At 50.1% G+C, this 71,895-nt stretch overlaps 1 protein-coding gene across 1 annotated transcript; it reads left to right on the top strand.

Moving 5' to 3' along the window:
* Positions 1 to 8,552: 8,552 nt before the first annotated feature.
* On the top strand, positions 8,553 to 21,741 carry TMEM132E (transmembrane protein 132E; the record flags this gene model as incomplete). Its single annotated transcript, XM_021928926.2, has 8 exons — positions 8,553 to 9,505; positions 10,994 to 11,140; positions 11,443 to 11,635; positions 12,449 to 12,592; positions 15,135 to 15,340; positions 17,223 to 17,511; positions 18,433 to 18,624; positions 19,601 to 21,741. Coding segments are annotated over 8 exons (3,180 nt in total), but the record flags the coding sequence as incomplete, so codon positions are not given.
* Positions 21,742 to 71,895: the final 50,154 nt, after the last annotated feature.

A 71,895-nucleotide genomic window follows, 5' to 3' on the forward strand; every position in this document is an offset into this window, starting at 1 on the left:
CACTCCTTCCAGCCTCAGTGCCTCTTTGGAGGCCTTTGGGACACTGCTCCATGTACCTGTCATCTCTGTACTTGTCTTACTTTGACTTAACCAACCTTGGCAGAAGACCTGCGTGAGCCAGACAATGCATCAAGTGCAGGAGAAGAACAGGTCAGCACTTCCCACCTCTCAGAACTAAATAACCAATAAATGTTGGATGAATGAATGAATGAACGAACGAATGAACACTGAGCACCAACTTTGTACCAGAAATTACATCAAGCAATTTGCTTATTTAATCACAACTCTATGAAATAGATTCTAAGATCTTCATTTCACAGGTATGGAAATCAAGGCTCTGAGAGGTTAAGTAACTTGCCCAAGGACACACAGCTATATCAGAGCTGGGATTTGAGTGAGAGTTTATGTGACTCCAAAGCCAAACAGGTTCTTTCTTCTTCTTCTTTTTTTTTTTTTTTAGAATTTCCTCTTTAAAAAAAAAATTCTTGGAACAACTTCAAATACTTTTGTTTATTTTTAATGGCATTTATTGTTTCCTTCCTAATTTTACAAGCAACGTGTGTTCATTGCAGACAACTGGAAAATACATAAAAACATAAAGTAAAAAATAGCAATCATCCATAATCCCCACCCCCTGGAGATAACCACCGTTAGCATTTTGATATATTTCTTCCCAGTGTTTACATCTTTTTATATAAAATTAGTATTATGCTATGTAGTCAGTTTAATGCCCTGCTTTGTTAATTTGCACTGTTTTGTGAACACTTTCCCATTCAAGTAAATATTCTTTTTTGAAAACTTGATCTACAATGGCTGCATATATCCATTTTTATGCATTTGCATTTACTTAATGTAACTCTGTTTTTGACATTTAGGTCGTTTCTAATTTTTTACTGGTAAACATAGCATTACAGTGAACATCTATGTAAATTTTTTTGGTTTTGTTTGTTTGTTTTAGAGATAGGGTCTCACTCTGTTGGCCAGGCTGGAATGCAGTGACATGATCATAGCTCACTGCAGCCTTGAACTTCTGGGCTCAAGTGATCCTCCTGCCTCAGCCTCCCAAGTAGTTGGGACCACAGGTCCATGCCTAGCGATTTTTTTTTTTTTTTTTTTGAGAGATGGGATCTCTCTTTGTTGTCCAAGCCGGTCTCAAACTCCTGGTCTCAAGCCATACTCCCTCCTGAGCCTCCCAAAGTGCTGGAATTACAGGAGTAAGCCACCGTGCCCAGCCAACATTTGTAAATCTTTGAGCGGATTTTTGTTTATTAGATTCCCAAAGTGGAATTTCTTGGGTCAAAGAGCGTGGACAGTTTTAAGACCTTTAAAACGTATCTTGTAATTGCTTTCTAGAAAGCTTGCCTAGTTCACCCACCACCAGGAGGGCAGAGGAATGCGCCAGTTCTTTAGCCCCTTGCTAACACTGACTTTTTTAAAAAATGAAACATCTTTCTCAAGACCTAGGTTTTTCCCACTGCGACACTCTGCTCCACAGGAACGATTTGGTATCACGGGCTAATAATTCCCCATTTGCCTATGGGGAAATACGGCCCTGGAGAGCAGAAATAACCTGCTAGGTCAGACTTGCCAATCAGCCAAGGAAGAGCAGGCCTGAAACCCAGGCATCCTTCCTCCCAGTTCAGAGCCCGCTTCTTTGTACCCTTGGCCTCAGCTTCCTCCACCGCAGCTCTCCTGGGTTGGGGGTGTTTCCCCAGGGCCAGTCCCTCCCACTTCCTTAGGTTATACCCTCCTGTGGTCCTCCAAGTCTGGGTTGGGGTGGGGTCACCGGGCAGAGGCTATTTCTGGCCTCTGCATCATGGACCACATGTCACCTGGGATTCTCACCACCAGCACTAATCATGGCTCATGTCCCCTCTCATTCATTCATTCATTCATAGATTTGATAAAAAGATGTGTTTCGCATCTGTATGGGCCAGGTATTGTTCTAAGCTCTGGGTACTTGTCATCATTAACTATCAACAACACCAACGTTACGCTATGCAAGTCACAGCCTCTTCAGCATCTTCACCAACCCTTCCTACTTAGTGCTATGATCCAAGCATCTGCCATGATAACAATGCCTGGGATGCTTCATAAACTTATGGATACCAGGCCTGTCCCCTGGAAATTCTGACTGTATAAGCCTGGGCCCTTCCTTAGGCGTTGTTTGCTGTTGTTTTGTTTGCTGTGGTTGATTTCTACATTCAGGCAAACCCAGGAGCAAGTGCTAACGGATCCCTAAACACTGACATCTGGTGTGGATGCATCTGTGTGTGTGTACACACACAGGTGAGCAGGCCAAGCTCCCTCCCAGCACAGCCCAGCACCCTCCAGCCCTGCTGGCATACCTGCTGTGCCCCTGAACCACAAACTCACCAAAGCTAATGACAATTTTTTTTCTGATTTGCAAGAGATTAGTTTTAATTTGGAGACAATTAGAGGTAGAAGTAGGAGGCATCTGATCTTGATTAGAAGCAGGGAGATGGTCGGGGGGCCCCCACCCCCAAGCTGCCTGGCCCTAGCTTCCACAGAGATTCATTTATGTACCCAGTAAGGTAGGGGCTTGCCTCTGCACCTGGGGAGAAGGTTGTCTGGGAGAGGCAGAGGGCCCCTGCTGTGCTCCCAGGCACCTAGGGCAAGCCTGAGCAGGTACCCCCAGCCTCAGAAAGGTATGGAATTGACATTTGTTAAGCACCCACTGTGTGCCACTTGAGCTGGGCATCTTTGTCCAAGACACCAACTGTTCAGTAGTATTATACATAGAGGCCCTGTCCTGGTGGTTAGGGAGGGCAGTGTTCAGGGCCCACTGGGCCCAAGTCATCGCCTCTCCTTCAGCCAGCTGACCTTGTACTATGCAAAGCTGTCCCAAGTCATCACCCCTCCTTCAGCCAGCTGACCTTGTACTATGCAAAGCTGTCCAGCACCAATGTCCACCCATATCCCAGTTCAGTTGGATAGGCAGAGGTATGAAAAATAACTATGTGCCATCTAATGGTGGAGACAGCTGGAGAGACCTCTGTGCAGGCACAGGGACGCAGGAGCCAGTGTCTCATGGCCCTAGGGGAGCAATCACAGAAGTGACTAATGAGAGAGTTCCCACATCACGTGCGTTTCACTCATACCAAGGCCAGGCTCCTCCTGATCTGTCAGAGTCAGAGCTGGCCAGAGCAGAGCAGTAGCAGAGAGGAGGAGGGGCTGTCTGCCTAGGATGGTGGCTGTGAGAGGTATCAGAGAAGGCTTCAGGGAGGAGATGATGCTTGAGCTGGGCATGGAAGGATGAGGGAACCCCCACATCGTCCCACGTGCAAGTCTTCTCTTGGGTCCTGTTGGGTCAGATACCCTCCTGCCAGGATGGTGAAACCACTATTCATGTATTTGTCTCTTTGGGTTATGAGAAGAACAGGGCTGGTCCAGCTCACATGGAAAGGGTCTCTCGCTAGGCACAGTCTGGCAGGGGTCGGGGATGCTGGAGAGAACTCGGAATACCTCAGGCATCATCGTTATCCCCATGTGCAAAAGCTGGATGATCCCAGCCTGTCTTCCCCACCCCACCGCTGCCCCCCCGCTGTATGGTGTCTCTACATCTTACTGGGGGAATCTGAGGCTAGGAGGGGCAGAAATAGTCAATCCTCATGTATCAGTTTGCTAGGGCTGCCATGACAAAGTTCCACAGGCTGGGTGGCTTAACAGAAATTTATTTTCTCACAGTTCTGGAGGCTGGAAGTCTGGGGTCAAGGCGTCAGCAGGATTGGTTTCTGGTGAGAGCTGTCTTCCTGGCCCATAGACGGCTGCCTTCTCCCTGTGTCTTCACAACATCGCTCTGTGTGTGTCTACATCCTCACCTCTTCTTATAAGGACACTGGTCATCTTGGATGAGGACCCACCCTCACAGCTTAATTTAAACCCTAGTAGCCTCTTTAAGGATCCTGTCTCCAAATACTGTCATATTTTGAGATACTGAGGGTTAAGATTTCAAGGGCAGGGCACAGTTCAGCCCATAACACCCCACCATAAGTCAGAGAAGACATGGAGAAGCTCCTTTTCTCAGGAGATGGCAGCAAGGGATAGGGTCCCCAGGCCAGACCCAAATGCCTGAAGACCAAGTCAGAGCCCAGGCCATCAACAGGAGACGAACTGGTCTGCAGGGCAAACTGGGGTCAAAACAGAGCTGCAGTGCAGCCTGGGGGCACAGTGGGGCCAGGGTTCAGATCCAGGCCCACGGAACTGTTATGGGCAGCCTGCTGTAGAGGTGAGGGGCAGACAGGTGCCAGCGGGTGTGTGTGTGTGTGTGTGTCCTCCCAGGTCAGTCTGGAGGGCATGGGCACTCCTTAGTGCTGTGCGTCCAAGGTGGGTCCACGCAACGCCTTCCACCCCGATCTCTCCCCTCTTCCACCTCCAGTCCTGGCCTGACCTCAGTCTCTAAGTTGATCAGCCTCCCTTCTCCCCACCCCACATCTGTCTTCCTTCAAGGAACCTTCCAGTAGCCTTTCCTCCCATGCCATGCTCCATGATGTCTGGCGGTCAGAGCTCTGTGCCGAGAGGCAGGCCAGAGTGCAGGTTAGCACACATATATGTGTACACTCAAGCACACACTTAGTGTCTCTGAAAACTTGATGGACCATGTATCTATTCATTCCACCAGTCTTACCTCCTCCCTCTCCAGCCACACCAGAAGGCTTCAAGGGCCTTCCCCACCTCCCGGGGAAAACTGAGGTCCAGAGAGATCAAGCAGGATCCTTTAAGCTCCAGAATAGGTGAGTGGGAGAGCATAGATTAGTGTTAGCATCTCAGAGACCCACCCTGCTCCACCACTGAGGAGACTATAGGGCCCCAGCAGGATGGAGTGGTTCATGGTGGCGATGGGAGAGGCTGCTGCGGGCCACAGTGACATACATATAAAAATTGCAATGCCTTACTGTCAGCTTTTTGGCTCCCTCTTCTGAATGCCAGCTGTTTTCTTGATACAGGTTACTTCCCCTTCCAGAAACTCAGCTTTCTTATCTGCAAGGTTGCTAACAGGGTCCAGAGCCCCTAGGCCTGGGGCCAGGAGCCCTCCCCTCAGTGGCCACCCAGTCTCCTCTTGGATGCCCCATTGACAAGGAACTCATTACCCCCACAGCATCCCAGTCAGTGCTGGGCTGTTCATTCAGAGAATTTCATTCTTTCAACAAAAATGTATTGAGGGCCTGCTATGTGCCAGGCCATGTTGTAAGCACTAAAATAGAACAGGAAGCAAAGCCCTGTCTGTGCCCCCATGGAACTTAATTTCTAGTTGGCAGAAACAGACACATGCATATAATATAGAGTTAAGTGATGGTAAGTGCTATGAAGAAAATGAAATAGGAAAAGGAATAGAGAGAGATCAGCGGCACGGATGGGGGAAAGACAGTGCTACTTTAGATAAATGATCAGGAAGATGTCCCTAAACAAAGATTGATGAGAGAGAGAAAAAAAAAAGAGAGGGGGAGAGAAACATGTGAATATCAAGGGGAGAAAATTCAAGGCAGGAGGAACAGCAATGCAAAGGCCCTGGGGTAGAAATATTTTCTCATTATATTCCAAGAACAGCAGATGGTTTGGATGATCCAGGATCCTGGTTTTGCTAGACCAGCTCCTCCCCCAGTGGGGTGAGGGGATTCAGGTGGGGGATGCAGTCACACTTCGCCAATCCCTTCCTTCATGCCCCTCTGAGTCCGGTGCCCATCTGGTGGTCTCTGCCTCTGCTGTGCCTCCAAGGAATCCAGATGGTCAGTCGTGAAGTTGGAACAGTAAGAGAGGGCAAAGGGGACTAAGTGCCACTTAGCAGCTCTGGAGTCTCCAGAGGATGGATAACAAAGGCAGGGCTAGTCCCCCCCCACCACCTTGTACCTCTGCAGCCTGGATAGTGAGCACTGAGAGCTCACTGACCGCAGCTGCACTTCTCCCAGCCTAGAGGGAGGAGCGTGGGGCCCCACCTTGACCCCAGCACTCAAAGGCCCTGTACCTCCCCATACATGCAGAAGTGCCCCTGCCCTGAGCGGCTCTGCAGGTCCCAGAGGATGTCCTGTTCTTGGTCTTTCAGCTACTCTTAATGTCCCTGCGAGGGGGAGGGACTGATGTCACCACCGCAACTTTAGAGGTGGAAACTGAGGCTCAAAGTGGAAAGCAACTTGCCCAGTGAGTCTGTGGCAGAGAGAGGCCTTGCACTTGAGTCCCAAAGCTGGTTGGTTCGCCTGCTTGCTGCTGCTTCCAAAGCAGGGTCCAAATGTGGATCCTGCATTTCCACAGTCAGTCTCGGGGCCAGCATTCCCCAGGCTGCAGGGACACATTATGAGACCTCAGGCACCAGCCAGAAAGGCTCTCCCCATCTCTGCAAACAACTTCCTGTCCTCATTTGGACTCTGCTGCACACCCGCACCCCACCGTCAGTTCCCAGCATTTCTTGCCAATGATTTCCCCACTTGGTCCTAAGGGCTGCTCAGGTCCTTCCGAGCACGCCACAGGAGAAGTGGTGAGAGCACGTGCCACGCCTCTTAAAACAACTGACCCCAACAGCCTTCGTCATACCCCAAGCCTGTTGCCTTATTTTTTTGAACGAGGAAGATTACTGCAGATTTTGTTTTAAAGGATGTTGAGACCAGAGGCTCAAGAGCAGGGAATTTTTAGTTCACTGCTTTTGCGAGGAACTGGATGTGAAAGTTTGTGAAACTGCCAAGGTTTAATTGACAGTGGTAAAATGATAAATATGCATAAACTGCAAGTAATGTCTAGTACTGACTAGGAGTCTCCTCTTTGGGACGTAGGTCTCTGCAGATCACTCAGTGTAGAGCAGCCATGATTTGTGGAAGGCTTTCTTGGTGCAAGGCCAGGTAGGTAACAACTCCTACACAAGGCAGGATGGGAGGTCCCCTCAGAGAAGGACAAAGCTCTGAGGAAACTCCCAGGAGTTGAGGACACATCTTGGAGGACTTCATGGAGGAGGTGGCATTGAAGCTGGACCCTGGAGGAAGATTCAGATTTGAATGTGTACAAATAAGAAAAGAGAGAATCTAATGCAGAGGGTGCAGCATGAGCAAAGGAGGGGAGATAAAGCAGTATTCGTGAGTGTGAAGGTCAGTGAGTTGTCCAGTTAAGCCACCAGCAGGGCATTGGGAGGAGGAGTCCTAGGAGAAAAAGGATCCTGATGCTTTGTGTAGGGGGCCCTGAATGTCACGCTCAGGTACAAAAGTGAGTTTGGGTTTTATTTTGTAAGCAGATGGGAGAGCTTCTTTGATATATACACATTTGCATTGTGTTGCACAATTCATAGAGTGCTTTCTTATTTGATTCTCAGAAACAAAACAAATGACAACACAGCCTCCTGCGAGACCAGCATTACTGTTATCATTGTCCTGATTTTACATTTGAGGAATGTGACTCGGGAGGTTCTTGGGGAGATCCAAAATAAGATTTCAAACCTCAAGCCTCCACTTGTGTCCTTCCTGTTCCTTGACAGTGCCCAACAAGTTTTGAGCTGGGAGTGAGGGGGGCAACAGTGTCTGATTTGTGTCCAGGAGAGAAAACACTCTGGCTGCTGTGTGGGGCAGGAGAATGCCCGGGAGGAGGGGAGACCCTGCTGGCCAGTGGTACGTCGTCATAGCGACAGGAGTAAGGCCAGAATGGGAGCAGGGAGGGAGGGCAAGGGGCAGCCCGAGGTGGAATTGCCAGAAGTTGGCAGCCTCCTTGGTAGGTGGGGAGAGGGAGTTAAGAGGAGGGAGGAGGCCCATGTTTAGGTGTGCGAGACTGAGAATAAAATTTGCTGCTTATATAGTCTGTGGCCAAAGGGAGAAGGGAGACAGCTGGATCCCTGGGGACCCTACACCAGCTGAGACAGCAGGTGCAATACTAAGGAGCTTGGTTTGAGAGTCAGGGGACCCCAGGTTCGAGTCCCGCTGCTGGCCCCTTTGCCCATGTAACTTGGTTAAATTATTTAAGTGCCTTGCACCTTAGTTCATTCATCTGTAAGATGTTAGAATTGGCACTCAAAAAGGAAGTTACTGATAGAAAACTGGTTTCGTGGAGGGAGATCATAATAATACGTACCTCAAAGGATTGATCTGAGGATGAAATACAGTAACGCCTGTCCTACACGGAGCGCAGTGCAGGTTACACAGGGATCACAGGGACTCTTTTCAGCACCAGAGTCCACTCAGTCCTTTATTTGCACGACTTTGAAAGTCCTCACAATGGCACTTGAGGCAGAAACAATTTTTATACTTGTTTTACAAGTGAGGACGCTGGGGATAGAACCTCCTGAAGGTTCACAAGGTTTTGCGATGGTATTGGCTTTACCCCTATGTCGCAGGTAAATACATGAAGCGGTGGCTGAGAGGGTAATTCACATACGAGCAAAGGGGGTGCCAGGCTTGGAGTTCGGGGAGCCAGGCCTGAGCCAGGCTACGGGCCCACCGGAGGATAGACAGCCAGGCTGAACCTGCCCAGTTAGAAGAGTGGGCAGCCCTCTGTGGGGTGGGCGAGACGAGGCTGGGAGCACCCGGGGGTCCCAGCGTGCCCTCTCCTGACCACCCTGGGCCTCTTTCCTCTGTCTGTCCCCAGCCTCTGGCCGCTCCCACCCGGCCAGCCCCAGTCCGCCGGGGCCGCAGGCCAGCCCGGTACTGCCGGTCAGCTACCGCCTGTCGCACACGCGGCTGGCCTTCTTCCTGCGGGAGGCGCGGCCCCCGTCACCCGCGGTCGCCAACAGCTCCCTGCAGCGCTCCGAGCCCTTCGTGGTGTTCCAGACCAAGGAGCTGCCGGTCCTCAACGTCTCGCTGGGGCCCTTCAGCACCAGCCAGGTGGTGGCGCGGGAGCTCCTGCAGCCTTCTAGCACCCTGGACATCCCCGAGCGCCTGACGGTGAACTGGAAGGTGCGGGCCTTCATTGTCCGCCCGCGCGTGCCCGCCTCGCAGCCCGTGGCCCAAGTGCTGTTCTACGTGGCCGGCCGGGACTGGGACGACTTCGGCGTCACCGAGCGGCTACCCTGTGTCCGCCTGCACGCCTTCCGGGATGCCCGGGAAGTCAAGAGCTCCTGCCGCCTCAGCGGGGGCCTGGCCACTTGTCTCGTGCGGGCCGAGCTGCCCCTGGCCTGGTTCGGGCCCCCAGCCCCGGCTGCGCCGCCCACAGCCCGCCGCAAGTCCCCGGACGGGCTGGAGCCCGAGGCGACAGGGGAGAGCCAGCAGGCCGAGCTCTACTACACGCTCCACGCCCCTGATGCGTCGGGGGGCTGCGGGGGCTCCCGCCGTGGGGCCGGGCCCGGGGTGGGGGCCCGAGCGGAGAGCCCTACCCAGCACCCCCTGCTGCGCATCGGGAGCATCAGCCTGTTCCGCCCGCCCCCCAGGAGGACCCTGCAGGAGCACAGGCTGGACAGCAACCTGATGATCCGCTTGCCAGACCGGCCCCTCAAGCCCGGGGAAGTGCTCAGCATCCTCCTCTATCTGGCCCCCAACTCCTCCTCGTCCTCCAGCCCCAGCGTGGAGCACTTTACACTCAGGTAGTAGGGAAGATGGGTGGGGATCTGGTTTCCCTTCCAAGATCAAATGCATACCTAACTCCTTGTGGGTGGGTGGGAGGGGGGACCTCCCAGCTGTATCCCTGTCCAGCTTCCTAATCCTGGGTCTGTCATTTAGTACTTGAGCAACCTCAGGAAGATACCTCGCTTATTGGAGCCGCAGTGCTCTTATCTGTCTAATGGCAACAAACATTCCTGCCCCTATTTCTGGATCTCATAGAAATGGCATCATGGTAAAGAGGAAATATCAGTTTCACAATCATAGATGTCCAGAATAATAGAACTGGGACTAGAAGTGCCCTTAGACATTTTACAGACAAGGAGACTGAGGCCAAGGAAGAAAAATGGGGACCAGAGAGCAGCCTGTTGGCTGGGAGCCAACAGAAGCGTGAGAGTGTGTGTGTGTGTGTGTGTGTGTGTGTTTAGGGACATTTGCTCCAGTCCTACAGTTGGGAGAAAAATTTTCAGGATTCCCAGCTCTTTCTATCCTTCTACATCTTGAAAAGGACACAGTTTGCAAACTCAAAAATGCCTTCGATTGTATCACATCCCCCGAAAACATGATAATATTTCACACTAGGAATCTATGGTTTGACCTATGTTGTGTAACTCTGAGGACACCCACCAAAATGCTTCCCCACCCCCAGACACTATGCATGGGACCTGAAACATCACCATTAGCCTGCAACTTCTAGTATTTCCCTGTCTCCTCAGTGTCCTACCTTCAAGTTTAAATATTGTTGGAAAGAGTCATGCCTGATTCAGTGATTGATACCTGAATGTGAACATAAGTTAAATCAGTCATCAGAGATCTTGGGCTGCGTTAATAGGAGTAGAGCTTGCAGAATTAGAGAGGTGGCAATCACCTCACTTTAGCCAATGTTCATTGGGGTGCAGCTGAAGTGTTGTATTTAGTACGGGACACTTCACATTTAGTGTCCAGAAGCGCGTGACTGGCTGTGAGGTGATTCAGAATTATGGCAACAAACAATTGGAGGAACTGAAGGAAAGAAGATTCAGAGAACACCTACTCACCTCGCCAGCTTTTTGAAGAACTACTACAGTTAAGATGGAGGGGAATTGTTCTCTGTTGCCCAGCAGAACCTGTGGCTGTTTTAGCTCAACCACATCCAGGGAAGATCTTTCTAGTTTTCATGGGCTTTCTGAAAAAGGAATGAGACGTGTGCAGTAGTGAGTCCTGTCACTAAGGTATGCCAGTAGAGATGAGGCAAAGACTTGGCAGGGATATGGTAGAAGGAATTGCAGCTTTCACCGAGGGTCAGAGTTTTCAGCTGTGTGATACCAGATTCCCCAAATTCATCTGGAACATTCATCTGAAACTTCCAGGACTCAGGGTAACTTAGTTTATCTGTTCCCTTCCCCCCAGTACAGCCTAGTGATGGTGGCCAGGTGGGCAGCTTTGGGCTGTAGCCTGACCCTCTCCCTCTTCTTCCTCCCACTTTGTCCCAGGGTAAAGGCCAAGAAGGGTGTGACCCTTTTAGGTACCAAGTCACGGAGTGGCCAGTGGCATGTGACCTCGGAGCTGCTGACTGGGGCAAAGCACTCAACAGCCACCGTGGATGTGACCTGGGCTCAGGGCACACCCCTGCCCCCCTGGTGAGCCGGAGTTGGTGCATCTACCCACCTCTTTGCAGAGCAGCCATCTGAGAGGGGTGGGGAATCTTTGAGGGAAGAGGCTGGGCTTGGGGAGGGCTGGGGCTTGGCTACTGGGGTCTCTGAGGTCCAGGCCCCTCAGTGGCATCCTGGGGCTGGAGCACCTCAGATGGGCTGGAGAAGGCTCACAGGGCCCCGTCAGGTAGCTCCCGGGGAGGGGTGGGGTCCCCATTGAGGGTTTCTGAGCTCCTGGGCCACTCCCAGCCCTTCATCCTCTGCTCTCCTTCCCTCCCCTCCCCTGGCAGGGAGGGCCAGGGCCCCTTGGAGATCCTGCAGCTGGACTTTGAAATGGAGAACTTCACCAGCCAGTCGGTCAAGCGGAGGATCATGTGGCACATTGACTACCGTGGCCACAGCGCCCTGCCTGACCTGGAGCGGGCAGTCACTGAGCTGACGGTCATTCAGCGGGATGTGCAAGCCATTCTACCCCTGGCCATGGTGAGCAGACAGGTGACCAGCCCAGAACATGCCTGAGTCTATGCATGCATGCACATTCGTGTGACAAGAATGTGAACTACTGAGTATATGTACAAATTGACATGTGTGTATATGTGAGACTTCCTGCCATGCCCAGGTATGCCTGTGTGAGAAGGTGTGTGCATGTGTGTTATATTTGTGGGGCCATGAGGACAGCAGATGCTCGTGGGGGCAGAAGTGGGAGATGTCACCATGGAGGGACCACTGATGGGAAGTTTGCAGGAGGAGGTAGCAATGCAGTTGAGTCTTGGAGATCACCTGGGAGGGAGGGCTCCCAGAGATGCACAGTGTGTCCTAGGCAGGGCATTACTTGGGCAAAGGTACGGTAGTGAGAATATGAGTAGTTTGTTCAAAAGAACTATAGATTTAGAAAGAGCGTCATGGAGTGGTAGGGCTGGAATGATTGTCTGGGGCCAGCCCAGGGCAGCTTGAATGGCCAGGGGCATGTGTTGGACATTACTATGTGAGTCCTGAGGAGCCTGGAAGCTGTTTAAGAGGAGACGGCAGGGGCCTGGGGAAGGATTGTTTCCTGGCAGCACAGTGAGGTGGACCCTGAGGTTCCTGCAAAAACCCAAGTGAGCAGATCATCTGTCAAGGAGCGCGAGGCGGGGTGGTTGCCTATCCCTGCACACGTGTGCAAGTGTTCCCACTGGAAGGATGTGCATCTGAGGAGTGGGGGGGAGGGGTGTCCAGGAGCCGGGGCCTTGGCTAGTGTGCCCCAGGACAGAAGAGGACCACAAGCAGAGCCCCCCTTCCTGCTTCTCCTCCCTGCAGGACACAGAGATCATCAACACGGCCATTTTGACTGGCAGGACAGTGGCCATCCCTGTCAAGGTCATTGCCATTGAGGTGAATGGCCTCGTCCTAGACGTCTCTGCCCTAGTGGAATGCGAGTCAGACAATGAAGACATCATCAAGGTGGGCATCCTGGAGGTGGGGCCCCTGGGGAAGAAGCCCTAGGCCTTCAGGAGAGCAGAACCTCAGACCAGAGTCCAGGTGGCTGACTCTTATTCATCCTCTAAGACTGAACTCATGCCTCCCTGTGCTGGGACTCCTTCTGTTGCAACAGCTGCCCCACTCTTTTCCTCCTACAGCACTGGCCTTACTTCATCCCAAGCTTCACCACACCATTCTGAAAGGGTTCATTCCCAAGTCTACTGACTCCCATGGTACTCCGTCTTCCTGCCCCTGGATACTGCTTTGGCCAGTCCTGGAGGGCTTCCTATAGGAATATGAAACAGACTGTCAGGCCAGAGGGGAGAAGGCAGTGTCAACAACTTGAAATCAATCTAGCAAGACATTATTGAATCTTGGTGTGTGGCAGACACTTGGCAAGGCAACAGGGGGTGGGTGAAGGAGACAACCTCTCAAAGACCTGCTCTGAACGCAGAGTGCGAGTGATCGGATGAAGGCAATGTAGCTCAGGAAGAAGCCTCAAGAAGTATGTGAGTAAGGCCAGGCGTGAAGGTTGTGTACTGAGGGCCCCACTCCTGGCACACACGATCCAGCTCCTCCAGCTCCTAAAGGCTCCTCTCAGCCGTGAGCTCCCAGCCTACCCCTGAGCTCCTCCCCAGGGACCTGCTCTCGCCCCAGGTCCTCCACAGCCCAGCCCACACGACACTCATCTGACTCAGTGACCCAGTTTGCCACCTCCCCAAGAGGGCTCCAGATTCGCTTCTTCCCCTGGTTTTGAACGGTGGTTAGAAGTGAGTTGGGAAGAGGAGGCAGTAAAGTGGGCAATGGTGTGAGCAGATGTCCAACCCTGGTACCTGTGGGGTGGGCCAGCCGCTCACTATGCCACCCTCCAGCAGGCATCAAAATCAGATGATTAGACAACTGAATTCGTTCTTGCTCCTGTAAATAATTCAGCTTGAAGGAGAGCAGGACAGTTGGAATGCAGATGTCCTCCTCCTGGTCGCTTGGGCTCGCTCCTGCTCTCTCTCTCTATGCTTTGCCTTTGGGTCCCTCCAAGTCTGGGGAGCATGGGGCTTACCTCTTCTATCCATCATCCAGGAAGGATGCCTTCCAAGGGAGCCAGAGCAGATGGTCTGTTACCCCCCACTCCACTGCATCACCCCCTTCAGAGAAGCCTCACCAGAAGTCTGTGGGGCTGTCCGCGGCTGGCAGACTGGGATGGGAAGAAACAGATCTGCTCCCAAGGGCCCTTACCCAGCACCTTCTCTGCCACCCAGACTCCCCCACCCCAGCTCCAGAGCAGAACCAAGGAGAATTAGAGAAGATGTTAAATGAAATTGGTTACAAATCTCGATGAAATATACTCAGGTCTTATGGAGTCTGCCACATTGTAAGTGGAATTTACAGGTCTGCAGTTGGAATTCTTTGCCTTCCAAGGTGGGAAATGAGCATTTCTGGCAGGGCTGCTGTCCCATCCCTCCACCCACCCCTCTGAGATGATGATGGGAGCTGGCAGGGTTTGGGATGCCCCAGGGGCTCATCTCCATGGATAAGCCATAGTCCCAATGCCCCTGGGTCCTTCCAGAGCCTTCAGGGCATCATCAACCCACCAGCTGAATGATAGACCTGCTCCCAAACTCAAGACCATGTACCCATGGACGTGCACCAGCATGAACACCTAGATGCATGTACACACAGCATCCATTCTGGGCTGCCAGGTGTGTGCGTGGGCATATTTAACACACAGAGCCATCTGCATTTGCCCTAAAGTACTGGCAGTGACACCTCTGTGAGTGGGCACAGGTATCCACCAAGATGTACTCAGCAGGCATGTGGTTTCCATCCAAGGAACCTCTAGGAATGCAAGTCGGTATCCAGGTGGGCAGGCATTTACAACAGCCACATTCGTTGGTGGCAGCCATCCACCCATCTATGCCTGGGGTTCTCTGGTCCTGAGTTTTCCTCTCCCATTCCCTCATCTCCACACCTGGTTAAGCAGCCCCCCTCACCAGAAATTAACTACCTGCCCATTCTCCTGGGGCAACCATGCCAGAGAGGCTGTGGAGGACATGGGCCTGCCCCTCATCCCCATCCCCTCCACCTCAATGTCCTCCCTGCCCAGTTAAGTGCCCATGTCCTTTTCTGCACCATAGAGGACTCTACCTGCCAGACCCCTGGCTCCAGAGCCCTGCCAGTCCTCCTGGGGGAGGGGAGCCAGCCCTGAGAGGCCCTCACCCTGGAGCCTCCTCCAAAGTGTGGCTCTGGCAGATCGGGAACAGCCCCTGAAAAGCATTTGCATGTTGGCTCCTTACTAAGGAACAAAAGCCTTCCCCAGTGGGCACCAAGAGGTGATCTCGAGAAAGAGCAAAAGCAGTGATGGAAGCCGGGACTCCCAGAGGAGTCAATGCCTCCTTCCACTGGCCGCCTCTCCTTCAGCCTCCTAGGACTTTCCCTCCAGCCCTGCTTGTCAGACTGAAGTTCCCTGCATTGCCTTACAGGAAGACCTGTACGGCAAGACGTGCCAACTGTTCCTCCCTTCCCCCAGGTTTCCAGCAGCTGCGACTACGTGTTTGTGAGCGGAAAAGAGTCTCGAGGGTCCATGAACGCCAGGGTCACCTTCCGCTACGACGTTCTCAATGCCCCCCTGGAAATGACAGTCTGGGTACCCAAGCTGCCCTTGCACATTGAGCTCTCAGATGCCCGCCTCAGCCAAGTGAAGGGCTGGAGGGTACCCATCCTCCCTGACCGGAGGTACAGCCCCTCTCCTATGGCAGATACTCGGGATACTCATGGGTGGATACAACCTCTGCCAACAGTCTGACCTGCATATGGGTATAAGGCCCTTGGTATACATAGTCTGTCGGTTGGTTGTGCAGTTAACAAACTTTCATCGACCCGCTACTGTGAGCTAGGCACTGGCAAGTGTTTGGGATGGGGTGACTGTGGCCAGTGCCTGACCATGCCAGTCTCTCAGTCCAGCAGGGGAGGAAGGCATGTGCATGCCACAGAACATGGTGATGGATGGGAAGCCCTGTGTGCAGGGAATCAAGTGGCACAAGGAGAGGACCGCTTCTTCCTCCAGGAGAAGTCAAGGCAGGCTTCCTGGAAGAGACAGCTCTTGAGCTAAGTCTTAAAGAATGAACTGAAAGGAGTTGGCTGGGGAGACAGGTTAAGAGACTGCCTGCAGTCAGGCGGACAAAATGGAGCAGACACACCTGTACGCATGTGCCTCAGCCTGGGCACACCAAGGACACACTAGTGAGTGCATGAGTGCAGGCACACTGTGACTCATACCCAGGTTCCCTTGTGGGCTTGTAAGCTCAGGCACCTGGGTGCCCATATGTGGGGCCTATACGTGTGTACTCACCACATTCCAATCACCCACTCAGCTGCTGGAGAGAAAAGCCCAGCAGGGAAGAGAAGAGAGGAAAGTGACAGGCAGCTAAGAGCAGGAGGTGGGCGGGGCTGGAGAGAGAAGCAGGTGGTGAGAGAAACAGGCAGCCAAGTGAGAAATGGGCTGAGTTCAACTCAGAGAGATTTGGAAGAGCAATGTGGCATAGACCAGTGCCTCTCAAACTTTAATGTGTACATGAATCACCTGGGGATCGGAGTAAAATGCAGATTCTGAGTGGGCAGGTCTGGGGTAAAGCCTGTAATTCTGCATTTCTCACCAGCTCCTGGGTGATAGCGATACTGCTTTGAGTAGCAGTGGACTCAGAAGCCAGACAGCCTGGTTTAAGTCCTGCCTCTGCTATTTACTAGCTGTGTAAACTTGGGCTACTTATGTAACCGCTCTGTGCCTCCATCTTCATATCTGTAAAATGGGCACAATAACACCTGCCTCATAGGATTTTTGTGAGGAATAAATTAATTAACCCAGGTAAAAGAACTCTCGGTGTAAATGAATATTCTAGTTGCTTGATCCTCCAGTACACCAACAAAGCACTAGCTACAGAGAGAAACACTTGGCTTTATCACCAAAGCACACCTTCCTGGCAGTAAGCCTCTCAATTTTAGCATTTTTTTTTTTTTGCAATGTGCACAGGCTGAGAATTTCCCAAATCATCAAGTCCAGGTTCCCTTTTGCTTAACAGTTTATCTATGTGTCTCTCTCCTCTCACATTTGACTAAAAGCAGCAAAAGGAAACCAGGCCACAATTTCCACACCTTGCTTGGAAATCTCAGTTCAATGTCCGAGTTCATCACCTACAGGTTCTGCTTAGCTTCCTCACAACCACAGAACACAATTCAGCTAAGATTTCTGGCATTCTATAAAAAGGATCACATTTGCTCCAGGTTAGAGCTTAAAACAGTGCCAGGCACAAACTTAGTACTGAAGAAGAGGCAGCAGTTGCTGTTAGGATTTGACACCAGCTATTCTCGGGCTTGGCTTAAGGCAAGAGGAGGCAGATAGGAACAGGAGGTATGGTCAAGAAGGTACTTTTCTAGGAGAGAAAAGACTGGGACTCCTGGCTCCAAACTTAGAGATGAAAGGCATGAACCAGAGTGGAGGCTTGCTTTTGCAGACCTTCTGGGAAGCTGGGAGGACCCAACAGGGCAAGGGTGAGGGGTGTGAATTGTGCAGGTCAGAGTCCAGGTGAGAAGCCTTCAGCATGGCATGTCCCCACCCCAGGTCAGTCCGGGAAAGCGAGGACGAGGACGAGGAAGAGGAGGAGCGGCGGCAGAGTGCAAGCCGGGGCTGCACCCTGCAGTACCAGCATGCCACCCTGCAGGTCTTCACCCAGTTCCACACGACATCATCCGAGGGCACTGACCAGGTGGTTACCATGCTAGGCCCGGACTGGCTGGTGGAGGTCACTGACCTAGTCAGTGACTTCATGCGGGTGGGCGACCCCCGAGTGGCACACATGGTGGACAGCAGCACACTGGCAGGGCTGGAGCCAGGCACCACCCCCTTTAAGGTAGGTATGGGCTCTGTCCCGGCACAAAGGGGCAGTGTTGGGAGCCTTATTTACCTGTGGGTGCAGAACTCAGATTTTCCCAACCCCAACTGGCCCCCAGAACACTCTTCCCTGCCTGCCCCTTGTCTGAAATTCCAAGGTCAAGCTCTCTTAGCTTCATCCTGGTAAAAGTTCTCACTCCGAGCTGTATCAACCCTCATCAATCCTCAGTGTGGGTGACTCAAGCAGACCCCTCCCTGAGAGCAGAGGGGGAGCAGGTGACAGTCAGCCAGGCTGGAGTCCAGGAAGGTGCGTTTGGTGATCTAGGAACTCAACTTTGACCTTTCCTGACTTGTTTCAACCCTGACAATTGGGTGTCTGGATAGAAATCATCTACCTAAGAAACTATTGTGACCTGTAGGCTAGAATCTGCCTGCAGACATATTTTCTTCGTAAAACAATTGATCCAACGTGTTTTCAATTGGGAGATTTCTCATTTAAAAAATACATATAGATTTCTGGTTTCACAAAAAATGAATCTGGCAACAATCAGCTGAAGCCGGTATTGGTGCCTCCTATACGTGAGAATGAGTTCCCTCATTTTCCACAGTCCTCACCACTCCCTTTTGTCTCTCTGACATTGAGGTTGCACATCAATTGCTGCTTATCACTGTGTGTGGGTTGTTGTTTTCCTTAGAATTGGCCCACCTCTCTCATTTGTGTTCTTGCCTGACTCCTATGAGCCCCTAACACTCTCATGACCTCTGGACACTGGTTCCTGGTTGCAGACCTGAGCCAGAGCTGCAAAGTCCTGCCTCCCAGCCTGCCTCACCCTTCAGGCCCCTCTTGCAGCAGTGCTGGGATTTCTCCCTAGCTGGGGATCTTGGGCAGGGGGGTTGCGCTTTCCTAGCTCTCTCCCATCCCGGTCCCGCTCTGCCTCAGGTGGTGTCTCCGCTGACGGAGGCTGTGCTCGGGGAGACGCTGCTGACAGTGACGGAGGAGAAGGTCAGCATCACACAGCTTCAGGCCCAGGTGGTGGCCAGCCTGGCCCTCTCCCTGCGGCCCAGCCCTGGGAGCAGCCACACCATCCTAGCCACCACAGCTGCCCAGCAGACCCTGAGCTTCCTCAAGCAGGTAACTGGCTGCTTGGCCCACCAGCCACGGATTTGGTGGTATGGAAGGAGGACCTGGGGACTCTGCTTTGCCCTAGCACCAAAAGTCCCCAAATTAGGGCTTTAGGAAACAGAGGATCTCTGCCCTCCATGCCCTGCACACCTGCCCACCCCATGGCCACAGCATCTACATGGGAGGTCAGAGCAAGGTCTCGCTTGCTGCTCTTGCCACCTGAGATGTTCCCTCTGAGGGTCTCCCTCCTGGATTCACAGAGGGCTGTCACCTCCACATCACCCCCAGGAAGTACCCTCACTTATCTCTGAAGCCCCAAGTATACACCATGGGCATAGCCACAGGACAAAAGTGGAAAGGTGACAGGTGGGAGTCCTGGGGAGTGAGGAGGTGACAGGTGTGAGTCCTGGGGAGTGAGGAGGTGAGCATCAAGTGCTGAGCCCAGAGTCAGGACACAGGGGTCCTCTGTCCCTAACTCATACCATCACCCCAAGCCAATCACTTCTCTCTGAACCCTACTTCCTCATCTGGAGCAAGGGCAATTCTCAGAAGGTTTTAGCCAACAGGCAGAAGTGGGGAGTGGGTGTGTATTCTCAACAGCTTGTTGTCTGACGGGGGCAAAGCCAAGGTCAGGCATGGAGATACGGAGCTATTCCAGCAGCAGAAGGGACTTGAATTAGACCCAAGGCAAAACTTACCTTCCGCTTATCCAGGGGAGACGGGTGAAGTGGACAATGGCATCCTCAGAGCGGTATGAGCCTGGATGCCATGGTCTGGGATTTAGCCTCCCCACACCCTGTAAGGGGGACTCTCACTTGAGCAATAGTTCTTAGTGCCCGCCACAGGCCAGGCACAGTTCCAGTGCTGAGAATACAGCAGGGAGCCAGAGACCTGTGGTCCCCGCCCCTACAGAGCCCAGGATCTAGCAGGAAGCCAGCTAAACAAGCTCTTTGACTCCTGACCCCTCTTTCTCCTCCTCCTCCAGGAAGCCCTACTGAGCCTCTGGCTCTCCTACAGTGATGGCACCACAGCCCCACTCTCCCTCTACAGTCCCCGAGACTACGGACTGCTAGTGAGCAGCCTGGATGAGCGTGTGGCCACTGTGACCCAGGACCGGGCCTTCCCTCTGGTAGTGGCTGAGGCCGAGGGGGCAGGGGAGCTGCTCCGCGCAGAGCTAACCATCGCTGAGAGTTGCCAGAAAACCAGACGCAAGAGTGTGCTGGCCACGACCCCTGTGGGCCTGCGGGTGCACTTTGGGAGGGACGAGGAGGACCCCACTTATGACTACCCGGGCCCCAGCCAACCAGGGCCTGGCGGGGGCGAGGACGAGGCCCGGGGAGCCGGCCCGCCAGGCTCTGCGCTACCCGCACCGGAGGCCCCAGGCCCGGGCACCGCCAGCCCCGTCGTGCCACCCACAGAAGACTTCCTGCCGCTGCCCACCGGCTTCCTGCAGATGCCACGGGGTCTGACCGACCTGGAGATTGGCATGTACGCGCTGCTGGGTGTCTTTTGCCTCGCCATCCTCGTCTTCCTCATCAACTGCATCGTTTTCGTGCTGCGCTACCGGCACAAGCGCATCCCGCCCGAGGGCCAGACCAGCATGGACCACTCTCACCACTGGGTGTTCCTGGGCAACGGGCAGCCGCTGCGAGTGCAAGGGGAGCTCTCGCCGCCGGCAGGCAACCCGCTGGAAACCGTGCCCGCCTGCTGCCACGGCGACCACCACAGCAGCGGCAGCTCTCAGACCAGCGTCCAGAGCCAGGTGCACGGCCGGGGCGACGGCTCCTCGGGCGGCTCAGCCCGGGACCAAGCCGAGGACCCCGCCAGCTCGCCCACCTCCAAGCGCAAGCGGGTCAAGTTCACCACCTTCACCACGCTGCCGTCAGAAGAGCTGGCCTATGACTCGGTGCCCGCCGGCGAAGAGGACGAGGAGGAGGAAGAGGACCTGGGTTGGGGCTGCCCGGATGTGGCGGGCACCACGCGGCCCACTGCACCCCCGGACCTGCACAATTACATGCGCAGAATCAAAGAGATTGCATAGAGGCGCCAACCGGAGTAGCAGGGACTCCCTCATCGGGGTCAGCTCGGGGTAGGACACAGCCGGGACCCCCGGTTCACACGGACTCTGGGCGGCTGAATTGATTTTGTACTCCCTGCCCCTGCAGCTTGACTCGGTGCGGGTCGGGCCGCCTCTGTGTCTGGGCCTTCCCTCGCCTCACACCGTTACCCTCTTCTGCCCCCTGCAGGTGGAGGGCTCTTCCTCCAGTGGCTCGCAAGGAGGAAAGCAAGCCCAGCCTCTCTTCTACCCTTTCCAAATCTCCTCCCATCTTAAGCAACTCCCTGCCCCAAGAGTGAGGCAAGGAGGTCTAGCTTGGGGTCACGTGGGCCCACGCTGTGTCCCGGCCCCGCCTCCCGTCCCCCCCTGTCGTCCCCCTATGCAGGGGGTTCTGTGGGGGTCTTGTGTCACAGGCTGCACAAAGACTTTCCTCAAACTAATATTCAGGGATTTCTGTCCTGCAGGGTGGGGAGGTGGCGGCTGCCTGCCCTGCCAAGGATCTTGCTGTGGATGAAATATCTGGGGGCTAGGGGGACAGCTGTAGCATCTGCTGGCATTCGCGTGCCTCCCAGGACCTGGGAGCTGACTCTACAGAGAGGTCTGGGTGCCAAGCCAGGCACCTTCCTGAGTTCTCAGGACTCCCACCCCTGCCCCAAGGGCTTTGGGCAGGGACCTAAAGGGGAAAGAGTCCTGGATCCATCTCTAGCCAAATCACACCCCAGAGCCAGAGGCCTGGGGACCTCCTTGCCTTCCCCTTCCCCTACAGCAAGGTCAACACTACTACGCCTTAGCCACCCCTCACCCTGCTGACCGCGCCTTCCCTCTGCAGCACAGGGCAGGCAGCCACCTATCCCCCACAAGATGGAACCCAGGAGGGGAGTAGAGGGCACCGGGGAATGCTGTGAGGGACTTTAGGGTGGGCAAACGCAGAAGGGAGCCAGTGTCGCCCCTACCCCATCCCACAGCCATTTTTCTCTCGGGTTCTACCCACCACTGTGTCGGATTTTTCTTAAATAAATGGAAGTGGTCAGACTGGAGGTGGGGGCAGCAGCTCCCATGAACAAACAGTACACGGTGGCTGGCTCTGTATCTTCCTTGTGTGCATGGGCAAACACACACACACACACAAACAAGTCCACACATGCACGCACACACACTCGCACACTGTGGGCACACTACATGACATGAGACCAAAACTCGGCTAGACCAGGCTGTGGTCCTGCTCTTCCTCCCCCAACATGCAGGTCCCTTAAGACCCTCTGGTGTTTTGGGATGCCCAGGTCAAGGGATGAAGAATCCGCTGACCCACAAATGTGCCCTTATAAAGAGGTGCCTCCTCTAAGGCTCTGTCCTGATTGGCTCAGGGGAGGGAAGGGCAGGCCTCGGAACTGCAGAGAAAGATCTTCTGGGGGGCACAGAAAAATAAGGAGAGAGGTGAGAGGGTTGGTGTGCCCACCTGAGTTACTCGAGCTTCCTTCACTGCCCACCTCTGAGGTGGCCCTCCCTGTAACCACCTCTCCTCCCTTCTCTCCCCCTTGGGGTTGATGGAGAAAGCCTGGGGATCTACATGTTAGAAACCAGACAGGAGAGAGCACATGCGTGTTGGGGTGCCCCTCCCCACCAGTGGGCCATGGGCTAGCTGCATCTCATGCCACACTTGACCCGTGAGTGTGCATGCAGCCCCTCATGAGGCCCTGGGAGCCCACACCCCAGCACAGGCAGCAACCTAGGGGACACAGGAGCTCAGGCGTGAGTGGGGCAGGAGCTCAGCCAAGGCTACCTGGCCAGCATCCAGTGCCCATAGACAGGTGGCTCTGGCAGTCACTTTTGGAAAGGAAAGGAACAGTAACCAGCATGTGTCCCAGAAGCAGCCAGCAGCAGAACTGGGGCTACACTGGCACCTGCCCAGACATGCTGTTGCTCACTATGGAAGGAAGCCTGGCCTCCCACAATCATCTGCTCAGCTGATGGTGCAGCCCAGGGTGGTTGTGAGGATTAAATTGGATCATGTATGAAGAGCGCTCTGCACAGCTCCCGCAGACAGCATGCCTAGTACAGACAGCTGCGCATAGAGGGTATCAATGAATGGACTTTGCCACAACCAGGTCTTAATTTTCAGGCAAGGCATAGGTCTGAAAAGAAGACTAGAGACTGACCAGCTGTGCCCAAGATACGTTTGGCAACAAAGAAAGGATGCAGCTCAGCAGCAAGTAAGGAGCTAACAGAAAGCTGAGCCCTAAAGCAGAACCACCGGGGAGCCTGGCAGGGGGCTCTCCTTGAGTTCCCAGAACAACAGATATCTGCCATTCAAACATTGCCCTGACTACTTGCTCCTGGAGGGGTATGGGGGTCTCAGTCATTTTTTAACCCCCTTGTGCTTAACCTGGTGCCTGGAATCAGCAAGTGCTCGACAAATGATTGCCTACCAAATTAAGTCCAAATGCAAACTCTAAATGGTTTTCACATTATCCCGTATTGAGGGATTTGCTCACTCTACCACCTTACTTGAGGTTCATCACCTCATTCCCTTGGAGTTCTTATAAGAGGTGAGGATGGCAGGGATGTGAGTCGAGGAAGAATACACTAGGTTGGGGATGTGTGCCAGGTGGGGTAGATTGCTGGTGTGAAACTTGGAACATGGAGCCATTTGTTTCCTCAATGCATTAAGCTCCTATGCCCTGGACCCTGATGGGGAGTCTGGGAAGCAAAACTGGATCTGTCCTCAAGGAATCCCCAAACCCATAGGGAAGATGGACAAGTCAGCTGCCCACTGTCGTCTGGGATGATGACAGACCTCTGCCCTAGGTTGACAGGGCACAAAGGAGGACAGGAGAAGACAACCGAAGCTGAGTTTGCTGAGGACAAGGCCAGGGACAGTCCGGTAAGGAGGACAGAGGCTACAGACTCCACACCCTGTGTTTTGCTGCCTGACTTTGCACTTGCTTTCCCTATGCCTGGAACACGAGTCCCTGGTGGGAGGGGAAGCACAGAAAACACACATGCAAAGGTGCGGAGGCCAGAGAGGGTGATGGGTCCAGCAAGGACAGGAATCAGGCTCAGACTTGACGTTTCGCTCTTGTGAAGGAAGGAAGGATGGAGGGGAAAGGGGACCCGTTAAGAGGATGCTGCAGCAGAAAGCATGAGGCCCTGCGCCAGAGCAGTAGGTACAGAGAGCTGGGAGCAAACTGATATTCGGCTGCAGAATTCGCCAACTGTACATCCCACACGGGGACGATGAGGAGGAGACATGAGCTGCTTGGCTGCAGACATATCTTTCCCAGATAAACTTCGGACACCAGGCCACTCCAAGCAGGAAAGTGGAATGCTGTTTGCAGGCACCAAGGGTTTCACAAACAGGGAGACGAGGACCTAGAGAGGAGAAGCAGTTGGCTCAAAGGCACACAACAAACTCGGAACAGAGCCAGAGCTATGCCTGCTGCCCTGTCCTGTAATTTGTGTCCCTCTCTCCTCATCCCTCACCCCCTGTCCAAATGGGAGAATTCAGAAGCAATTACAAAAAACGTCAACTCCTGACCCTCATGGAGTTCAAGCGGGAGCCGGCTTGGTGGGAATGCAGCAGGACATTAAGTTAACAGCCCCTCTGGAATGGCCTCGGTCCTTGCACTCCTCTTTAAAAATTTGTCTTCAACCCCGAAAACGAATCGAGGAACCTTGTAAAGAATAGTTATTGACAGAGAGTTGCTTAGGGAGCACCAGGGAGCCAGGCCCATGAATCAGATCACTAGCAAAATGAGATTTCTCAGACAGCCAGGGCTGGCGAAGGCAGACCGGGAGATTTGGAGGAACTGCCCGGAGCCCACCCTGCCACAGCCCAAGCCCCACACTGCCCACTGTCCTCTCCACATCAGCCCTGGACGCTCTTCCATGCCTATCTTTAACAAACACTAACCTCAGCCCAGTGTGTTCCCCTTAAGAGAAGACTTCAGGGGATGGGGGGTGGGGAGTGGGGTTGGAGCCCAGTTGAGAAAATGGAAAACACAGTAAGTAGGCTAGAGAAGGAAACTCTCATCTGAAGGGGCAAAACGTTCTAAGATACGTTGGCAGGGACTCGTGGGGTCTGACAGTGCATTTGCCATGTGACCTTTAGCCAATATGTCACCATTTCTGAGCCCTGGTGTCCCCGTACATAAAAACATGGGAATCACTGCTTCTAGGCAGTGTCTACTGGCCTCCCTGAAGAGGCCCTGTTATTTCAATACTTGTATTTCTTTTTCTCTCTTTTTTTATTTTTCCATTTATTTATTTATTTATTTAGAGACGGAGTCTCGCTCTGTCACCCAGGTTGGAGTATAGTGGCACAATCACAGCTTGCTGCAGCCTGGACATCCTGGGCTCAGGCGATCCTCCTGCCTTAGCCTCCTGAGTAGCTGGGACTAGAGGTGTGCACCACCACTCTCAGCTACATTTTTATTTTTTATATTTTGTAGAGATGGGGTCTTACTGTGTTAACCAGGTTGGTCTTGAGCTCCTAGCTTCAAGCAATCCTCCTGCCTCCCCCTCCCAAAGTGCTGGGATTGTGGGAGTGAGCCACCATGACTGGCAACACTTGTATTTCTAATAAGAGTCATGGAAGATAGGAATTATGGCCGTTTTATAGATAAGGAGGCAAGCACACAAAGAGGGCAAGTAACTTGCCTTCAGCTTAGAAGTGACCTGGTGGGCAGCTCCAAACCTACCTGCTTTCTGCTACATCCTGAGGCAACCGATGATGTTGGAAAGTGAAGGGAATGAGGTTGGAGAGATTTTTAAGTGGGAGAAGAAGAGGGAAGGGTCTCTAAGGATTTGATGTGCTCAGTAGTGGGGTCAAGGCTGTGGGACCCCCATTTAAGTCACAGATTGGGGATAGTGTTGGGGCAGATGGAAGACTGTGAATATGCCATAGATGCTTGGCCTCTGCCATTGCTGGAGTAACCACACTCCCTCCTCCACTGGGAACTCCATCCCTAGCTGACTATCACAGCAGACAACCATCAGCTTCTGAAAGCAGAGAACCAGCAGAACTTCCTGAGCAAGGCACTGTGCTGAGCTTGTTCGGAGAGCTGGTGGCACAAGTGGAGATGCCTCATGTAGGGAGATGGGCATAAGCCAGCACCTGCCCTTTCCCTTGAGATACTGGCTGTTCCTTCAGCCTCTTGGGCTAAACAAGAGAAACTGGGAAGTGGAAGCCATCCCCTATGGCCCTCATCCTTGCCACATCGGCTCAGTGAATGTTTATTATACCCTTGCCATAGATCTGACAGAGTGGCAAGCACAGAGGAAGCAGGAGTATTAAATAACCGCTGGCATTCACTGAGAGCTCATTACATACTAACCACTGTAGAGCTGTCATTTTATTGACTCCCCACAATAACCAAGTAAGATAGATATTATTATTATACCCATTTTACAGATGATAAAATTGAGGCTCAGAGAAGTTACATGACTTGTCTCATGCCACCCAGCAAATAAATATCAGAGGCAGGATTCATTATAATAGTCCCAAGTTCTATGGTCTCCCTGCTGCTCCACACTGCCCTCCTCAGTGGAGCCTGGCAGTTCAGATAATCATTCTGATGCAGTGGCAAGAGTGCTAGACTGGATTACAGGGGCTTAGTGGGGTTCTCACTCTGGCATTGACTGGTCATGTGGCCATGAGCCTGGTACCACCCACATCTGGAGCAAGCCAAGACCCTCAACAAGAGGCCAGGAGCCAGATGGTCCCTCCAGTGCTGTCCCTTCAGTCTTGAGGGTTCTTGGGCCTTATGGTATGAAGCCTGGCACACCCAGACATGCCAGTTCACACCCTCCCTTCACCCATCCTCTTGGACAGTTGTTGTGTGGTGGGAGGTGGCAGAGGTGGGCAGTAACAAGTGTCAGGGGTCCCCAGCTGTCCTCCAAGCTTTGCCAGCTCTGCCATCCTCTATTTGGTGCTGCCATGGGCGGGTGCTCCTGTGGGTTTGGGGTTTGCTGTGTTGGAGGAGGCTGGGCATTGTGAAGGAAAAAGGGAGGATGGGAATGGTAACTACCCCTTTGCTGTGTGTGCCAGAATGACAGTGAGTCTCAGGTTTAAGACAGAGCTGGAAAGTTCAAGTCGTCTATCCTCTGCCCACAAGGAGTGCTCAGGCAAAAGAAGAGAAAAAGGATCTGTCCTACAGCAGCTCCCAGGCTAAGGGAGAAAACAAGACACTGGCCCATGAGGAATACCCAGTCTGATGGGGGAGACTAACCATACCGTGAAGAAATGATGTCATCATTCAGGGAAATATACGAATAAGTGCAAAGTAACCTATGCATGTAATTTGAGAAGAGGAAATGGAGCAAATGCAGAAGCCAGGCAGTTCATCAGAGAGGTAGCCTGGAGAAGGGTAGAAATGGTGTGAGGAGAGGTACTAGAATGGGCCCACCAGATGGCTGGGATGTCCAAAACAAGCTGAGGATTAGGAGCGGGGATGGATTTAGCCTGGCTGGAGGGCTGGAGTCTTGGGGGCTTGGCTGAGAGGAGGGGTGGGTGTAGGGAGGCAGAGGAGGTGACCCTCCCTCACATCTCGGAGCCTGGAGCAGCCCTGGGCACCTCCAGTCACAGTGTGAATTTCCTGGGTCTCTGCCCTCCTGTGAGATGGATCTGGACTAAATGTTCTCTGAGTGTCTTCGCCATTCAGGGCCCAACCCTAACTTGTCTGCAAAGCGGATTCAAGTATCACCATCACTGGTGTCTAACAGCCCTCCCTGGTCACTGAGCAGGGCTGGAGCACAGAGTGGGCCTCAGCCCCCTGTGTTAATCCCAGCTCTGGAGCAGGAGGCAGACAGCTGCAGAGTCCCCTGAGGATGAGACCAGCAGAATTTGAGCCTCGTCTGTCTGTGCCATCGCCTTCTTGTGTGACCTCAGGCAGCCCCCGCAGCCCTCTTCGGGCCCCACTGTGGGGCTGGAAGAGCTCTTTCCCTCTTGACCTTCTGCAATTCTAGAATGGCTTTCTTTCTCCTCCATTACAAACATTTCCAACAGCCCTCCTGTGGTTCCCATGGGACAAGGGCACTGGGGCTGCTTCCATAGCTTCTGCAAGCTGGGAGGTGTGGGAAGCTGCCAGCGAGGAGAGTTGACAGGGAACAAAGGAAAAGTGGGCGTGTCCTGGGAGCCAGCCTCCATGGCCTCATCTGTAGCAGAACTGTATGGCCCAATCCCTGCCCTGAGGGTTAACCCCACCTGACAGACTCTTCCACATCCAGACACAGAAGAGGGGAGGGGGAGAGAGGGCAGAAGGGTGTTTAGAAGGTTGAAAATGGTGGAAGGTGGCAAGGGAAGGGTTCCTCTTTCCTGCCTCTGCCCTTCTTACTACCTGCCACCTCCATCTCAATGCACTCTGCCATTCCAAGAAGCAGAGAGCCCAGCCCACACCTCCCCTGGTGGGATGCAATTCATCAACATTGACGGGAGCCTGGAAGATGTCGGGGGTGGGCCCGCCTGAGCCCACTCCCTCTACACATAGACACACTTGCCCACCAAGTCCTCCTTCCAAAGTCCCTCCGTCTCTAGGCTCAGTTCCAGAATCATCCATTGTGGGATGGCACTCTGCCAAGGAAGGGGCAGGCCCCGTGGGGTAGGAGAGCTAGAATCTTGTTAGCCTACTGAGCAGGGATCACATGTCCCAGAGATTGGGGAGAGAGGAGGGGGAGGAAAGAATGCTCCAGCAGCTGCAGCTCCTCGAGATCTTTAGTGATGCCAGGGCCATGGGGCGACCCTTCACCCCAGAAAACCCCACTCCAGGAAAACACAGCAAAGCATCAGTCGTACCTGGTGATAAAAGTGCAGCCCTTGTCAGGAGACAGGAAACAGGCTCTGTGGGCACTGAGCACACAGGGCACACGCATGCACACCCACTCCCTGCACGGTCACAGGGCACACATTGTAAAGGCACACTCTCTGAGCACTCTGCTCACACACCTCCCACACTCATAGGGTGCAGACATGCGGGCTCACATATGCACATCCACCACACATGAGCACTTGTGCATATGCATGTGCACCCTGGCTACTAGAGCCACACAGCTCTAGTGCAGTAATAACCAGGCAGCTAATGGGAAGGCGGAGTTCACAGGGGTGGTGGCCAAACCCAGGCGTGGGCCCAATGGAGAGGGGCTGGAGTAAAGACAGCAGCCCTCCAGACTCTAGTGTACCCATGGGGTCCCCGCAGATGGGAACTGCTGCCCATCTGTGTAAATAGCCTTCAGAGGTCCTTATTGGAATAAGAGCTTCTCAGAGGGAGGGGTGGCCAGGAGCATATCTACTCCATACTTAAAATAATAAATAAATAGTCTCATAGCACTCAGAAGAATAGCCATTTGCATGCAAGCCAACACTGAGTTAATGACAAAGATTCTTATCTGTTCATTAAAGCAGACTAGCGGGCTCTCTATGTGAAAACACTTTGCAGTTAAAGGGACTATGTTATTAACTCATGAAATGATTTATTTGGGGCTGATGCCAGTTGAGGTGCAACCTGGAACAGAGGCCCTCATTCAGGGGTGTCCCTGGACTTCCGGGAGGAAAGCGGCAGAGATCCTGGAGACATGATTAAAACCCCTCCTGTGGATGGACAGAGGTCTGTCAGAGGCTGGATGGGGCGAAAGGGCACCTCAGGTGACTCAGGTTCCATCTGGCCTGGCTGTGGAAGGCAGCAGAATTGATTTCTCTCTGAGCTTCAGTTCTCTCTCTATGAAATGGGGATAAAATAGCACCTCCCTCACAGGGTTCTTGTGAGAAATAAATGAGTTATTGTCTGTGAATAACAGAAAATGTCTGGCCCACATCTCACCTCTGCAAATGCAAGCTATTATTTTATCATTTTCCAAAGAAAGATGAATTTTCTAAAGGGATGTGACAAGGAGATCTGATCTGATCCTCCATCTGATACTCTAATTTTTAAAACATTTTTCATTTTTTCGTTTGGTATTTAGAGGCAGGACTTCCTTCTTGAACTAAGTCATCTCTCAGGGGTACTTTTGAGGAGATGTTAGAAGTACCCCAAAGAAAGATATTGTTGTTTTGCTAATTTGGGGCAGGAGGAGTTCAAGCCATCAGTTTGACAATTCAAAAGAGAACTTACTCTAAAGTGGTGTCAAGGGTAGCTACATTTAAAGCATCCTTAAAGACAGGTTCGTTCCTGGAATTATTCTAAAATGAGGGGGTCTGAACTGAACCTTTCGTGTAGAGGGGAGGGAGCACAATAAATTAGTCTTCTTGGTCTAGACGACACTAACTGGGGATAGGAATCCTTAAGCAGGGCAGGCCCTGGACACTCAGTTACAGAACCAGGCCTTCAGCTAAGGCAGGCCAGGGAGCTTACAAGCCCTGCACAGCCCCATTCCCACTCCTCAATCAGGCACAGAGCTCCAAGGACCATGGTGGGCCTCAGCTTCTAGCCCAGCAGAGATGTCTATCTTCAGGGTGGAGATAAGGCCCGGGCCCGGCAGCAGAGAGCTTATCGCAGTTGGCCTTTCTCTGGGCTGTGTTCACAAACTGGCTGGCTGCCACCTCTCCCCACTCCATCCTTCCATTCCTCTCCTCTTCCAAGACCTGCATCTTAATCCCCCTGAAGGGGCTGTGCACTGGGACAGGGACTGCCAGACACACCAGCCTGGGCCCCCTCCAGAGGAAAGAGCTTCTGCAGTTGGGGCAACCAGAGCAAGAGAAGAAAGAGGAACCTATACCCTTTTCAGAGCTGGGTATCACCAGGAATTGCCGCTGTCTCTGATGGCAAGGACTCTCTTTCCATGGCAAGACACCACCTGGGAGCAGCATGCCTCATTTACATGCCTCATCTGCAAATGCTCCCTCCTTAGGATTGACGCAGGGCAGGCGAGCCCAAAACTGGGGCTTAGCCCTGGAGCGTTCTTGGCTTTGCCCAGGAAAGAATTCAAAGATGAGATGGTAATGTTAGACAGTGACTTTTACTGAAGCAGCAGAGGTACTGCTCCTTGCCAAGCAGGGCGACCCCATAGGCAGTGTGCCCAGAGTAGCAGCTCCAAGGCAAAGCGGCAGTCATATTTATACCCACCATGAATTATATGCAAATTAAGGGCAGGATAATGCAGACATTTCTAGAAAAAGGATGGTAACTTCCAGGGCATTGGGTCATTGCCACGAAAAGGGGCAGTAGCCTCTGGGTGTTGCCATGGCAATGGTAAATTGGCAAGGCACACTGGTGGGCATGTCTGTGGAAAGGTGTCTTCCTTTCCACCATGCCAGTTTACCACCTCCCTCACCTCATCCCTGTTTTAGCTAGCCTTAATTTGGTCCAGTGTCCGAGCCCCACCTCCAGAGTCAAGTCCCACCTCCTACCTCAGGATGATGAGCCTCCTAGGAAGGCTGCAGCCTCTGGTCTTGGGGGTGTCCACCTGTTTGTTCAAGGAGATGCACAGACTTTGGCCGAGGCCACCAGATCCCAGGGTAGGACCCAAAAGCTGTCTTCTGTTTGTCTCCTCCCAGGACCATTGGTCCCTGAAGTCAGTTTTGTGGAAACTCATATCCTGAGGATTTGATCCAGGACTGGAGGACCAGCGGGAAAAGCCCGTGATCCGATTCTTGCTTGGCTATCCCCCCCTCAGAGGGCCCTTCTCTGACCCCTCTACCCAAAATAGCAGCCCTGGGTCACTCTCCATCCCTCTAGCTTATGCCCATGTCCTGTCTGCACCCACCCCCACCTGGCATCCAATTTTGTTAATGCTCTGTCTCTCCCCCATTAGGATGAAGGGCTCCAAGAGGACGGAAACCTTGTTTTAGTCAACACTGTATCCCTGCATCTGGCTCTGGGCATGGCACACAGGAGGAACTTCATATGTGTGTTTCATTCTGAGTTAGCAGTGATGTGAGCAGGGGCAGAGGCTTCACTCAGGGAGCTGGATAGCCCACTGAGCATCACAGGCTGGTGTGCACCATCAGTGAGCATCTCCGTCTTGGGTGAAAAGGGAGCCCGACATAGTAAGCTCACGGGGCCCAAGGCCTCCAGCCCATCATGCCAGCTTCATTCTGGGTTGCCCTGGGCCTGTGAGGTAGCTGAGGGCACTCCCAGGCTGAGGGGGGACCCACCACCCCATCACCAACAATACGATGACAGTCAGCCATTAGCTGGGGGTAGGGGGAGAATGGTGGGGTGGGAGACTCACAGGCAGGGACTCTGCCCTGGTCAGAAGCACTGGGAAGGGAGGGCATGGCCGAGGGGAGGGCAGTGGGTATGGAGTCTGAATTCAAGCCCTGGAGCAGGGCTCTAACTGGAGGTTTATGAAGGACGTCTGGGAGTCCACATCCCCCTGAAATGATTCACAAAGGGAATGTGGGTGTGTGCACTTGCACACTGGCTTTTCTGAATTTGATTCATTTCTCAAAGTGGCCTTGACACTGAATATATTGAGAACTTGAGGTAAGGTATAAAACAGTGCTTAAGTCACAGTCCAGGCCCTCTTCACCCCTCCTTCCCGCTCCAGGGTCCCAGCTGGAATCCTGCCCTAGGTCACACCTGAAGGGGGATCCATTTAACAGTCAACAAGGCCACTCACTTGCCTCAGCAGACAGTGGAAGTTACCACCAAAATAAAATGAAATAAAATCTCTAACCCCAACTAGCCCATAATGCATTCCCAGACAATGTGGATATGAATTGGAGCATGATGATTCTGTTTGGGATACTCTGTACTCCCCATCTTTCTGCTGGAAGGAAATGAATGTGCAACAGTTTTATTTATCATTCGCTGGGAACCCACAGAGGCTGGGAGGCAGCTCCTGCGGGACCCAATCAACCCAGTAGAGGATTCCTGCGTATCTTAAGCTGCCTACAACCCAGAGTCTCTGGGCAGGTGTGGCAGGAGCCGAGTTCAACACCCAGACTGGGAGAACCCCTGCCTTTGATTGCTCAGGCTCAGTCTCCTGTAAAAAGCCCTGGACAACCTTCTCACCTGGACAGCTTTTCAGGGGTTGGGGGCGGGGCAGGGAAGGAATGAAGTCCGATGGGCAAATAGCGTAGCGGGGAAAAGCTTTAGTAAGGGTTCAAAACTTTCTTCTGGACAACATAAGGATAACTCATGCTGGCAAGAGGAGAAATCTAGATCCCCAGAAAAGACCCAGAGGCAAGAGGGGGCCTGGAAAATTTTAGAAAACCACAAGGTTTCTCCCACTGAGCTCAGTGAGCAAACTGGGAATGGCAGGAGAGGAGAGACAGGGCAGGTAGGCAAGGCGGTCCTAAGAGTCTGGACTTTATCCTGACCCGGAGTGTACCAGGAGAGACTTTTCCAAAGAGACTGGCTCAAGAAGATTAGACCAATAGGTTTTAGAACAACAGATATGATGCAGGAGAAAGGCGGAAGGACAGGGACTAAATGAGATGAAGCTATGCTAGGTGTTAACTGAAGCCAGGAATGGAAATACTTCCCAAACAGCTTTCTCAGGGTTCCCAAATCCCTCATTTCAATTCCTCGACAAGATTTCCTAACATGCAGGCTTCCAGGAATCTCTGTGCCCTGGGACAGACATGTCATCTAGCAAGAAGAAAGGACTTTGAAGTTCAACAGGGTTGGATTTGAATCTTGGTTCTTCACCTTATTTCTTGCATGTGACTTTGAGTCAGTATCAAAGTCTAATATGTAAAATGGGGCTGAAGTTGGCTTTTTCTAAAGATGGTTGTGGAGATCAATGATCTTTTCCATACAGTCTAAGGCACATCATAAGTGCTCAATAAATAGTGAACATGAGTACCATGTCTTTAAATTCCCAGCATGTGCTTGTTAGTCTGGAATCACCAATCCTTAGTATCGGGAGAAATCTATTCCAATATTGGAAGAAACAAGACCCAGAGCAGAAGAGTGACTTTTCCAAAGTCCTAGAGTTTTATTAATAAAGGGGCTGGGATTCAAATCCAGTTCTCCTAACCACTGTTCCATCTTCCATCTTCCCAGTAGCCTCACTCCCAGGCAGACTTGGCCTTTGGGTGCTTCAGTGAAATGACCACCCTTCATCATGCTTTAAGACTGTGAGGATGTCAGGTCTATAGCCAATGCCTTCTCTTCGCCTCTCCCCAGATCACAGCCTCATCGTCTCCCTGCCTGGGAGCATCTGTTTCCAAGTGCCCTCAATGCCCCCAGACCTGGAGGAGCAGTGTGGGGCTTGGTCTGTGCAGTGGAGTGGGTGGATCTTGGGGGAGGGAAAGGGCTGCACCGAGGAAGGGAAAGATGCTAAATGTTCGCCCTGTCACCACTCTCTCCCCTGGGCCCCAATGCGGGGCTGAGGGATGGGCCTGTGCTCTGTCAGCAGCCCCGGTCCACGATGGATGTGGAACCCGGGAGGATGGTGTCGGCACCACTTGGTGAGATTCATTTTCCCACTGCTATGGGAGAAAAATGTTGCCTTTGTGTCATCCATCTGCTCTGCAGCGAAGTGGTAAACAGGCAAGCCTTGCAGAGAGCAGCTTGGAGTCCAGCCCAGCTCGCAGTCTTCCTACAGGGCTGGGAGGCTGGGACAAAGCACTGGATCCATGTCCCTGGGCCCATGATGGCAGGGCTCCTTGGGGAGGACCCACTGCCTGAGAGCCTTTGGTGCTGCCACGTGCACCTCCAAGAACCAAAAGTTAGAAAGTCAGGTGGGCCATGATTCCACATCCAATTCATTCTTGCTTCTCACATGGATTCCAGAGATAAATGGCTGGGATTCCCTGAGGTTCCCGAAGCCGGCCCCTCTGCTCAGGCTATTCCTCTCTCCGCATCCGTCTTGGAATCCTTCCCATGATCAGCCCACAAGTCACTTCCTTCAGGAGCCTTCCCAGATCTTCCCAGCCTGATCGCAGTGTTCCTAGTGGTTCTCTTACCTTTGGATTGGGCTTTAGGTAGTTGAATAGCTTTTATCCCACCTCCACCCCCAACACACCGCCTCCCTGTCAGCTTCACCGATAGTGAATTATCTGCATTCCAGCTCAATCAAGGATGGGTTGGAACACAAAGAAAGCCAAAGCTCACCTTTTCCCCCCCGAATAAGAGGCCGCCTCCTAGAAGACTGTGTCAAATACTCTTGTCAAATAAATGCATTGTGCTTCCAGGAAAGCAAATTGGACACCTCAAGGGAGTTGACTCGTCCGTCTCCTGACACTCGTCCATCTCCTGACACTCTCCATCACCTCCTCCTTTCCCCACCTCATGTCTTTCTATAAAACCTTTCTCGAGTCCTTGCCAACAGTCCCTCCATCTATTCTCTGCAATGTCAAAGCACTTTCATGCCTGCTTGCCCTCTTGTTCTCAGGCCTCATTGGCTAAGAAGGGTTGATTGCTGCTATGATGATTTCCCATCTTACAGATGGGGAAACTGAGGCCAGTGCCGAGATGAGTCTTGCCCTAAGTGACAAGAAGGCAACGCAAGGATTAGGACTGGATGGATTCAATTCAAACCTCAGAATCAGTCCCTTTCCACATTTTTAATGTTCCCAGCACCAGCATAAGGCCCCTGCTGGATCTTTTACTCTGTTTCCCCACGCTTTGTTCTCCCCAAGACAACGATGACACCCTCTTACCCAGCCTCCCTGCCCGGCTCTCCCCACATTCAGCCTTTAGCTCCAGAGCCATCTTTCTAATCTGTCTCTGATCCTGTCACCTTCCAAGGAGGCTGCCCTCCTCCCTTTCCTCTGTCCCCTATAGGTGTCCTTTAGGGGAATGCAGAGATGACATTTATGCCACCCCAGGTGGGTGGCCCTTGTGGGTGCTTTCAGTCTGCCCCGTGGAACACCAGAGCCCTCCCTACTTCCAGGACTCTCTGAGGAAGTGGGAAGGACGGCTCATCCATCCAGTGACACACACCAGACTCTGTTCGAAGCCCTGGTTTTGTCTCCACCTCTTATCTCTCAGACCTCCTGCCCCATGGTTCACCAGGAGAAAGGGCACGTAGAGGACAATCAGGAGGCCTGGATCAATCCTTTTCCTTCAATGCCCCTCTTTAGCCAGAAGCCTCAGAAACCATAGGGAGACAAAGATGAAGATGATCACAACCCAGCCCATCCCCCAGGGCTCACCCCCCATCCCATGTGACACTGGACAAGCCCCTTTCCCTCCCTGTCTGTTAAGCAAGAGAGAAGAATCCAGATCTTAACTTGGGGAGGGGTCATGGACCCCTTACACACCATCCAGCTGGGTGGTTGAGGCATTGACTGCTTCCTGACCGTAGACTCCCCTTAAAGCTCCACGGAGGCCACTTTTAGATGCCCTTTCTAGTTTCTGCATCCCCTAAACAGGCCAAGAAAAAGCAGTCCCTGCTTTTTCTGCTGTCCCCTGGCAGCCAGTCCCGGAATAGGCTAGGGGAGGGGGCGTTTCACCTCTCATCCCTCATGTGGGGTGTTAGTGGAGCCGGCAAGGCCATTACTCACTGTGCCAATCTCTTGCTCCAGCGTCAGCCCAACCCCATCCCCTCCTCTGGAGAACAAAATTAAAAGAGATTTGTCCTCCAGCGAGGACAGCTCATCTCTCTTGCCCCCAGCTCTCCGGAGGCGTGGCTGGGTGAGAGCCTGGGAAGGACCCTGGAGACCACCCTCCAACTTGGCAGTCTGCCCGGGTCCTCCTGCTCTCAGCATCTCTTCAATACTCAGCCCCTCCCTCCGGCCCTCTCCTCCCATCCCACTTTCAGCCCAGGAACATTTTAAATGAATTCAATTTAAAACTTCAGAAGCAATCCCTTCCCACATCTTTAAAGTTCACGGCCCCAGCATCAGACTCATTTGTTTGAGCTTTCATTCAACAAGGAGCTTAGTTTGTCACCTCTTTGCTGAAGCATCCAAGCTGAATTTTGGCACTCTGCTTGGAAGTCCTAGAATGAGCACTTCCTTGAGGCTTCTGTCCTCAGGGTGAGGGCCTGAGCTCTGGCATCTCTGCCTCTCCCACTGGGCTGTGAACAACTCGAGGGCGCACACCCTCTGGATTCATTTTTATAACTCTCTGCCTGTGCCTGGCATACAGCATGTGCCATGGATGGCTGACTGCCTCTGCTGATTGGGGATCCACTATGTAGCCAGCACTGTGTAGGCCCAAAGGGCTGACCAAGAACAATGCATCTAGTGGAGATGACAGATGCAGAAACCAACAAAATACAGCTGTGACCATCAGCACAACAAGGTGAGCAGCCCCCACCCCCATGCTGTGCCCTTTATCCATTTACACACAACTCCAGCAGCACTGGCCACACCCTCTAGAGCTGAATCAGGCCACCCAGGCAGATGAGGAGTCCAGCTCTCCTAGACTCCACCACTGTCGTCACCACCACTCTCTAGAACATTGGGCCTAGAAGAGAGAGCTTAGTGTCAGCTCTGCTCCTTGAGAGGAGAGTAGAAAATTCTCTCTGGCTGTTCTTACAAAGGACAGGGAGGGCCTAGCAAAAAGGAGGAAGCAAAGAGAACCATTCTCTCACTCTGTCCCAGATCACTGGCTTACTTTGGTTAGAGGATATTATCCCAAATGCCATGGGGACCGCAAACTCACTACAGAAAACAACTGTAACCCTCAGAATGCATTTGGAGGAGCTGCTTTGGAAGATCTTCCCAGCTCCCTGGGGCTCCTCCTTTAGGGAGCTTGCAGCTACAGCAGAAGTCTAGACAGACTCCCCATTGTCCATCTGGTCTCAGTTCAAGGGGGTTCAAGAAGGTGAACTACTCAGATCTAGGCAAAAGGGGTCCCTGCCCAGGGTTAACAAACTTTCTCAAAGGACCAGAAATAAGTATTTCAGGCTTGCAGGCCATCCAGGTTCTGTTAAAACTACTCTGCCCTTGTACCTCAAAAGCAGCCATAGACAATATCTGGACAAATTGGTCTGGCTGTGCTCCAATACGACTTTCTAAAAACAGGCAGCTGTCTGCTGGAACTCACACACACCACACAAACACACCCTTAAAAAACATGGGGTGCCTCCTGTCACTCAGAATTATTATGCTCAGCACTGCCATGATGCAGCCTATAATCCTAAACATCTACTTTCATGATGAACACTGTTCAGGCCCCAGGGAAATGTTTTTCACATATTTTGCTCTAGGTTCTCAAAAGAAAAGACCACAGAGTCAGAATGCTGTGAAGGTTCCTGGGATCCGCTGCTGGTGACATCAGGCTCCACTTCAGAATGTGGAGAGGGTATGCGTAGCAGAAGCTCTTAGATAAGAAAGGAGATAATTAATTAGCTTTTCAAATCCTTGCTCTTTGAGAGCATGAATGCAATAGATTCTTGAAAAGGTATCGTTTCCAAGTAATGCCAAGTGTCTATGCTCTAGCTGTCTTCCTGTTCCAATGAATGGTTCTGGAAGCACTCACGAGTTGTCAAATTATTATTTGTAGCATTTACTATGGTTGACATGGTGGCTGAGAAACATTTTTCTACATTAGCAATCTGTATTAATCATATGGTACATATGTAGGTCTACATGTAAAAAGTACGATGCTAATTGATTACATTAAAAAATGGCACATTTCATGTTACAGTTGTGAACAGTTTTATCTTTATAAAATATTTAATAGTAGTTAAGTATCTTTTCCAAAAAATTAAATAAAATTTCAGCTGTACTCAAATGGTGTTTGTTAAATTTTTTGTATTCATTAATCATAATGTGAATTATACCTTTTAATTTTATAGGTGATTTTGAATACTTTTTTGAGAGCATATATAAGTATAATGTTTCGAACTTAAATGTTTAAGAAAAATACCTTCAAATTTTGGACTCTGAAAAAGATTGCATTTTATTTTCTAATCCTTTACCTGAGCTGTCCAATACAGTATCTGTTGTTTACATATGGCTATTCAGCACTGGACACGTGGCTTGGCATACTGAGATGAACTGTAAGAGTAAAATACACACCAAATCCCAGAGACCTAGTATGAAAAAAGGAACAAAAAATATCTCATTAGTAGTTTTTAAATATTGATTCCCTGTTGAAATAATAACATTTTGGACATCTTGGATTGAATACAACATATTATTAAAATTAATTTCACTTGTTTCGTTTTACTTTTTATATGAGTCACAACTAGCCACATTTCTGACTTACATAATTGTATTGGACGAGGCTACTTTAGAGCACGACTGTCAGTGCCACACAAATTATATGGAGATCCTCATTTTAACAAAATTGGTGTTAAATTTTAACCAATTAAACATTATGGCAAGAAAAATAAATTTTATGGAGTAATAATTTAAGTATTAAGTACATCTATTTTTGTGTAATTTTCATTACATTTTTTTGAGACAGGGTCTCACTCTGTCACCCAGGCTGGAGTGCAGTGTTACGAAAACAGCTCACTGCAGCCTTGACCTCCCAGACTCAAGCAATCCTTCCTCCTCAGCCTCCCTAGTAGCTGGGACTACAGGCGCACACCACCATGCTCAGATAGTTTTTGTATTTTTTTGGAGAGATGGGTTTTTGCCATGTTGTCCAGGCAGGTCTCAAACTCCTAGGCTCAAGCGATCTACCTGCCTCAGTCTCCCAAAGTGCTGAGATTACTGGCATGAGCCACCGTGCCTGGCCAATTTTTCTGTAATTTTTAACACCAATTTATTCTAAATTTCTCATTATGCTGATGTCATTAAGGCTTTTGTTGTACTTGAGGTATAATTTACATACAGTGAAATGCCCTTATTTTAAGTATACAGTTGAATGCGTTTGGCTCAGTGTTTACACCATGCCAACACTCCAGTCTAAATAAAAGACAACTGCATTGTCCCAGGAAGCACCTCATACTCCTTGTCAGTTAAACTCACCTCAGAGGCAACTGCTTTTCTGATCTCTGACCTCCTAGATCCACTTGCCTATTCTTGAACTTCATATAAACAGGATCAAGCATTATCTACTCTCTTAGGTCTGGCTTCTTTTATGTGCTTTTCTATTATTACTCATCTAAACATCAGCGGCCCAGCAACAGAACACCAGGACACGTACAGGAAAAATTTAATTCAGTTGTCTTCAATATTTGCCACCAAAGCTTCATACATATTTTTCCATTTTGTCATTATGAAGGTATACTTGCCAAGGGAGATGGATAAAACATATTTTGTTTACCAATCTGCTTGCTGAATTAATGACTTATAGGTATTTAGACATGCGGTATGTGAGCCTCCCTCTGCACTTTGCCCTGGGGCCCACAGATGGTAGGTAGGCATGGGCTGGCCAAGGAGGGAGAGAGAACAGAGGCCAGGGCTGCAGAATAGCCTCCACCTTCCAGCCCAGGAGTGTGGCCTGGGAGAGCGGGGCAGAGGAATGGGGTCCTGGGGTGCCAAGCTGAAGCAGGCACTATCCATTCAATTAACAAATCTTTACTGAGCATCTAGTATCTGCCCACAGTGTGCTAAGTTTTAGGATTACAACGAGGAAAAAGTAAATAAAAAGACATCCCCTCTGGCCTCATGGAGCTTACAAATTAGAAAGAAGAGACAGATATTTATCAAATAGTCACATCCACAAGGGAGAAAACTTACAGGATCCAGCACAAATTTCCTTGACTGATATTCAGGCCTTTATTCTTGCTGCCCTCAGCGCTGGAGATGCCCTTCTCACTCTTGCACCTACAGAAGTCCATAGTCATTCAGCAAGGCCTGGCTCCAAATGCCCCGCCTTCAGAAGCCTACCCTGTCATCTGAATTTGCAGCACCTTCCCCTGAGTTCCCATAGCACCATCCTGTCACCCCTGTTACCTTGTGCATCATGTTAGGTGGGCACCTTTGCCTCTGCATCTGTCCCTCCCACTGAGAGGTCTCTGGTATGGGGGTATGGGGATGAACAAAGAGGTGATATGCCTTAAGGCCCGCTTTTTTTTTTTTCTTCATGGCAGGTTCTCACTCTGTTGCCCAGGCTAGAGTGCAGTGGCGAAATCACGGCTCACTGAAGCCCTGACCTCCCAGGCTCATGTGATTCTTCCGCCTCAGCCTCCTAAGTAACTGGAACCACAGGTGCATGCCACCACTCCCAGCTAATTTTTTATGTTTAAATTTTTTTGTAGAGATGGTGTCTCACTATATTGACCAGGCTGGCCTTGAACTCCCTGGCTCAAGCGATCCCCCCACCTTGGCCTCCTGAAGTGCTGGGATCACAGGCATGAGACACGGTGCCTGGAAAGGCCTGCATTTGAGGCCTGGCTCTACCACCTCAAAGCTCTATGGGTTTGCCCAGGTGAATTCTCAGCCCTGAGTCTGCTTCCTGGTCTGCACAATGGGAACAATGCTAGTTCCTTCATACCGTTTCTGTGAAGATTAACTATGTCTACAAGCAGACAAACACTGAGTGGGTTAGTCTTCACACACACACATTCCTCCCCTATTCGTCTGCAAGGCCCAGGACCTGCTGAAAAAAGAGTCCACCCTCACCTGGCCCCGTAGCCTCTGCATCCAGGGCTCAGGGTGCCTGAAAGCAGATAGACAGGCAGCACAGGGAGGGAGAGGGACAGAGACAGGCTGAAGGCTCAGGGCCCCCGCGTTCCCTGGCTGGCAGAGCAACTGGGTGAATTGGTCCCCACCTGTAACATGCCTGAGGGTCGGAAGAGGTGGCCGCTCTAGCTCCTGGCTCAGAGCCAGCTGCTAGGGTGGACCCTGTGTGGTGGCAGAACAGGCTCAGAGCAGCTGGGATCCAGGTGGGGACTGCCAGGAACAGGCCCAGGATGCTGGACCAGGGCCCAGAGCCGCTTTCCAAGGCCCATCTTCTCCCCATTCCCAGAGTGTGGTCACCACGCCGCCAATAGTCCTGGCAGCCCCCAGCCCCTCTGTTTCCAAAGCAGCCTGAGATGTTGCCAAGCCAGCCACCAGCGGGCAGAGGTGCCCCTGCCTGAGCTCCGAGAGTAATATCCTTCATCCATTTCATCACCAAGCTCCAGGCTCTCAAATACGATCACCAGTGGCCCTGGAACAAAGCCCCCACCCCCAGACAGAGAAGGCAGGATGGAGTCATCTTGAACTCGCTGCTTCCTCTCTGGAACTTTCTTTGACCTGGCTGGTGCTTCCCCTCTTCTGACTTGTAAAAAGGAAAGAGTAAGCTCTGTGATCCTATCTCCCGCAACTCTGTGACTGTAAAATAAGACCACACAAGGGGATACGTTTCACATATGGGCCAACTTATTATGTGACCTAAGCCAACGTGTTCCCCTTCTCTGTGCCTCAGTTTACATGAGGCAGCACTAAGACAAAGCCAATATGGTGCTCCCTGACCCCATCTCAGAGAAAAAGGAGAGCACTTCTTAGCAGATATCAAGTTTTCTTTTTTCTCCTTAGAGAGATCAAGGTGGCTTGATTTCCACCTCCCATCTCCATCCGTCCAGGGAGGGTTCCCAAGTCCTGGAAGAAGTCCAGAGGGCTCCTGCACAGCAAGATAAGTCCCCAACCAGAGCTCATCTCCCCTACAAGCAACCAGGCTCAGCTAGGCTCCTCCTGCCCCCCGCCCATGCCAATTATCACTGGTCCTGGCAGCTCCTCCTGGCAGCTCAGACCTCCACACCTTGCCCAGCTGAGTCTTTCCTCCTGTCATTCCTTCCCTGCTCCTCCACACCTGTCATCATTTTTCCAAAATCATTTCATCTAATAGGGATTCATCATCTAATAGGGATTCATCAACAGCCTGCTAAGACCCAGGCACTGAACTAGGCATGGGGATATCACATAAATGAGACACAGCCCAACTCCATGGGGCATGTGGCCAGAATTTACCCCCAGCGAGCCCAGAAAGATGTGTTTCCTTACAGGTGTATACCAATAGCCAACATTTATTTAGTGATTACCAGGTTCCAAGGACAGAGCTGAGGGATTTACAAGGATCATCTCCTTGAACCATCTCAGCACATCTGTGCACTACAGATACGCGGTGCACTGCGCAGTGCGGCTGTGCCCTAACACTGAGGGTGAGCCAAGCCTGGGTAGAGGCTGTCCAGTGCAAAAACAAAAACGCGGGGTCCCTCTGATATCCTTCCCCATTCCCTGGATCCTTGCCCTGCTGTCATTCACGTCCCAACTTTATAATAAAGCAAATAAGTCTGGCCCACGAGGTACGGACACTGAGGCTCAGAGAGGCTATTTCTTGCTCAAGGTGGCAGTGTCTAACGGGGGCAGAGCCAGAGTTCAGACCCAGTGTGTTGGGCATTAAGTCGCTAACTCTTCACTTACCACCTTATACGATGACCACAGCTGGGCAATGAGGAGCCACCAAGTATGCCTGGGAAGACCTAAGAATGCTGAGGTGACTTTCAGACAAGGATGGACCTTGGTAGGTGAATAAGACTTTGACAGGCAGACAAGGAAGAAAAGGCATTCCAGCTAAGGGGAATCATGTGGGCAAAGGCACAGAGGCATGGGAGTGCCTGGTAGATTTGGGGAACAAATCCATGCCTAGTTCAGTGCCTGGGCCTTAGCAGGCTGTTGATGAATCCCTATTAGATGAAATGATTTTGGAAAAATGATGACAGGCAGACCCAAAGAGAAGCCAGAATGAATGTGCAACATGCAAATTTTCTCATCTCACCTTTTCTTTACAAGGGAGAGGCTGAGGCCCAGGAGGGCTCCACTCACCAAGGCCAAGTTGCCAGATTGGGACTTCCATTCTCACATCAAGCTACCTTTCTGTTTCTCCCCTCTTTCCTCCCTTCTTTGCCTCTTCTCCCTGTTCTCCTTCACTCTCTGCAAACCTTTCCTCCCTCCCCTCTCCCCTGCCTGCTACTAGAACCACCCGCAGGGGGTTCCCAACCTTCTGCCACCACCAAGGATCCTCCCCTTTCTCTATCCCCAGCCTCCTAGACCTGGCCTTCCATTTGCTTCCCCACTACCTCTGATGGGCTTTACCCATAATGCAGAGGGTGGAGTGAGGTTGTGGGAATGATTTTCCTAGTCTGTGTGGAGGGCTCAGGCCACAAACTGCTCACCCACAGGTAAGATACAGGTCTCAGATTAGCCACTCATGTCAGCCTGCTTCCTGATGACGCACCGGTACGCAGTGCCCTGGGCGAGTGCACTGTGCCCTAGCACTGGGAGTGGGCAAGCCAAGCCTGGGTAGAGGCTGTCCATTGTGAAAACGAAAATGTGAGGTCCCTTCTGATTGCTCCCTCCCTTTCCTGGCCCCTTGCCTTGCTAACATTCATGTCCCAAATGTATCATAATGCAAAAAATTCTGGTCCATAGAAATGCAAATTGTCTGCAGAGGAATGCAATTGATTGTTGTCCTATGGAGGTTGACTAGATCGCCAGGCTTTGCATCTCTCTGTAATTTCACGTCAGCATACCATATCTGACTATATATGGGCGGTACCTGGAATTCTGCTTTGAACAGGTTGTAATATCTCATGGAGTCCCTCACTAATTAATGAGTTAAATGCAATCTTTAACACATGTTCATTTTATTTCCCTATGAGAGTCATGATTGTACTTTTTCAAAATCAATTATTATTGAATGCTCCCAAGATGGCGGTGGCCAGCTTTCGTCTGGAAACTGAGATGGTTGGGATTACGGGCAGGGTGCCCTCAGTGGCAGGGGTGTGCACCTCAACGTCTGGCTGGCCCAGCACTGCTGCTCCTAGGTAGTTGTTCCCTTGCTATCATCCCTCCCTTAGTGAAGCATTTGCTTCACTAAGTTCTTTTTCTTCTTTTAAACAGGGGAGTGGAAAGACTTCTGTGTTCCCTCCTGAAGGGAGGCCTCAGCCCCACACTCTGAGCAGAAAAGGGCCTTTCTCTTCCTAGTCATACTCAGCCCTCGAGTCTCACAGAGGGCTCTAGAGGCCAGACAATGGGGACAATGGGGACTCAGGATCTTCTGCTGGGGGTCCTCAGTCAGCCATTCACTCAAGTAGCACTAATCGAGCACCTACTAGGTGCCAGGTGCACTGAGAATAGAGTCCAAGCAGAAGGGCTCCCCGCTCTGGTCTCTCTCACCTTCCCTTGGTCTTGACTCATGACTCATGGCCCAGCTGGCCCTGGCTTCAAGTGGGGCCTTATGGAACCAGAGAGGCCCTCTGTACCAACCCCATGCCTCCCAGCAAACCTGGCCATAAGTCCTCCCATGGGAAGCAGGGCTCCCACAAGACTCCAGGGAACTGACCCACCTCACTGACCACTCTCTCACCCCCAAGGGAAAGCTTTCTCACATGGGGCCTACTTCCCCAGGGAGGAAATCATCACCTTTTTCCAGCAAAGGTCCTGGGTCTTTAGAGTCTCCCATAAGAATTCAGTAAAAAGAGCACTGGGCGGGAGCAAAGTTGGAATCCTGGCTCTTCCACCAATTACTCGCTGTGTGACTGCTCCAATTTCCCATATGGAGGATGGGGACCGCAGTACAATAGCCCCTACCTCATAAGGTTGTAACATTCAGTAGGACCACATAAAACATCTGACCATAAGCCCAGCACACAGTAAACTTGGAATAAATGCTGGCTGCTATTATAGAGACTATTAATTAGTAAACCCCACCCCCAGCTCCCATAAAAGGCTAAGTGAGGTCAGGGCTTTTAATTTCATCTCATAAACTAGCAAATTGAGGTCCAGATGACAAGGAGATTCCAAAATGTCTCTAAATGTAATGTCAAGTACAAAGCCAGAAAACAAGAACCTGGAGACACCCCACCTCCACCTCCACCCCCAGCACTACCACCAATGTGAATTCCCCTCACCAATTCCTGGGGGAGATAAAAGGCTGGGACCACTGAACAGGCAGATGGGGAAGGAAGAGGAGGCTGGCCACAAAGGCCTGGGCGCCCCAAATCCCAGCAGTCCTGTGCCCAGTTTGCTGTATCCCTCTTGGAGTAGTTGAGGGGTCACGTAGGCAGCGCAGTCTTCCTGGGACTTCAGCTTGCAGCTCCAGACACTCCCACCAGGGGATATGGAGGGTGAGAGGCCTCTCCACCTGGGGCTCCCCATCCCTGTCCCTATCCCGCACTCTCTGGGCTGCAGCAGCCAGCGGGGAGCAGCAAGCAGGTGTCCTGGGAGGCAGGTAATGTGAAAGACTTCATGGAAGCTCATTAAAGAGCTATTAGAGGCTCCACTGCAGCCCTGGAGATGGATGGATGGATGGATGAACAGGAGAGTGGAGGGAGATCTTCCCAGGGGACCACAGCCCCACCTCCCCCTGCTGTGGCCCAGGTTGTATCCCCACTTTTCCCTCACATAGTTTTGGAAGAGAGGAGGAACAGGAAGGCATTTCTGATGATAACCAAGACACCCTCTCCTTTCAGGCCTGGTGGACCTGGCAGGGATCAGGGTGAAGGGTTCCAAGGGAGGAGAGGGTCAGAATCCAAGAGAGTGGGGCTTAGGTGGATCACAACCTGTTCTGGGCCAAGCATCGCGCCAATGACAATAGGTGACCTTCATGTGACGCTTCCTCTGTACCAGGCACTGGTCCAAATGCTTTACTATGCTATTTCCTTTAGTCCTCACAACTGTTAGAAGGGAGCACTGTTATTATCCTCATGTTACTGATGAGGAAACTGAAGCACAGACAGGTTAAGTAACTTGTTGAAACAAAGCACTGTGTGTACAGGACCTCATTGAATTATTCTCACAACTCTGGTGTAAGGGACTATCTCTATCACCATTTTATAGAGAAAGAAACTGTGGCTCAGAGGGGTTAAGTAATTTGTACAGGCCACACAGCTAGAAAGTAGGACAGTGTGAATTAGAACACGGGGTTCTTTAGCCACCTTCACCCCAAGTTTGGGTTCATGATCACGATATCACATTGCCGTCAACCCTGAAATGAAGGTGCATGATCACCAATCCCATTTTCCAGAGGAAGAAGCCAAGGGGTGAAGTGAGTAGCCCAGGGCACACGGCTAGTAACCAGGGCCACCTTCATCAGGAATGGAGCGCAGCCTGTCTGTCTCCACACTCCAGGACACCAAGCACTCCTTCCACCCACACATGTGGAGGCCACATCTTCCACATCAAGCCAGGTACCCCCAGAATAAGGGACTCTCTATTTCCAGAATTTCTGCAGTCTCCAGCTGGGTATCTCCTCAGTGTAGAGAAGATGCCTCCTCAAGCACAGCTGTCTAAAAACAGACTCAGCACTTCAAAGGTAGGGAATTCCTCCCCTGGAAGGCCTGCATCAGAGACTGGTGGGCCCGGGGGCACTTGGTGGGCTTGCTGGTGGGTGGGGGCCTGCTTTGAGTGGTCCTTGGTGGACCTGATCTCAGAGAAACTTCAAATTCCACCCAGTTCTCAAGAGCTTCCCCTGGAATCCTTGACTCTTGGGAGCCCTGCTCGTACCCTTGGGACCCCTGCTCGTTCCCTTGGGACCTAGCTCCTGTCCTGGGGGTCTCAGCCTGAGGAGGACAAGAGATCTGCATGGTGCACTGGTTCCCAGTCTCGACTGCCCTGCTCCCCTTCTCCAGCACTGGGTGGCCCTGGACGGAGGGCCCTTCCACCCCGGGCCTTGTGTGTTCGTCCATTTTGCACTGCTATAAACAGCAGCTGGGGCTGGGTGATTTATAAAGAAAAGAGGTTTATGTGGCTCATGGCTCTGCAGATGTACAAGCATGGCAGCCACATCTTCTTCTGGCCAGGATCTCAGGAAGCTTTCCCCATGGTGGAAGGTGAAGGGGGAGCGGAAGTGTCACATGGTGAAAGAGGAAGCAAGACAGAGAGGAGGAGGTGCCAGGCTCCTTTAAACAACCAGCTCTTGTGTGAACCAACAGAGAGACAACTCCCTCAGTACCCAGTACTCTGGGGAGGCCACCAAGCCATTCATGAGAGGTTCGCAGCATGACCCAAGCACCTCCCCCCAGGCTCCACCTCCAACATTGGGGATCACATTTCAACCTGCGGTCTGGAGGGGACAATTCTCTAAACCCTATCCCCTTGTCTCTGTGAGGGGAGCAGAGGATCCCACCTCAAGTCCCTGCACACATGGAGCCATGAGAATCCCCACCAGGTGGAGGCAGCCGGGCCCAGGACACTCAGAAACCCACTCCCACGTGCATGACCCCACACTGGCACAGGATGAATGTGTGGCAGGCCCGTGAGGAAGGCTGCCTGCTGTTGCTCGAGGCGGTTGTCTGGAGGAAGGGCACAGGACACATGGGAGAGAGACAGAGATTGAGAAATGGGGGGAAATTAAACAACAGAAAGACATATGGGGATTTACCAAGACAGAACCACAGGAAAAGATACAGAGAGAGCCAGAGGGCATCCCAAAGGTGGAGAACCATGCAGTGAAACAAATCTACAAATCCCAATATAGATCTTGAGGAAGACAGGCAGTGAGAAAACAGGGAAACGAACAGACATAGAAAAAGGGAGGAAGATGGGAAGGGGTGTGGCAGGGAGTCTGAGAGAACGCGATTCCAAACAAAACACAGAGACCAGGTGCAGGGGAGAAGGTACAGAGCAAGGGGGCAGCAAGGAAGAAAGGAGAAAGGAAGCAGAGTGGGGACTGCTGGAGGAGGTGGGGCCTGGAGGGAGCTGAAGCAGAGGGCCCCAACACCCCCACCCCGCCCGCCCCATCACACGCAGCGGCATATGGCTCCTGATTTCCTAGAGGCACGAGAGTGATAACCATTAATCTCTATAAATAATTTTACCAACCCAGGCTCCTAAATGGGTTCTCCGTGTCTGTGAAAGCTTTTAAAAACCATTTGCTTGGTAAACATGCAGGCAGCAAACAAGGCCTCTCCCTACCAGCAGGAGAGGAGGCTGGAAGATCAGTTCAGCTGGGGGGATAATTAGAAGGGAGAACATGTGCGCAGGCTCGCCCTGCTGCCTCCTTCCCACCTGGGGCCACGGACCCCGCTGATGAGGCTGCTGGGACCCCTGGCTCTTCACCCCACTCGCACCCTATTCCTCTCTTCCCTGCTCGGTGGGCCTGAGTGGGACACCCAGTGGGCATCTCAGCCATTCCCCTGTCCTGATCCCACAGCGGGGGTCTTTTTCTTAACAGAACCCTGAGGGAGACTAAGACCTTGGCTGGTATTCCTAAGCATTTAGGAAGTTCTTCTTCATCTCTACCCCAAGGTCCTCATGCTTTTCCGTGTCATTCAGCCTTTAGACCTGACATTTCACCAGTTACAGCTGTCTCAAAACAGACTGGGGCCGGACAGGGTGGCTCATGCCTGTCATCCTAGTACTTTTGGAGGCTGAGGTGGACGATTGCTTGAGCCCAGGAGTTCAGGATCAGCCTGGGCAACATGGTAAAACCCCATCTCTACAAAAAAATACAAAAACTAGGCTGGGCACAGTGGCTCACACCTGCAATCCCAGCACTTTGGGAGGCTGAGGCAAGCAGATTGCCTGAGGTCAGGAGTTCAATACCAGCATGTCCAACATGGTGAAACCGTGTTTCTACTAAAACTACAAAAATTAACCAGGCATGGTGACACACGCCTGTAATCCCAGCCACTTGGGAGGCTGAGACAGGAGAATCACTTGAACCCAGGAGACAGAGGTTGCAGTGAGCCAAGATGGCGCTACTGCACTCCAGCTTGGGTGACAGAGCGAGACTCCGTCTCAAAAAAAAAAAAAAAAAAAAAAAATTAGCTGGGCGTAGTGGTATGTGCCTGCGCCTGAAGTCCCAGCTACTCAGGAGGCTGAGGTTGGAGGATCACTTGAGCCCAGGAGGTGGAGGCTGCAGTGAACCTTGATTGTGCCACTGCACTCCAGCCTGGGAGATAGATCGAGACCCTGTCTCAAAAATTTTTAAAATAAACTGGGCAGCCTCCCATATAAGGAGTTCCAAATCCTTGACTCTAAACCCCAATGTTCAGTGCTGGCCCCAGGCCCTTCTTCCAAATATGATGGTTGCAGGGCCCCTCCTGGCCATCCGCTTGACACACTTCATTTTGTCAAAGTCCTTCCCACGTCTTATACTGGGAATTGGACTTGCCCAGAAAAGAATAATCTTGCCTTTCAGTTTGGCTGCTGTATTAACAGAGCCCAGGAGAATATTAGTTATTTGGGTATCTATACCTCCCCCTCCAAAAAATAACTGCTGCCTGATGTCAGCTGTGTGTTTGCTGACACACAGGTCTTTGTCACTCCTGCTGACCCCAGCCTTGACTCTTGAGACCCCCAAAGCAGGATTTGCCCTTTGTTTCTGTTAAGCTTCATCTTAGATGCTGGACTTTGCTCTAATCACCAAGATCTGCTTGGATCCTGATTCTGTCATCGGGCTTGTTCACCATCCCTCTGGTTCCTAAGCAGCCTTTGGTGGCTGGGCTCCAGAGCATTGCTGGGGACACTAGTGTTGTTGGGGACAGGGGACTCTTGTCTGCCCTGACTCTTCAAGGCTGATCCCTTTGTGGGCTGCCACCAAGTCCTCCATTCATGCTGCACACAATCGCTCAGCTGCACAGAGAGCCCCACGGGAGGCCCCAGCTTCATGGGCCATGCTCCCACATGGCCCAAGGTGGTCCAGTGGTGCTGAGGCTCCCCCAGCCAGCATTCCTTGACCCCCCACCCAAGCCTCACAGTTCCTTGACTTTAGGGCTTAGGTTAAACCGGCCCATGAAGGCTCCACATAGCAAAGAGGGGTCCTGCACGCCAGCTCCAGGTGCAATTAAGCAAGATCCCGCCCCTCCGATCCCCAGAGGCCTTGGTGGGAATGGCCCAGGGGAGGAGGGTAGGGTAATGGCTGGACAGATCCATTTCCCAGTGCTGATATATAACAGCTCTCTAAGCCAGGCACAGTGGCTCACCCCTGTAGTCCCAAGTACTCAGGAGGCTGAGGGGAGAGGATGGTTTGAGCTCAGGAGGTTGAGTCTGCAGTGAGCTATTATCACAACACTGAGTGACAAAGGAGACTCTTTCTCTAAAAATAAAACAAAACCCAGCTCTCTGTGCAAGGCCAAAGATCACCCAGAGATATGGTAGTTGTGGCTTCCCAAACTCCACCTGCATCAGGTGGAGAGAGGAGGAGCCCAGGACTCTGCCAGCCTTTCCCTGAGTCCTGTGTCTAGCAGAGGCCAGGGCCAAGCTGGAAGTGGGAGGGGACTAAGTCATGAATAGAATTCATCCTTGATTGACTCTTGGAAAAACAAATCACCTGACAATGGACATTTTCATTTAGTGACCTGTATAATGACTAAGACTGTGAATTTTGTGTTTGAATGCAGTTCTGCCACTTACCTGCTGGGTGATCCTGAGAAAGTTACCTAACCTTCCCGAGCCTTTATTTTCTGATGTGTAAAATGGGAACACTACTGTCTCCTTACAGGGGCATCTGGCCATTGCCTGAGTGCCCGCTGTGTCTAGGGAGTCACAGGAGGACTGCTTCATTTCAGCCCCAGTGAGCAGGTGCTATAGGTCCACATCCATCTTCAGAAACTCTTGCAACCAGATTTTTGAAAGGTAATTCGGTGCATATTCTGTTTTATTTCATAATGCCTCCAGGGGTGTACCCTGTAATCAAATGCATGAATGTATCTGCAGTGAAATATGTGACTGCACACAAAGCAAAACAAATAAACCCTATATGTTTACAGCCTCATGTCCTTTCAAGTCAAGTTTTGTCACCAAATGAGTTTTGAAAAAAGTTTGGTTTTGGGGGATTGTTGTTTTCTGAATTGCGGGTAAGAGATGTGGACCTGAGTTATTGTCCCCATTCTATAGATGAGACAATGAAAGCCAAGAGGGCTTAGGCAAAGTGCCCAAGAACCCCTAGCGAGTTTGAACAGGGCAGACTTGGAGCTGAAGTCTGTCTGACTGCCCGCATCCAAGACCTGAGCCCTTACCTGGGCACTCAATATAAGATTTTACCTCTTGCCTGCTACCCAGTGCTTTTATGTCCAGTCTCTACGTTGATCCTTGTAACCCCTGAGGGGCAAACAGGGAAGGTTTGATTTCTATGAATGAGGCATTAAGTCCTAGATTGGAGAGTGACTTTCTCAGGAACACAGGATTTGCCCTTGTTGCTTCTCCCTCCCTTCCTAGCTGGCTTCTCTTTCCAACCCAGACCCTTTCCCTGGACAGCCCCTCATCTTCCAGACCTCACTAAGGCCGGATCAAAATCAAAGATCCACTGCAGCTTGAGCCAAGAGGCCAAAACTTTGTACTTCTCAGAGTATGTGCGTGCTTATTGTGAGCCAAAGGCAGGCACAGAGCGGGCAGGATTAGGGCAGAGTGACCTGCAATGGCCGAGGGACTGTGGGTCAGGGGCGTGGCTTCATGGTACTCTGGCGAAAGCTCTTCACCCCAACGCCCCACCACTAGCTACCAGACCGTGCCCTGGCCTTACCAAGGGAAATACTGCCCATTGCCAAGGCCACAGACCTGAGACTTCCTCCCACTGTACCTCACCTTCCCTCTCTCCCCTTGAGCAGGTCTTCCCTGTTGAGCCCAGTCCACAGTCATCCATCCCCTCTAAACCTCAAGGCTCGAGTCCAGGATACTGAGGACATGCGCACTGTACTCTCCGCAAGTCCACCCTCCGTTCTGAAGATGTCCTAGGCCAGGGCTTCCACTCAGAGGTCAAGCAGCTTCCAAACATAATTGGTATCAGTCTTCCATTGCTTCTGTAACACGTTCACAAACATGGCAGCTTAAATGATATACATTTATTATTTTATAGCTCTGGGGATCAGAGTCCAAATGCCTCTCATGGACATTACATCTTAGCAAGAGGAAGATGGGGAAAAAAATACAAGTCAATATATAAAATGTCCAGTGTGGGGGATAATTGTCGTGGAGAAAATCAGGGAAAGGGTATAAAGACCAAAGGACAGGGCAGGTTGCTATTTTAGGAAAAGTGGTCATGAAAGGCCTCTCTGAAGAGGTGGCATTCGAGAAAAAGGAAGGAAGTGAATCAAGGCCTGTGAATTTCTAAGGGGAAGGATGTTCCAGGCAGGCGGGCCAGTCAGAGCAAAGGCCTGAGGCAGGAGTGTGCCTGGAGTGTTTGAGAAGCAGAAGGGTGATCAGAGTGGTGGGAGGAAGCGGGTTATAGATGAAGACTTTGAAGGCGATGGGAGCTGCATTAAGTAGGGCCTTGTGAGCCATAGGGAGGGAGGACTTTGGATTTGGTGCTGGATGGAATGGTCAAGTTGAAAATAAACTTCTTGGGAATCGATGTTGTGTAAAAACACCTGGTGCAAGGCCTGACATGTAACAGTGTTTTAAAACACTTCCATCCCTAATCCTCCAGGGCAGGAGTTTTGCGTCCTCCGTCTGTCTAGGATTCCCCACATGCTAAGCTGTGTCTCCCCCGTCAGACTAGCAGATTCCCCCTTCCAACTTCTCCCAGCCCATAGGGGCCTTTTCCTCACCCTCAGAAGCTACAGCCCAGAGCCCAGCCCTCTCCCGACAGCCTCCCGCCGCTGCCCCTATTTGTGTTTGCTTAGCATTTCCTCGCAGCCCCCGCAGTTCTGTTAGTTTTCATTGCTCCTTTATTAATTGCCTTTTCTGTCCTTAGGATTATTTGATTTCCACTTAATTGCTTGATGACAGTGAGGTTTATTTTTGTTCTCTTCTTTCCCAGAAAAGGGGAGGGTGCTGGGGAGTGGGCCAGGCTGGCCGCTTAGGGCTGTCTAGTCTCCCACCTGGGCCCTTGGATCCCCTTCCCACCTGTCACCCTACAGGGGATGGAGGCTGGGGACCAGAGGCTGCCACAGCTCTAAGCCCCAGGTCAGAGCTTTAGGGGCCAAGGAGGAGGAGCACTCATAGTGTTTACAGCCACGATCTGGCTGCTAAAGACCCAATTAAACCCCTCGTCTGTGGCACTGGTGCCTGGAGCTGACTGGGAAGAGGCTTGAACATACACCATCACTCACTCCCAGCAGTCTGTAAGTGGGAGCCATTAATATCCCAGTTGAGGCAACAAGAACTGCAGGGAACTTGCCTGCAGCCTCAGAGCCAGCATGGGGCAGGACAGGAAGCCAGATCTGTCAGATGCAAAGGACAGACCATTCCCTTTTCTGTGCGTGAGCCCTACCCTCTGGGGACTCTCAGAGCACGGCAGTGATGGACAAGTAAGCCGACAGTGAGCAGTGAACATGGAAGGCAGAAAATCACCCGGCCACCCAACCAGGGAAAAAAGCCACAAAACCCTACAGAGTGACCCAATTTTTGGTAAATGAACACTCTCTATTCACATACATGGAAAGATTCATTCTTTCAACAAATATTTACTGAAAGCTTTGTGTGCCTGTTTCTCATCTAGTTACTAGGGATAATGCAGTCGTGGAAAAGAGAAGGTCCTGTCCTCATGGGCCTTGCATTCCAGAGGGAGAGACGATCACACACGAGAAAATCAGCAAGTGACAATTTTAGATAATACTACATGCTGTGAAAAATATAGGGCACAATATTAAATGGAGTGGCCAGGGAAGACCTCTCCAAGAAGGCGGCATTTTGTTGAAACCTGAGTGATGAAGAGCTAGTCAGAACCAGGGCAAGACTGTGCCAGGCAAAGAGAATGACCTGTGCAAAGCCCTGAGCTTGCAGTGTTGGATGACCAGACAGAAGCCTGGGGAGTGAGTGGGGAGGAAGACGTCAGAGGAAAGCAGGGCCAGATCACAAAAGGCTTTGTCAGCTATGGAATGGAGTTTGGATTTTATGTTAAGTATAAGGGGATGTTATGGGAGGATTTTAAACTTTGTGTAGGAAAAAAAGGTCTGGAAGGATACCTGCTATGTTCTAATTGGTGGTTTTCCCCTAAGAGAGAGTGTTGCAGGGTAAAAGAAGAAAGGATGAGGGATTGGGGACAGCAAGACTGACATCAAGGTACAAGAGTGAGAGGCAGAGTTGGGGCCACTGACAGGCATAGAGGGGCCCAGCACTGGGAAGGCAGAAGGCTTCAGCCAGATGCCTGGGGTGGGGCCGGGGGAAGGGATATTTAGACGCCAATGGAAGAGGCCACTGGGCAGAGAGATGAGTTGCTGGAAGCTTTGTCTGGTTCCAGGGGACCCTGAGAAGGCTGGGTCAGTCTGCCAGGTCAGGGAAGGCCCTGCAAATCTTGACAAGGAACTGGGCTCCCAGGACATGAGCAGAGGGCCAGCTCTGAAGATTGCATGTTCACGGTGGGGGAAGAGGAAGTTAGGTAAGAGGCTATAGCCTCTGGAGTCCAGGACCTGGGTCACTCAGGATCACTTATACATTCATTTATTTATTCAGTGAGCATGCATTAAACACCCATAAAGCGCCAGACATGCCATCATCACCAGACATAGAAGAGTGGCCATGATACACTTGGATCCTACCCTCTTGGATGTGAGAGCAGTGTAGACTTGACCAGATCCACCTTCTTGTGGGAAGAAGTGAACTCCCTGAGTCTGCGCAATGTGTCAGGCATGCAATAGGTCTCTTGTATTCATCACCTGTTTAATCCTCGCGACGAATCAAGGAGGAAGTATCATTGTTCATGGTTTATAGATGAGGACCCTAGGCCTTGGAGAGGGTGAAGGATTTGCTGAAAGTCATGCAGCTATAAATGTGAGCCAGAATTTGAATCCAGATCTATCAAAATTCAAATCCTGGGCTCTTTTGACGCCACCATGCTGGGAGCTCGAGGAGGATCTTGTTTTCAGGAGCTGGTGGGGTGAACCTGTGGATGGCTGGTGATTATGGGCGTGTGTGGTGGGGGTGCAGGGTGCTGGAAGGTTACTCAAGACTGACAATCCTGGAGGAGGGCTTGTCATAGGGACTCTGGCAGAAGCTGCCTCCTTCATCCATGGAGACCTAGGCCCACACCTTGCACTGAGCACTGAGAAGACTCTGAACCAGCCCTTGGGCTCTCTGGCTGGAGACACTTGGAGCCTAAACTTCAGGGTTAGACCCCTTCTTTCCACTACATTTGGGCTTCCAGATCTGCTCAAAAACATCAGTGACTCACTCCTCCCCACCCATCACTGCCTACAAATGTACATGTGATCTCAAAGCCTGGCATTCAAAGCCCGGCCCAATCCAAACTCCTCAGATTCATTTCTAAAGACCTGACACCTCCCCAGCACACATGCTATATCCTGTAGCAAGCCAGGGGTCTTAGCCCAGGGATTTTTGGTGGCCAGGTATAGAAACCCACTCATAAGGGTTTCTAAGCTAACATAAGGACCCAACAGGACAACTTGTATCAGGTCCCAAGGGCTTTCCCTAGCCCTACTTCCTTCTCCTGCTCCTTGCTACACACCAGCTTTCCCTGCTCACAGCCCCATCACTGGGATGGCAGGTGGCTCTGCCTTGTCTGGTACCAATTCCCACTCCCACGCTATGTCTCCTGTCACCTCACCTGCTCATTGCCATCCATCTGACTAGTTCTCAGGATTCAAATTCTCAATTATGAGAAGCAGGGCTGTGATTGGCTCAGCATAGATTAGGGGTTCACCCTGGCCCAGTCAGCTGTGCCTTCAAGGAATGGAGTTCCTTGTACATGACTGCCCTTTCTAAGTGCCTTGGGTCTGTAAGAATGGACGGTGGGCCTAGAAGCCGTGGTTGACATTTCACCTCTTCCTGTTCTACAAGCCGACCCCTACTTGCCAGTCCCTGAGCTTTGACTTTTGCTGCCCCTCTACCTGGAACACTCTGCCCACATTTGATTTCTCCAGTACTCCAACTGGGTAACAATTCCCACCCCCCAAATGCCTTTAGATGCCCCTTTCCCACCTCTTGCCCCATCCAATGATGCTCTCCAGACCTGTTCAGGCTCTTCCCCTGGCACTCCCCAGTTTGGTCCTGCCCAGCCCCAGTTTGCACTGGCACAACATACTTCCCCTAGTCTGTATCCCCCCCCTACCCTGGTACCCAGCATCAATGCTCAAACACATTGATGAGGAAAAAGCAAGTGCAAATTCTGAAGACCCCGCCGGCAATGCCAGGCTTTCCAAAGCAAAGCTGACTCCTCTCGATTTGGAAAATTTCTCCTCCCTCTTCTGACTACTCCCCAACCCTGTCTCTAGGACAACCCCCACTCTCAGACTGGGCTTTCTGGCCAGATTCCCCCAGCTGCCCCACCATCCTCCCCGGAGGCCCATCTCCTCCCCCTCCCCTTCCTGACACCTACTCTGAACCTCCAGGTTGGGCAGGGGGAGTTTTCCTCCACCCCCACACACGCACCTGCCAAACCTTTAAAATCAAAGATTACATCAAAATGCTCCAGTGCTGAAAATAATAATCATGCCCTCCCTTGCTCGCTTTGCTGGAAGAGCAAGGTCTCACTTGGACTTTCCATTCTAAGCTCCATTAATATTTTCCCTGTCTCTTCCTGTTTAAACACAGGGTAATTTAAAACCTCTTTTCACAGATGAGAAGCTTTTGACTTTGGCACCAGAACCTGGATTTGATTTAGGGTTTTTTTTTTTTTTTAATTTGTTTTTTTTTTAATCCTCAGAATAGATTTTTTTTCCCAGCCAGAGGGACCCCCTGATCCTCTGGGCCAAACTGGAGCTTTTACAGAAATGATTGCTGAGACACAGGGAGAAGTGGCCTTCCCCAGGCCCCAGCGTGAGCAGGGCGAGATCCCAGATTTCCTGACTCCCTTGTTTGTACCCTCCTCACTCGGCTGCACATGGTCATATTTTAATACTTGCAGAAACTATGCACTGAAAGAGAAAAACAGGAAGAGATTGGACCAACAAATGTCACCTTAGAGAGGACTGAAGCCAAACTGATTCCAACACAGACTGGCATAATTATGAGGACAGTCACTGCGTTACTGCAAAGCTTAGGGCTGGGCCCAGAGTGCAGTGCTAGAACCACAGCTGCCTCCAGAGATGCCTGGGCCCTGAGCAGGGCCTTGGACATGAGAAATAGAGGCTTTAGGGCCGCTGGCCCCCTGCCATCCAGGGAGGCAGGGATCCCAGGATCTACCCAGCGTTGTGGCTGCTCCCATAATAGAAGCCCAGGTTCACTGAGGGCTGGTGACATGCCAGGAACTTTGCATGCATCATCACATCCAGTCTTCCCAACAATCCCATGAGGTAAGCACCAGTGCCACTAGGACCACTCTGTGAGTGAGGAAACTGAGGCTCAGAAGAATTCAGCAACTTGTTCAACATCACACAACAGGTATAGGGTAGATCTAGGATCAGAAGCCATCAGGCACAAGAGCCCGAGCTCTTCCCATTACTGCCCTTAGATTAGATTAAAAAAAAAAAAAAAAAAATTCTGCAGGTTGGAAAGCAGCCAGGTGGGGAAACATGAGAAGGACTGAGGGAATGTTATATACATGGCTGGGGGTGTGAGGATGCTGTCAGGAGTGCCAGAGGCCAGCAAGTCAGCAGACAGCTGATCTCATTGCCAGCCTGGCTAGGCCCATTGGTAACACCAGCAGCTTAGATGCTCAACTGGGATCAGACCTGTCTTTACTTCCCTCTGAGGCTGACTGTACCCAAGTGGACAAACCAGTCATTCCAAGGCCAAGAAAGCAGTAAGACCCCAGGACAGAGGATGTGGCCCTAACCCATGGGTGGCATCACAGTAGTGCTGGATGAAAGCTGAATGTGCAGGGCCATGGAGGCCACCTGCACCCATTCCTGACATAGCCAAGAATGAAGGAAGGAAGGAGAGGGAGACCAGAGAGGAAGAGGAGGAGGCAGCAGCTCTTACAGATAGGAAAATGAAACTGATCTCTCTTTTGAGCTTGAGTCTTAGAGGATTTCCTATGTGATTGGTGCTCACCCAGAGTAAAACCAACATTCTTGCCATGACTGTCAGGGTCCTAGGTGACCTGGGCTTTCTGATCTCGCTGACCTCACCTCCTACTTCTGTTCTCAGTGCAGACTTCTCTTCAGCCACATGAGCTGCTTTGCTCTTCCTCAAAGGCCACAGGCACCACCCTGCCTCCTAGCCTTTGCAATTGCAGTTTCCAACAGTGCCTAATGCAGAAGTGCATCATTGAATGAGGTTGGTCTTCAGTTTAGCTAGCGCCACATTGATCACAGTCAAGTAGGTGTTTGAAAACGGCAAGGAGATGTTACACCCAGGTACCTGTAAACCACTCAACTGTGATAGGGTGTGTGAGAGAGGGCAGTGGAAACCAGGATGCAAAGCCAGGCCAGGGAGTAAATTTCCACTGAGTAGTTCCAACTATTATGGCAATTATAGCTGCACATTTCTCTCCATTGCAGCATATGCTTCTATTCAATCAGGAGGGTCTATACTAACACTGGGGGTTGTGTGTGAGTGTGCGTGTGTGTGTGTTAAAAGAAAAAATTAGAAAAAGATACTCAGAGCCAACAGATAGCCACAGATAGACAGAAAATGAGATGAGAGTGGGTGAAAGGAAGAGCTAGAGCTCCCTAGAATATCTTGCAGGGTTGCTTAAGCATGGTACCTCATGCTGTCGAAATTCTTGTTGCACTGTCACATTGTATGTAGTTATGGGTATGCTTGTCTCTTTTTCTCCCGTGCTGCAGCTCTTTGAGGGTGGAGACACTGTGGCATTCACTTGGACCTCCTGTGCATAACTGGGCATCTGGTGTATATATAATAGGTGCCTGGTACAGTTTTAAGAAATTGACTTGGCTTTTTGGGTTTTTTATTTGTTTGTTTATACTTTAAGCTCTGGGATACATGTGCAGAACACACAGGTCTGCCACATAGGTATACACATGCCATGGTGGTTTGCTGCACCCATCAACCCATCATCTACATTAGGCATTTCTCCTACCCCACCCATAGCCCCTCACCCCTCAACAGGCCCAGTGTGTGATATTCCCCTCCCTGTGTCCATGTGTTCTCATTGTTCAACTCCCACTTATGAATGAGAACATGCGGTGTTTGCTTTTCTGCTCCTGTGTTACTTCATTGAGAATGATGGTTTCCAGTTTCATCCATGTCCCTGCAAAGCACATGAACTCATTCTTTCTTATGGTTGCATAGTATTCCATGGTGTATAAGTGCCACATTGTCTTCAACCAGTCTATCATTGACAGGCATTTGGGTTGGTTCCATGTCTTATTAAAAAGTCAGGAAACAACAGATGCTAGAGAGGATGTGAAGAAATAGGAAAACTTTTACACTGTTGGTGGGAGTGTAAATTAGTTCAACTATTGTGGAAGACAGTGTGGTAATTCCTCAAGGATCGAGAACCAGAAATACTATTTGACCCAGCAATCCCATTACTGAGTATATACCCAAAGCATTATAAATCATTTTACTCTCTTCCAGAGAAAGGATCAGGCAGCAACATTTGCTGTTCAGCAACATTCGCTGTTCTGCAGCCTCAGTTGCTGATACCCAGGCAAACAGGGTCTGGGGTGGACCTCCAGCAAACTCCAACAGACCTGCAGCTGAAGGTCCTGACTGTTAGAAGGAAAACTAACAAACAGAAAGGACATTCACACCAAAACCCCATCTGTAAGTCACCATCATCAAAGACCAAAGGTAGATAAAACCACAAAGATGGGGAAAACACAGAGCAGAAAAGCTGAAAATTCTAAAAATCAGAGCACCTCTCCCCCTCCAAAGGAACGCAGCTTCTTGCCAGCAACGGAACAAAGGTGGATGGAGAATGACTTTGACAAGTTGAGAGAAGAAGGCTTCAGACGACCAAACTTCTCTGAGCTGAAGGAGGAAGTGCAACCCCATCGCAAACAAGTTAAAAACCTTGAAAAAAGATTAGATGAATGGCTAACTAGAATAACGAGTGTAGAGAAGTCCTTAAATGACCTGATGGAGCTGAAAACCATGGCACGAGAACTATATGATGAAGGCACAAGCTTCAGTAGCCATGTCAATCAACTGGAAGAAAGGGTATCAGTGATTGAAGATCAAATGAATGAAATGAAACAAGAAGAGAAGTTTAGAGAAAAAAGAGTAAAAAGAAACAAACAAAGCCTCCAAGAAATACGGGACTATGTGAAAAGACCAAATCTATGTCTGATTGGTGTACCTGAAAGTGATGGGGAGAATGGAACCAAGTTGGAAAACACTCTGCAGGACATTATCCAGGAGAACTTTCCCCGACCTAGCAAGGCAGGCCAACATTCAAATTCAGGAAATACAGAGAACACCATAAAGATACTCCTCGAGAAGAGCAACTCCAAGACACATAATTGTCAGATTCACCAAAGTTGAAATGAAGGAAAAACTGTTAAGGGCAGCCAGAGAGAAAGGTCGGGTTACCCACAAAGGGAAACCCATCAGACTAACAGCGGATCTCTCAGCAGAAACTCTACAAGCCAGAAGAGAGTGGGGGCCAATATTCAACATTCTTAAAGAAAAGAATTTTCAACCCAGAATCTCATATCCAGCAAAACTAAGCTTCATAAGTGAAGGAGAAATAAAATCCTTTACAGACAAGCAAATGCTGAGAGATTTTGTCACCACCAGGCCTGCCCTACAAGAGCTCCTGAAGGAAGCACTAAACATGGAAAGGAACAACCGGTACCAGCCACTACAAAAACATGCCAAATTGTAAAGACCATCAATGCTCGTCAGTTGATGCAGTTTCTTCCTAGCATTGATGGCAGCTAACATCATAATGACAGGATCAAATTCACACATGACAACATTAACCTTAAATGTAAATGGGCTAAATGCTCCAATTAAAAGACACAGACTGGCAAATTGGATAAAGAGTCAATGCCCATCAGTTTGCTGTATTCAGGAGACCCATCTCACATGCAGAGACACACATATGCTCAAAATAAAGGGATGGAGGAAGGTCTGCCAAGCAAATGGAAAACAAAAAAAGGCAGGTTGCAATCCTAGTCTCTGATAAAACAGACTTTAAACCAACAAAAATCAAAAGAGACAAAGAAGGCCATTATATAATAGTAAAGGGATCAATTCAACAAGAAGAGCTGACTATCCTAAGTATATATGCACTCAATACAGGAACACCCAGATTCATAAAGCAAGTCTTTAGAGACCTACAAAGAGACTTAGACTCCCACACAATAATAATGGGAGACTTTAACAGCCCACTGTCAACATTAGACAGATCAATGAGACAGAAAGTTAAAAAGGATATCCGGGAATTGAACTCAGTTCTGCACCAAGCAGACCTAATAGACATCTACAGAACTCTCCACCCCAAATCAACAGAATATACATTCTTCTCAGCACCACATCACACTTATTCCAAAACTGACCACATAGTTGGAAGTAAAGCACTCCTCAGCAAATGTAAGAGAACAGAAATTATAACAAACTGTCTCTCAGACCACACTGCAATCAAACTAGAACTCAGGATTAAGAAACTCACTCAAAATCGTTGAACTACATGGAAACTGAACAACCTGCTCCTGAATGACTACTGGGTACATAACGAAATGAAGGCAGAAATAAAGATGTTCTTTGAAACCAATGGGAACAAAGATACAACATACCAGAATCTCTGGGACACACTTAAAGCAGTGTGTAGAGGGAAATTTATAGCACTAAATGCCCACAAGAGAAAGCAGGAAAGATCTAATATTGACACACTAACATCACAATTAAAAGAACTAGAGAAGCAAGAGCAAACACATTCAAAAGCTAGCAGAAGGCAAGAAGTAACTAAGATCAGAGCAGAACTGAAGGAGATAGAGACACAAAAAAACCTTCAAAAAATCAGTGAATTCAGGAGCTGGTTTTTTGAAAAGATCAACAAAATTGAGAGACCACTAGCAAGACTAATAAAGAAGAAAAGAGAAAAGAATCAAATAGACGCAATAAAAAATGATAAAGGGGATATCACCACCAATCCAACAGAAATACAAACTACCATCAGAGAATACTATAAACACCTCTACACAAATAAACTAGAAAACCTAGAAGAAATCGATAAATTCCTGGACACATACACCCTCCCAAGACAACCAGGAAGAAGTTGAATCCCTGAGTAGAACAATAACAGGCTCTGAAATTGAGGCAATAATTAAGAGCCTACCAACCAAGAGAAGTCCAGGACCAGACGGATTCACAGCCAAATTCTACCAGAGGTACAAAGAGGAGGTGGTACCATTCCTTCTGAAACTCTTCCAATCAATAGAAAAAGAGGGAATCCTCCCTAACTCATTTTATGAGGCCAACATCATCCTGATACCAAAGCCTGGCAGAGACACAACAATAAGAGAATTTTAGACCAATATCCCTGATGAACATCGATGCAAAAATCCTCAATAAAACACTGGCAAACCGAATCCAGCAGCACATCAAAAAGCTTATACACCATGAGCAAGTGGGCTTCATCCCTGGGATGCAAGGCTGGTTCAATATAGGCAAATCAATAAACATAATCCAGCATATAAACAGAACCAAAGACAAAAACCACATAATTATCTCAATAGATGCAGAAAAGGCCTTTGACAAAATTCAACAGCCCTTCATGCTAAAAACTCTCAATAAATTAAGTATTGATGGGACATATCTCAAAATAATAAGAGCTATTTATGACAAACCCACAGCCAATATCATACTGAATGGGCAAAAACTGGAATTATTCCCTTTGAAAACTGGCACAAGACAGGGATGCCCTCTCTCACCACTCCTATTCCACATAGTGTTGGAAGTTCTGGCCAGGGCAATCAAGCAGGAGAAATAAATAAAGGGTATTCAGTTAGGAAAAGAGGAAGTCAAATTGTCCTGGTTTGCAGATGGCATGGTTGTATATTTAGAAAACCCCATCATCTCAGTCCAAAATCTCCTTAAGCTGATAAGCAATGTCAGTAAAGTCTCAGGATACAAAATCAATGTGCAAAAATCACAAGCATTCTTATACACCAATAACAGACAAACAGAGAGCCAAATCATGAGTGAACTCCCATTCACAATAGCTTCAAAGAGAATAAAATACCTAGGAATCCAACTTACAAGGGATGTGAAGGATCTCTCCAAGGAGAACTACAAACCACTGCTCAGTGAAATAAAAGAGGACACAAACAAATGGAAGAACATTTCATGCTCATCGTTAGGAAGAATCAATATTGTGAAAATGACCATACTGCCCAACGTAATTTATAGATTCAATGCCATCCCCATCAAGCTACCAATTGCCAAGACAATCCTGAACCAAAAGAACAAAGCAGGAGGCATCAAGCAATCTGACTTCAAACTATACTACAAGGCTACAGTAACCAAAACAGCATGGTACTGTTACCAAAACAGAGATATAGACCAATGGAACAGAACAGAACCCTCAGAAATAATATCACACGTCTACAACCATCTGATCTTTGACAAACCTGACAAAACAAGAAATGAGGAAAAGATTCCCTATTTAATAAATGTTGCTGGGAAAACTGGCTAGCCATATGTAGAAAGCTGAAACTGGATCCCTTCCTTACACCTTATACAAAAATTAATTCAAGATGGATTAAAGACTTAAATGTTAGAACTAAAACCATTAAAAGCCTAGAAGAAAACCTAGGCAATACCATTCAGGCCATAGGCATGGGCAAGGACTTCATGTCTAAAACACCAAAAGCAATGGCAACCAAAGCCAAAATTGACAAATGGGATCTAATTAAACTAAAGAGCTTCTGCACAGCAAAAGAAACTACCATCAGAGTGAACAGGCAACATACACAATGGGAGAAAATTTTTGCAACCTACTCATCTGACAAAGGGCTAATATCCAGAATCTACAAAGAACTCAAACAAATTTACAAGAAAAAAAACAAACAACCCCATCAAAAAGTGGGTGAAGGATGTAAACAGACACTTCTCAAAAGAAGACATTTATGCAGCCAACAGACACATGAAAAAAATGCTCATCATCACTGGCCGTCAGAGAAATGCAAATCAAAACCACAATGAGATACCATCTCACACCTGTTAGAATGGCAATCATTAAAAAGTCAGAAAACAACAGGTGCTGGAGAGGATGTGGAGAAATAGGAACACTTTTACACTGTTGGTGGGACCGTAAAGTAGTTCAACCATTGTGCAAGACAGTGTGGTGTTTCCTCAAGGATCTAGAACTAGAAATACCATTTGACCTAGCCATCCCATTACTTGGTATATACCCAAAGGATTATAAATCATGCTGCTATAAAGACACTTGCATGCATATGTTTATTGCAGCACTATTCACAATAGCAAAGACTTGGAACCAACCCAAATGTCCATCAATGATAGAGTGGATTAAGGAAATGTGGCACATATACACCATGGAATATTATGCAGCCATAAAAAGGATGAGCTCATGTCCTTTGTAGGGACATGGATGAAGCTGGAAACCATCATTTTCAGCAAACTATTGCAAGGACAAAAAACCATACACCGCATGTTCTCACTCATAGGTGGGAACTGAACAATGAGAACACTTGGACACAGGAAGGGGAACATGACACACCAGGGCCTGTCGTGGGGTGGGGGGAGGGGGGGTAGCATTAGGAGATATACCTAATGTAAATGACGAGATAATGGGTGCAGCACACCAACATGGCACATTTATACATATGTAACAAACCTGCATGTTATGCACATGTACCCTAGAACTTAAAGTATAATAAAAATAAAATAAAATAAAATGTCAAAAAAATAAAATAAATCATTCTACTATAAATCACATGCACACATATGTTTATTGCAGCACTATTCACAACAGAGAAATTGACTTGGTTTTAATTGCATTTAATTGGCTGGGCCAAGGGAAGGGGTGTGTTTGGGAGCTCCCTCAAGGGCCCATGGTGGGCTTGTCCAGGCTATACCCTTTACCAGACATGTGTCAATGAAAACACCACTTGCCTGCTTTAGACCTCATTTTAGTCATCCATGAAATAAATGCTTATACTATATCATCTCTCAGAGGGTATCCAACTTTAATATTCTGTGGATTTATGGGGGTTTTATTCCAAATTGCATGAGCCCCTTCCTGAATGGAGGCAGCTACTCTCCTTAACTAGAGGGAAACTGAGGTACTACCAGAAGAGATATAGTGTGTCCAGCTTCATTGCCTTGCCCCAGAGGTCAGCCCCTTCTTTTTCCTGGTGGTGTGTCCCAGTCTACCCTCTGCTTTATGTAGGGTCATTGTCCATTCTGCATAACTTCACTCAGACTCAGGAGTGGCCTAGGCTTTCTCCGTCTGTCTCGCCCCTCTTCAATCCCATCATCATGTCACTGCCAGAGAAACCACATTGGAGCTCAGCTCTGATGATTTTACCCCTCCTGCAAGTCCCTCCATGGCTTCCTATTGCCTACAGAATTGCCTCAGTCTCTCATCTGGCATTTGAGGCCCTCCACGATGTGACACCACCCTTCCTTGCTTTCCCACTCTCAGCTCCCTTTCTCATCTCCTCTTCTCCAGATCAGGTTCTTTTCCACCTCCATAACTTTGCTTATGCTAGTGCCTCTCTTAGACGACCCTCCCAGTCCCAGTATTCATTTTATTCATCCTCCATTGATCCAGTCAAAGACCATTTCCCCCTCTCTCCATTAAATTTCCCGTAACTCTCCAAACAATTGGAACATTTGACCCAGCCCAGCCCCAATGCCCTTTGTCTGTGTTTGTTGTGAACATCACAGAGGGGTATGTCAGGGGTTATCTCTGACTGATCTTTGTACCCCCCACACACCAGCAAGTGACCTGCACACAGTAGGTGCTTTATATCCCTGGTAGAATGAAGCCAGGCATGATGGCTCACACCTGTAATCCCAGCACTTTGGGAGGCTGAGACAGGAGGATTGCTTGAGGTCAGGAGTTTGAGAATAGCCTGAGTAACATAGCGAGACCCCATCTCTACAAATAAAATTTTAAAATAAAAAAATTAAAATATATCCTTGGTAGAATGGGATGCCAAGGACTTCAGTCCGGGATAGAAATAACCACTGACACTGGAGCACATGCATTCTTCAGGCACTGTTTTAGCTTTGTGATATAATGAAAAATATGGTACAGATGCTCCTTGACTTACAATGGGCTTACTGGACACAACTCCATGGTAGACCAAGGAATGTACTGAATGAGTATTGCTTTTGCACTATCATAAAGTCAAAAATTGTGAAGTCAAACCCCATCTGTATATTTGGTCTCTGTCCCTGGTGCCTGGTGCAGAGCCCCTAAAGCCTTTGGAATTTCCTGAGTGATAAGAGCATCTTTGATTATCCATAAAGAGCCCCTTTCAACCATACCTGAATTTATAGTAATGAGGTGATATTTGGGCCCCTAAATAGCTTCAGGACAGGAGCTGGTAGCCAGAGGAACTAGACATGTGAACAGAGGGATTTGGAACTTTCAACCCCTTTCTCTAACCTCCTGGGAGGGGAGAAGGGCTGATAATTGAGTTAATCACCAAAGGTCACAATCATGCCTGTGTAATCAAACCTCCATAGAAATTTCGAAATAATGCAGTTCAAAGAGCTTCCAAATTGGCAAACATATCTGCATGGCAGGAGGATGGTACCTCCCAACTCTATGGGGACAGAGGTTCCTGTGCTTGGGACCCTTCAGGACCTCACCCTGTGAACCTCTTCATCTGGCTGTTCGTTTCTATCCTTTGTAATAAACTGTAAGTATAGCATTTTTTTGAGTTCTGTGAATTATTGTGGCAAATTATTGAACTTTTGGTAGAGGGATTGCGGGAACCCCTGAAATTTGCCCTTTGCAAAATTTTGTCTTTGCAAAAATTATAACAGTGAGAAAATTAGGACAGTGAAAGAGATCTGACCTAACCAACTCCCATCTTGCCTTTGAGCTCTAAACTGCCCTTAGTCTTTCCTGGGCTTTAGCCAAGCTATCTTTGGGAGAAATTTAGTTTGTAGTTTAAATGATGATAGCCCTTCCCCAAAACTAAACCACCTTTGTAAAACAATAAAGACCACCAGGTTAGAAGGATGAGAGGAGCCTGAATTCTGCTAAGACATAGACATAAACGACTGCCAGTCATTATTACGGAGGTCACAAAGTTTGCAACTTCCCCATTTACTCCTGCAGATAACATCACTATTGTAGAACCTAAAATTGGGTCTTTTGAGATGTCTTTTCAGGCTTCTGCATTTCTGATGTTTAATAGCTCCACCCAGACCCACAATTCTTCATGCAACTGGTCTTGTGGCCCCTACCCAGAAGCCAACTCAGCACACAAGGACCATTATCCACATCCCTATGATCGCATCCACAGTGAATCAGCAGCACCCATTCCCTTGCCCATCAAACTATCCCTGAAAAACTCTAGCCTCTGAATTTTCAGGGATGCTGACTTGAGTAATAATAAAGCTCCTGTCGGCCGGGCGCGGTGGCTCAAGCCTGTAATCCCAGCACTTTGGGAGGCCGAGGCGGGTGGATCACAAGGTCAGGAGATCGAGACTATCCTGGCTAATATGGTGAAACCCCGTCTCTACTAAAAATACAAAAAAAAAACTAGCCGGGCGCGGTAGCGGGCGCCTGTAGTCCCAGCTACTTGGGAGGCTGAGGCGGGAGAATGGCGTGAACCCGGGGGGGCGGAGCTTGCAGTGAGCCGAGATGGCGCCACTGCACTCCAGCCTGGGAGACACAGTGAGACTCCGTCTCAAAAAATAAATAAATAAATAAATAAATAAATAAATAAATAAATAAAGCTCCTGTCTCCCATTTTGCCAGCCCTGGGTGCATTACACTCTATTGCAATTCCCTTATCTTGATAAATCAGCTCTATCTGGCCAGTGGGCAAAATGAACCCATTGGGTGGCTGATCCTCCAGCCAAGTCGGACAGAAGTGAGGGTAACCTGAGAGCCTGATACTTGAGACTGGCATCAGAAATGTGGGCGGTCTTATGGGACTGAGTCCTCAATCTGTGGAGTCTGACACTAACTCCAGATAGTTAGTGTATCAGATTTAAATTGAATTTCTAGACATCCAGTCAGTGTTAGAGAATCAGAGAACTGGTTGGATGAAGGGGAAAAAAATCCCACAAACTCTTATATGTATTAACTTATTTTATCCTACAGCAATCCTGTGAGGCAGATACTATTACTACCAGTACCTCTATTGTACTGGCGAGGATACAGTGGCTCAGGGACCTGTCCAAGGCCACAGAGCTGATACCAAAGCTGGAATTAGAGCCCATGTCCTCAGTAGGCACATATACTACAGGCTCTCCCCAAGCCTCCAGGCTGGCCACACTGAGCTCCTGTGTCTCTCAGTTAAGAGGCATGAGGAACCCCAGCCCCTGACAAGGTTTCCTGGAATCATTCCTACAGAAGGGAGCAGTTTGGATTGTTGATCCTGAGCCCTGCGTGAGAAAGATGCTTCAGAGAAATAGGGATTTCATGAGGTAGATGCTCAGCAAGTATTTGAAGGTTTTTTGTGGTTTGTTTGTTTAGAGACAGGATCTCGCTCTGTATTCCAGGCTGCAGTGCAGGGCTGCAATCATAGCTCACTGCAACTTCAACCTTCTGGCCTCAAGTGATCCTCCCATCTCAGCCTCCTGAATACCTGGGACTACAAGTACGCACCACCACACTTAGCTAATTTTTAAATATTTTTTGTAGAGACGGGGTCTTGCTTTGTTGTCCAGACTGGTCTTGAACTCTTGGCCTCAAGCAATCCTCCTATCTCAGCCCCCCAAAGCACTGGGATTATAAGTGTGAGCCACCACGCCTAACCTTCAACAAGTATTTGCCAGGAAAATGAAAGGATGACTGAGCAGATGAATAAGTGAGAGAGAAGGTGAGCAGGGAAATGAGTACAAGGGCCAGAGGGACTGAGGAGGAGAAATGAGGTAGAGTGAGGGGCAGCTCCCTTCTCTCTCCCACCTTAAACAAAACCTTATTGCTTTAGCCACAGAGCTGGCCACAGTATAAGGAGAAACCTCCCCAAGGCATCCAAAGGGAATATGACAGCAAGAATTCCTGCCTTCCCCCATTAGGAGCTTGTGGGACCCCAATGGAAAAAGAGGGGGTTCTTTATTAAGACCCCCAAGACTGTATTTACCTGACATTCAATGTCTGGATAAAAGATGAAAACTCATCATTGTCAGGATGTTTTTTTTTTTTTTTCTCTGTACAAAAAGAAACATCTGGGTGAGGGGCTGGCTGATTCTGCTTTTCATCCAGATGTTCAGCATTATCTACTTTCAGCCAGAGTGGAGGGGTTGAAGCGGAGGAGACCAGGGGCTGATGAGGGGAAAAGGACCGCAGTCCTGCCCTATGGAACCTTCTGTCCCTTGGATCATCCTAGTCTTCACCACCATTCAGAGACTTGCCCCCTTGGCTGGGACGATTTGTTCTCCTCTGACCCCATCACACTGCCCCCAAGTTGCAGGGAGCTAAGAGACATCGACATTTATACATCTTCCACTGAGAAACAGCCGGCCCGGTACAGAATTAACTGGCGTCTTCCTGCTCCCAGATTATGCAGGCAGCGACTTTGATCGAATCTGGCAACCAGATTTATGAATCAGTCGATATTTATTGCAGGGAACAATCCATCTTCATGACTGGTCTGTGCACACAGAACTCTGCTCTGGGCACACCCAGGGGCCTTGATGCTAAATGTTGGAGAGGTCCAGTGAACACATCTGAGGGAGTGGGCAACAGAGAGGGCTCTAACACCAATCAAAAAGGAGACAAGATATGATGTGGGAAGTGTCAGTTGTAGGGGATAGCTACCACATCCATCCATGTTTGTCCTGGTCTGCCCTTTCCCACTCCCCACACCATCTGACTCAGCAGGAGTCAACTAATTGTTAAAGTATTTGAAGTCAAATATAATGCAAAATTTTGATGTAATGCATTCCCAAGTGAACTAAAAGTATGTTGCTTTATTCTAACATCTACTCTTTTGTTGCCCACTGGCCCATTAAAGAAGATAATTGAGTCCGAACTCCCAAGCTGTCTTCTGATAGACCAATCAGGGAGACGAGGTTAAAACTCTGCTGATGAGTGGCCAGGGAAAAGGCTACTCAGGATTCTCTCATTTGCATGCCTGCACTGATTGGCTAAATTGCTACAGCCTGCACTAGAAAACTAGTTCCCAGTTAAGGCAGAGGGCACAATGACCATCAACCCAGTGACAAGCAGTCGGCTCATTTGGAGGACTAGGAAAGATGGTGTGTTGAGTAGAGCAAAACCATCCTGGGCTTCTCAGCCTAATTGGAAGAAAGGAGTGAGGGACAGAGTTTAAGATGGGTAAAGAGGAAGAAGGTAGAATTGTCTCCCAAATACAGTTTTCTACTGTTCGCTTCTCAGCCTTAATTCTGCCTCCTGCCCTGACAACCCCTTATTCCTTTGGTGCTGTAGTTCCAATTGATCACACTTTAGATACTATGCCTATGGCCCACCCCCTACAATCCCTCCCCTGCTTGGGGCTTCTTGTAGGAAGTACAAGGCCCATTAAGGGGTATTGGGGAGGAAAAGCATAAATGTTTGTGGAAAGCTTGGTAGCCTCCCCAAAGCTGTAGAATGGAATTTCTCCCAGTGGCGACATCAGAGAGACCTTGCCCTTCCTCATTAACCCAGCCTGCATACGCCCCAGGCACATGGAGGATGTTCTAGCAGTGATGAAGGAGCTGAGAGGCCAGGGCTGGGTTGAGGAGACATGCCCAGGAATCACCTCCACCCAGCTACAAGACCTGGGCCTGAAGTTGGGCAAGGGGGCTGCTTTCTTGCCTTACAGACACATAGATCCATGGTGAAGGGCTGGGGAGGAACGGGCAGGTGAAAGGGACAGCTCAGATGGCACAGAGCCAAGAAATGGGCCAAGTTAGCTCCTTAGAACACATGTATTAGTCTATTTTCACACTGCTGATAAAGACATACCCAAGACTTGGTAATTTATAAAGAAAAAGAGGTTTAATGGACCCACAGTTCCACATGGCTGGGGAGGCCTATAATCATGGCAGAAGGTGAAAGGCACGTCTTACATGGCAGCAGGCAAGAGAATGAGAGAGCCAAGCAAAAGGCAAAACCCCTTATAAAATAATCAGATCTCATGAGACTTATTCACTACCATGAGAAGAGTATGGGGGGAAACTTCCCCCATGATTCAATTATCTCCCACTGGGTCCCTCCTACAACACGTGGGAATTATGGGAGCTACAATTCAAGGGAAGATTTAGGTGGGGACACAGCCAAACCATATCAGCATGATTGATGGGAAGAGATGGGGAGCACCCAGAGGAGCTAAGATAATATCCCTCCCGCATCCACCCCAACTATGGACCAAGACACCTCTGGGCACTTGGGTTCTTAACCTAGCTCTGAGCCTTGGTTGATAACTTCACTTCTCCAGACCTCTGTAAGATGGAGAACCATCTCTTCTCAGGCTTTTCCCAGAGTGATGTCAACAAGACAATACACGTGAAGGGCTTGAATCTCTGTGGTTCCACAGGGCAGGACCAGGAACTGATGGGTAAAATCACAGGGAGGCAGGCTATGAAAGATGTGCAGTGATGTGCTGCAGGTGACATTCAGTCAACAAAGGATCACATGCACCACAGGGGGCCCATA

Source organism: Papio anubis, chromosome 17 (assembly GCF_008728515.1).
Source record: "Papio anubis isolate 15944 chromosome 17, Panubis1.0, whole genome shotgun sequence".
NCBI classification, from domain to species: Eukaryota; Metazoa; Chordata; class Mammalia; order Primates; family Cercopithecidae; genus Papio; species Papio anubis.